General features: G+C 45.0%; 1 protein-coding gene across 1 annotated transcript; it reads left to right on the top strand.

The window, feature by feature from the left end:
* Nucleotides 1–54897: 54897 nt before the first annotated feature.
* FAM180A (family with sequence similarity 180 member A) lies at nucleotides 54898–70553 on the top strand. Its single transcript, XM_007983031.3, has 3 exons — nucleotides 54898–55624; nucleotides 67555–67655; nucleotides 70118–70553. The coding sequence occupies exons 1-3, from the start codon at nucleotides 55549–55551 to the stop codon at nucleotides 70460–70462; spliced, it is 522 nt and encodes a 173-aa protein (XP_007981222.1). The 5' UTR covers nucleotides 54898–55548; the 3' UTR covers nucleotides 70463–70553.
* The last annotated feature ends 1536 nt before the right edge of the window (nucleotides 70554–72089 follow it).

Raw genomic sequence — 72089 nt, 5'->3', positions numbered from 1 at the left:
TCAAGTTAGCACAGTGAGATTTCGGCTGGGGGCAGGAGGACTTGATCAGGACCAGCCAGGATGAGGTGAGGCAGGATCTCAACCTACCCATGCCATTGGCAAAGTCTGCAAAGGCTAGACTATGAGGCCATCGTGTTTCTTGTTCCTCTTGGCTCTGAAATGTGGACTAATCTAACATGCACAGATGTCTGCAACCTCCTCACAACTTAACAAAGAGATGGGAGGGCTAGTTCACAAAACCCCCAAGAGTCCATTTTCCAAGATTGTTCCTACTGAAAGGAGGGTGCTGAGCGCAGAGTTGGAAGGTTTAGGAAGGGCTCTTCATTTATCGGTGAGGCAGAGAAACAACCTGAGGTGCATTCACCTGGAGCAAAGGACTTGGGGAACAGCACAATAAATGTCCAGGTGCCAAGAACAGTTGGCAACGAGGACAGCAGGAGCCAAGCATGTGGGAATGGCCTCCTGGGCACACCGCCAGAGCAGGGCTGTGCTCAGAGACAGGATAAAGAGCCTGAGGGACCACAATCAGTGGAAAATCCAGCAGACAATACCAGAGGTGATGGCTGGAGGGACATCTAGCCAGACCATATGGCAAATGACCTCTAAAACCATTGTTCCAGCCTGGGTTAGAGGGTGAGAGCTGGCATCTATGACCAAAATGGGCCAAAGGAAAAGGCTAGGCTTTGAGCTGGGGCACTCAGATATGGTGAACTGCCAGAGAAGATGGGTATTCCAAGGCCGGCAAGTTAGCCAGGGCTGGGAGAAGACAGGGTGCCTAAAGTAGATTGGTCAGTGCCTGAATCTGTGCCAAGTTGGAAGAGGGACAGGGACTATGTCTGTACTTTACAACTGAGTAGGGTTTGTTCCTATAATCCCTGAAACTGCTATAGGATTGAACAGATGATGTGAATTGGTGATGTATAGAAAATGACCTGTAGGGATGAGGGGCAGGGCGGGGCGGGGGTTGGAGGAGAGGCTGTCCGTGAATTCAGATGCAGGGTCTTACAGAGGAATTTGGACACCCACCTTTGTCTCCCATTGGGAGACTAAGGACTCTTTGGTCACTTATGGGAACAAAGAAATCAGTTCTAAATTCTTCTCCACCTATGAACAGAAGACTCACCAGCAACGGGGTTTGCAGTTGACTTAGTATTCTCTACTCCCCTTCCCCTCCCCAGGAATGGAAATAATTAGTGTTGACTCGTATATTCACAGAAATGCATTTATAAGGCATCAAGCCAATGATTTTGACCTTAATATTGCTCAGCTCAGACTAATTGCACTAATGCAATCGATCACAACATGCCAAGAAGGTTCAGCGGTTAGCAATTTTTCCAATTGTCTTCTCCTAAGAAGAGAGCGCCATCTTGTGTACAAACACTGGATTCAGGATATGCTGAAGCTTTTTTGTTGTTGTTTTTTGTTTTTTGTTTTTGACTTAGTTCACCGGATTTCCTCTGAATCTGTGACCTCGTGTTTACTTTCCAGAGTTTCCTGAAACATTGCATTATGAGAAACATGACGGTGTCCCTGAGCGTGTTAAGCTGTTGCCAGCCACAGATTGTTATACTAAAGATGTACCTGGCCTGCGGAGGATCTCTTTCAGCCTAGTTTTTGAAGATCTGTTACTTCTCTTCCTCAATTTTGAGTTTAATAGATGCAGAAAGTCTTCCTACCTGAAATTCCACCTTTAAAGCATGTCTATGAAACAAAGGTCTTCCTACCAGCTCTTCCATCCAAGTTTGAAACCTCCTGCTGAGCTTTTCTTCCCAATGTGTGGGACCAGCCATGGCGTTGCTCCCAGGGAGGGAGTGGTCTTGATTGGTAGCATTTGCTGATTTCCCTGATGCAAACTCTTGCACCGTGTCTGATTTCAAAGACCAGTGAGACCTCATTGCTACAGAGCTGGGAAAAGCCGCCCCCTTCAGCTCTCCACAGCAAGTACAAGCTGGCTCCCGCCCACGTGGGAGACCCACGGATTATGCTCATCTTTGGGAAATGGCTCAGTTCATTGCTCAGAGATAAGGAACTGCTCAAAAGAGAGAGAATGGCTGACAGGAACAAGCTGGATGTGCAGACGCAAAGACCTATAATGTACCAGGCAATAGCAGGAAGGGTGATATGGAGCAAAGAAAAGGCATCTTCGCAAAATAAACAAATAAAAAGACACTTTCTCTCTTTACAAAGACATGAAATCCCAGCACCTTGAATGCTGTGTCCCAGAAGGGTCCGTTTTCACCGGCACAATAATACATGGAAGAGGCTTAAAACTGTGCTAACATTTAGTGCTCTATACGTCGTCTTGTTAAAACTCAACTTTCTGGGATGCCTCAATTGGCCACATATCTTGATAAATTCATTATTTTCTTCAATTACGCTCTAAGAAGAATACTTGTATCTTCTTCAACCTCCAACAGACATTCCTTCAGCATCTACTGAAAGACCCCAAATATTTTCACTGGAAAAGGGCCAGTAGTGAAATTAACCAACACTCCTTCAACCAGGACAACACTTCTGAAGAAATGACATTTATTGAGCACCTACTACATGCCCGGCAATTACAAAAGATCTCATTTCACCCTCACAGCAACCCCGTAAAGGAGGTGCTATTGCTGTCCTTTTATAAATAAGGAAACTGGGGCTCTAAGATGTTAAAGGAGTTGTCTAGGACTATATGGTGAGATAGTAACACAGCTGGGTGATTCAAATCAGAATCCCTCAGACTCAAAGCACGTTCCTCTCTCTATGTGTCCGCACTGCCCTTGATTGAGAGAAGGCAGAGCTCAAAGGTAGCATTTTCATCAGGTTGTGAATCCACTTTCATGTCACATCACTGTGTGAATGGGACTCCTACATTTGCACAGTGTACAGCCTGTGCACCCTTACAAGGCTGTGTGTGTATTTCTTGCCCCTCTTCTCTGTTACCTGTGCCCCAGGGCCATTTTTTCTTCCCCAACCTACACCCCCATGCAGAAACAAAGGTCCAAAGAAAACACTCACTTCCATTTCAGTGAAAGACAAATATTTTTCTCCTCAGAAGGTTGAGGAAGGAGAGAGAAAAGATGGTGGCCACTGAAAACAGGAGTGGAGGATGGTCTGGATTCCAGAAGGATGAGGAGGCCCCTAAGCAGAAGAAAGGAGGTCTCTCTATCAGAGAAGTCTAGCAAGGAGGATGAGCTGCCCCTATAGAAGCCTCTGCCAAGTTCTCCTGTAGATAATGTCCCGGACATGTGTAAGTTCCCCTCACCTTCAGGTCAGGAACCTGGGTAAGGGACCACGAAGGAAAGCTGAGTCCCTGACCAAGGGGTAACTGAGTGGAAATCAGTGGGGACATTTCCCTGTGGGCAGCAATAAGTAGTGATGAGGTTCCATGCTGCCCCCGGCCACAGGGAGATGTGCTGTGGATAGACTACCTACCATAAAGGTAGTACAAGTGGTCCTGGGGATGAAAAAATACCATCTGAAATAGCTGCCACCAAAATTCCTCTTTGAGAGGAAACTCCTTTGTTGGAAGGGTTACTTGGGCAGTACTAGGGTTAAATAGTGAGCCCTTGAGGGGCATGGGTGTGGCGGGCACGAGGGCTTTTAGGAGAGTATGGCCTGGGCTTCCCGTGGTTGGTATGGAGGCAGGGTGAATGGGTGAGAGGAAGGAGGTCAAAAGAAAGACAGGAGAGTGAGGGGGGATGTCGACGAGGTAACAGGAAGCTGCCTGGAGAGGTGGAATGCTCCTCTCTGCAAGGAAACATACTCAACCCATGGCTGTGATCGGGGTGAATGGGACTTTCTGGCAACTTCAGAAGCAGCTATGGTCACATCTGGGTGGCTATGGTGTGGGACAGAGACTACCCGCAAAGACTTGGGGGCCTGGAGGCTGCAGTGACCCTGACTACATCAGCCCCTCACTATCCCCAGGGTTGGGAGAAACTGTAGGTTCAAGCCAAGTTTAGCTATTTACTGTGACCGTGGTAGGTCCCTGCTGATAGCTGGCTTATATAAAACTCAGACAATGAGCAGAGAAAACATAAATTCCAGCACAGGAGAACTTGGAAAATGCTGTATAGAGCAAATCGTGTTGACTTAGCATTTGTGCTTAGCCAAGAAGGTGCCGCCCTGCACGTGTTCAGAGCCCCTCTCCCATTTCACCAACTAGACAAGCCACTCTGCTGTCCTGCAGAGAAGGCTAAGAGAGGGGAAGGGCAGGTTGCTCTTCCATTCTTCTGAACATGTGGAAGAGGTAAGGGAGAAACGTGGGGTGAGGAAGAGAGAAAGACTTTCCCTACCCTAAGAGCAAGCCAGGCTGGGTATGTTTGCCTTCAGTCAAATGGCTTATTCATACGGAAGAGTGCCAGGGGACAATTTATTTTGCCACTTACAAGCGATCAGGAAAAAGCCTTTTATTTAAATTTTGGAGGCTCAAGGACCCTGAACTTATTCTTAGGCTATTGAAATAATTTGACTATTTTGGCAATGTCTAAATGGAAGTACTTTAAGACACCCCTGTGCCTAAGGCTAACAAAATCATTGTGGTATAACTATTAGTTTGGTGCAAAAGTAATTGCCGTTTTTGTCATTAAAAGTATTTGTAAAACAAACCAATTACTTTTGCACCAACCTAATAGCACTGGATGCACTAACATGGAAACACCACACCACAGAGATGCCTGATTGCAAGGAGAGCACATGGTTGGCACATGACAAATGTTTGTGGAAGAAGCTGGGGAGTCGCCAGCAGCTGAAATGGATGGTGATCATCAACTTCCAAAGTGCTAAAGAAAACTGAAGGGTTCTGGCCAGGTGCGGTGGCTCACACCTGTAATCCCAAGACTTTGGGAGGCCGAGGTGGGCGGATCACCTGAAGTCAGGACTTCAAGACCAGCCTGGACAACATGGCAAAACTCCAGCTCTACTAAAAATACAAAAATTAGCCGGGCATGGTGGTGCATGCCTGTGGTCCCAGCTACTTGGGAGGCTGAGGGCAAAGACTCATTTGAACCCGGGAAGTGGAGCTTGCAGTGAGTTTAGATTACACCACTGCACTCCAGTCTAGGCAACAGAGCAAGACTCTGCCTAAAAAAAAAGAAAGAAAGAAAACTGCAGGGTTTGGAAGGCAGGGGGCACTGTCCTGTAGGAGACGGAGGGTGGAACTTGTCCTTGAAAGCTCCCCTAACCTACTGAAAGTGGAATGAAGGGCTTAGATCCAAGCGTCTCAGAGGCAGCCAAGATCTTCCCAGTCCCCACGATGGGTTTCTCTGGTATGCTTGTTTGCTTTTCTTTGATTCTGCTGTTCAAAGGAAATAGGCTATGTTGATGTTTTAGGTGAACAGTGTGCTTTCTGGGTGACCTAATTTATCTAGCAGTGGAATGAAAAGGAAGAGAATGGACAGAAAGAATCAAAGGCCATGGGCTACCTCAACAGAAAGAAAATATGTGAGTTTTTCAAATAATGTTATATGAACATGAATCTGCCATTTTGCTGTGCTGTGTCTTCCATCTGTTACCTTCTAAACTGTGGACAAGAATGAATGTTGCACCAGATAGGGATGAGGGGTGGGTACATAGGAAGAGAACATGCTTGACACAGAAAAGAACTAACCATACACCTTATCTCATTTAATCCTCACAACCACCAGAAGGGCAACTACTACATAAACAAATAAAAACAAAACAAAACAGGCCCAGAGAGAAAAGTTGCATCGCTGGGAAGACCTGAGATTTGAGTCCAAGCCAGTCCAATGCCAGCGTCCTCTCTCTTTCTACTGCCTCATGAAGGCAGTGATGACTCTGAAAACTACAAAACAGTCTGGCCTTGTGCAGGAGCTCCTTGTGTATCTACTTCAGACCAGATGCACTTATTCCTGGGAATTATTCAAGGTCTCGTCTTTCTTAGAATAGGTACAATATGGATGAAACATTTTTAGCTAGCCTGCTTAAAGCAATCTAACCCTTAAGTCATACTCTTTCCAATATAGTAATAGACAAGGTGAGTAATGGGATTTTGATCTTAAGACGGTTAAATTTCCACATCTAAGTAGCCGTGGTATGTTGGAATAAGGGAGTTGTTTTGCAAAGCCGAGAAAGCAGATTACTGAGGCCCTGCAAGTTGACACATGCCCCCAAGCCCAGAAGTTGGAAAAAAGCAAGCAAAGAAGTGAGCCACAGAGGTGCGTGTTAGACTGCCCCTTATTTTCACTTCATCTGACTTGGCTTGATCTTCAACTGAAGTCTGTGCTGAGATTCCGTCTGCACCAGTCTGAAACAGTCTGTACACTAGTCAGCCATTCAACTCTTCTCTTTATAAATGCCATTTTCCCCTGTATTTGCTGAATGTTCATTCTTCATTCAAATGTTTGGGTGTCTGCATGATTAATGAACGCAGATGCCAGGGTTCTCTCAGAGCCAAATATTTGGATTACAAGACATTGAGGATATCCGCATAGTTGACTTCTCATTCACATATGTGACATTGTGTACAGACAGTTAAGCTTTAATAATAAAGTCTGAGAATGGATAGAGCTGGCTGTTGGCAGAGGAAATAGTGCTGCATCTAAATCAGTGCGTATTTTTAGAGCTAGTGAACATTTTTATGAGGCTGAAGTTTTACTTGGTCTCAGGTCTGCCATCACAGAGGGCCAAAGTAGGCCCAGCCATGTGGCCAGGGTGAGATCACAGCTTCTGGGGCCAAGTTGAACTCAAATTTTACCTGATGTAGCCAAGAACAGGAAGACCCAAGGCAAGTAAAACTATGTTCTAAGGAGTTTTTTGGACCAGGCTACGGAATCCAAATTCTACTGTCGGAAATGAAGCCAAAGCGGGTGAGGAATCAATTGCAATCAAAGATCAAAAGAATGAAGAAAGAGACCCAAGATCCTCTCTATGAATGGAGCTGAAGTGATGAGACTTGATGTGACCAGAGTCAGGCCAGGTGTTGGTCTGAGGGTGTGGATTTGGAAAGGATCACTTGGCACACGTGGATTTTCTGGGTCTGTTCAGAAACAGCTTTCTCAGGGGACTTACCTGGTACTATGGTACTATGATTTGAATATCTCTCCCCTCCAAAAGTCCTGTTGAAATTTAATCACCAATGTGGTGGTCTTGAGAGGCAGGGCCTTTAAGAGGTGATTGGGTCATGAGGGCTCTGTCCTCATTAATTAATTAATCCATTAAAGGATTAATGGTTGATTAATGGGCTAACATGGGAGGGGACCAGTGGCTTTATAAGAAGAGGGAGGGAGGCCTGAGCTAGCACACTCAGTCCCCTCCCCATGTGATGTCCTGTGCCACCTCGAGACGCTCCAGAGTCCCCACCAGAAAGAAGACTCTCACCAGATGCAGTCCCTTGACTGTGGACTTCTCAGCCTCCAAAACTGTAAGAAACAAATTCCTTTTCTTTATAAATCACTCAGTTTCCAGTGTTCTGTTATAAGCAACAGAAAAAGAACTGACACCTGGTCACAGAGCATAACAGCTGACAAGACTTCTGCAGGCCTGTTTCAGGCTGACAAGGACAAATGGTTTCCTTTGGTGTCATCCAGGACAATGCATCAATTGATGTCTTGTCTAATAGATGAAAAAGGTATGAAAAAATAAACAAATACCCAAGAACATAACCTCCATTAACTTGCAGGTCTTGGAGGAGGGAAGGAAACATAGTCTGGTCTGGAGATAGTATAACTAATAGTTAAAATCATGGACCTCAGATTCGGACAGACCAGGATTGAAACTCCAGCTCTGCAACTTGGTGTTTGGAGAGAGGGAACTAACCTCTCTGAATCTTCAGGTGTCCCATCTGTAAAACAAGCATAATGATGGCATCTGCTGCACTGGAATGTGATGAGGCTTGAAGGTCATGACAATTGCTAGTGTTTATTGAGTCCCTACAGGGCTGTGCTCTTACAGGTATTGTCACATGCTTGAAAATAGCAAGAACTCAAACGTCAGCTATAATAACTGCCTACATTCTAAAACATGAACAAAGGAAATATGGTACAAAGAGTTCCAACCAAGCAACACAAAAGCATAGTTTTTAAACTCAAATCATTATCCATGAAATGTTAACAGAACGTCTTTATAAAGGCTATGTTTGAGGAACAATGCTGGCTGCTATAGGAAATGCAAAGTTAAACCAGGCATGGTCTCTGCTCTTGAGGAACTTCTAGTCTACGAAGTAAGGTAAACACACAAATAACTGGTTGCTGCCATATATAAGAACATATGTATGCTAAAATCAAGATACAAGTAGTACATTGGAAGCAAGAGGGGGAAAGGTTTTTTGCATCTGGATGAGAAAACAGAGCTTCATGGAGGAGAGGAAGAGTGTGGCAGACCCTGATGGTGGGCTCTCCCAGTAGCCAGTCCCGCTCCTTTCCCTCCTTTCCCTTTCTCTCTTCCAACCAAATACTCACTTTCCCAGCCTCCCTTGCAGCTAGCAGGGGATAGCCATGTGATACAAGGCTGCACATGACACTTAAGAGGAAGATTATTGGAGCTTCAGAAAATGGTTTTACTATTTGATAAAAAGGAAAGTCATCAATGATGACAGGTTTGCCCTTCTTCCTACTTTGAACATGGACACAATACCTAGACCTATAACACTTTACAACCATAATGCAACAAGCCAACTTGCCAAGATGACAGAGAAGACAGATCAAAAGGGTCTGGGTCTCTGATGCCAGGGCTGAGCTGCTGCAGCAGCCTGAAGAGCCCACCTCTGGAATTGTTGTTATGGGCATGTTTTTCCTAAGTCACTGCTGGTTCAGTCTGATGTTACTTGTGGCTGAATGCCTTCCTAACAGATGCAGAGGATAGACAGCAAAAGCACAGAGGTGGGAAAGCACAGGACACTTTCAAGGAAAAGCAAATGTGCTCCGACTTTTTGGAGCATAAGAAGCCAAGAGGGAACATAGAAAACAAGGCTGGAAATGTAGGCTGGGGCCTTGTGTAGTGGGGTAAGATCTGGCAGTGGGGGAGCTGACAAGGTTTTTTGTGTAGGAGAATGATGTAAGAAGAACTGCAGTTCTGGAAGATTAAACTGGGTGGTTTGGTTTGGAAGGCAGGGGTGCTGGAAGCTGGGAGAGCCTTTGGTTAGAATGCCATGTTGAGCTTTCGTGAGGAATGTGGGGAGAGGCTGACCATGGGTAGTGGGAGAGGGAAAGGAGGAGATGAACGTGCATCGCTTTGAACTTTTCCTCAATCACAGAGAAGTTCAGCTCTCAAAGCAGAGCTTGAAAGGGGCCTTTTTATGGATTAGCTATATTCCACACCAAAAAGTGCTCTTACAACTCACTATTTCTCTTTTGTAATATACAAAAATGCTCTGAACTCGGCCAGTTACTGTATCCCAGCACGTGCAAAGTGACTCGTCAGGGCCATCCTCTCGCTAATGCGTCCATTTACCACGTGGAAATGATCTGCGGTATGACAAGGAAGTTGACAGCCAGACACATCTGTGCATGTGGCCCTCAAGACATATTTGGTAAAGGGCAGGGCATGGTGGCTCAAGTCTATAATCCCAGCACTTTGGGAGACTGAGGTGGGTGGATCCCTTGAGATCAGGAGTTTGAGACCAGCCTGGCCAACATGGTAAAACCCTGTCTCTACTAAGAATACAAAAATTGGCTGGGTGTGGTGGCACGCCCCTGTAGTCCCAGCTACTCGGGAGACAGAGGAAGGAGAATTGCTTGAGCTCGGAGGCGGAGGTTGCAGTGAGCCGAGATCACACCATTGCACTCCAGCCTGGGCAACAGAGCAAGATTCCATCTCAAAAAAAAAAAAAAAAAAAATTGACGAGTTAATGGGTGCAGCACCCCAACATGGCACATGTACACATATGTAACAAACCTGCACATTGTGCACATGTACCCTAGAACTTAAAGTATAATGATAAAAAAAAGTAAAGATTTGCATAAATGCAAAAAAAATGTATATTTTTAAATGACAATTTTATAAGTTTTACCTCAAATTTTTTAAGTGCTGGGAGCAAGAAAGAGGGCAAAGAAAATAAAGGGGCCCTCTACAAAGGCATCTGAGGAAGCAGCATAGTGTGGTGAAAGACCAAGACTGAGAAGACTGACTCTGTCACAACCACAGGTGACTTCAGGCAGCTCACCCCCCCATCACAGCCTCGTTTTCTCATCTATGAACCTGAAAGGAATTAGAGCAGCCAGCTCCGAATGGATCCCATATATTCAACTAGTTATTGCTGTGAATTTATTATTAAGTTTATGAATAGATATGTTCTTCTCTAATGACCTTCTCCCAGATGCATCCTGGCTTTGAAATCACTAGCTCAATCACCACCAACTTCCAAGACAAAATGAAGCGTCAGAGAGGCCCAAAGCACCAGCTGTTCTAATAAATATTCTCTGTTGAGTGCGGGGAGGGAAAAGGTTCAGCAGAGCCGGCCTTTAGTGAGTCAAGGGGGCGAATGCCATACGTGCTTCTGACCAAGGGTGTTAGAGAAATATGGTTTTTACTTCGCCACCCTGCAAAGCTAATAAATAACCTACTGTGTATGATTCAATATGACAATGGATATAAATATGTGTTGTAAACTCGAAGGCTGTCTATTCCAATGTAAAAGATGATTTGTAGCCATCCCCGCATTGAAGAGGCAGGAACTGGCTGAGCACGCTGGCTCTGATGAAAACAGCTCCATCCCTGCTGCGAGCACCGAGGTGAGGGTGGGTGACATGAGGAGGTTACAAGACTACTTTCTCTCTTTCTGCAGTTCAGCCCAGAAGGGCTGCAGGTTGCAGTGGCCTCGCAGGACACAACCCCAGCTACATCCACCAGGCTGTGATCTCCAGGACACGATAGGGCTGTGATGTGACACTGCTCCACCATCCAAAGGCCAAAGTACAATGCTCCGCTCCTGCTTCTCCGGGCCATGCTGCAGGGAAGGGATCCAGCTCCCCTGAGGGCAGGGCCAAGCAGCACTCACTAGCAGCCCTGCAGCACTGGCTGGATGGGAGGCTCTCCTGGGACAATGAGGGTGCCATTTTCTCTTGCCTGCCAATAGCTTGCTGGCCCTAGGACTTGTGTGCACAAGGAAGGGAAATGCAGAGTCATCTAGGTGCATTTACCTCAACCCCATGCGTTCTGATACTGCCAACATAGACTTTGCCTTGACCACAAAACACTCATACTAGGAAAAAAAATGAAAAGAGAAAAACCAACCCAGGCACTATGATTTGAGGTCCACTCTGCCTGCTTCATCTGCCACCTTCTATAATGGCAAAAATATACATGTCTATCACACACTCAAACTTAGTATCTACCGTGTTAACCAGCGCTTCTCGGCACAGCGGGAAGTTCATAATAACCAGAAGGCATGTTCTCTGCACTTAAGGACTTTGTTTGTTCGTTCATCTGCTCGCTTTGTTTCTGAACCATCTATTATGTGCTAGCAGCGAGAAGTCAACAGAGGAAGGAAAAGTGTTCAAACCTAAAACAGAGAATAATCTCAAACAGACATCGCATGTGGGTACATCATGACAATTGCTGACACAAATGTAAGTTTAGCAACTTGAGTTCATCCTTTTACATGAATTCAGGCACATGAGAATTCAAAGGAACTCAGGTCACCACTGAGTCAGGTGGGCCCTACCTGGTGACTGGCTGCATCAGAATCTCTTGCGGAGCTTCCTAAAAATACAGGTTCCTGGGTCTGGGAAATCTGTATTTCTGAAGCTCCGTGGGAATTGCTGACTTGCAGCCAGGTTTAAATACATCCAGTCCAAGTTCTTATTTAAGAGGTGAGGAAGTCACCGTCCAGGGAAGTGAAGTGACTTCCCAAAAGTCACTCAGCACCCTAGAGACTGGGTTGGGACCAGTCTAGATCAGTGGTTTCTAATCCTGGCAGGACATCTGAGTCATTCGCTGGGCCCCAACCCAGACCCACTGATTCAGGATTTATAGTAGAAGAGCCCTGAGCAACGTGGATTTATAAGCACTTCATGAGCTCTTAAAATTCTGGTATGTGGCCATCACTGAAGGTTCCTGACCAAGTCTTCTGGTTTTTTTCATTCTCACACGCTAGATACCAGATCCTAGCTAAGAATCAGGGATCATGCATCTGCTGTTTGAGAGGGCTGCCACCAGCAGAGCTTCCCATCAGTTTTGGTGATTTCACAACTATGGCTCTCCCTCTCTTGAGAAATAAGGTGTTTGCAAAATCAGAAAGTTTCATCACCGCATATTTTGGGGCCTAGTACATTGCCTCTGTTACACGTTGCAACGAGAACACGGTACCCAGAAAGTTAACACAGTGAGGAAAGGGCAAGATATACCTGCTTTGTTCCACTTCACCAGCCTACAATGCAAAAGAAAGTCACTTTCTTATAATGCCTCTAACCCCCCAGCTGCTCACGTTAGTAAGAAGTCAAGGCCTACTTCCAGAACTGCCTTCCAAAAAATACTTCAAGAAACCTCAGGGTTGCATATGCAGACCAAAGGACAGCTCAGGCTGCTCTCACCACATGGCAGCCAGGGACACACGCTTTCCTGCTTAAAGCAGATCACAGTTAAAAGGACCATTTGTGTAAAGTTAACAGGCCATCTCTGGAGTCACTGCCACAGATGGGATTGTAATTCAACACTGTGAAGCTTTCGCAAAACTTGTGGATGATAAATGTCCTTTGGGGTAATCTTCCTGAGACTGAGCCAATGTCACCTACACTAAAAACCTGTTGAGGGAGATAGCCCTCTTTCTGGATGGCCACTGCAAGTATCTTAAGAAAATTCTTAACAGCTGTGCTCTCCAGGGCACCATATCTGCTCTCACTCCCTCAAATTCGCTCTTTGATGTTCAGCAGGCTTGAACAGGCCTTGAACTTGTGTGGCCATCTAACACTTGCGACGCTTCAGCAGCAACACTTCTACCACATGCAGACTTTAAGATTCTGAACACACTCCTAGTTGTCACCTGAACTCACATTAAGCCAAGACTTCTGACAATGATATCATCCTCTTGTCACAGCTGCAAATTTCTTTGATTTCATTAGCCACTTTTCCTTGACTCCTTGTTACTTGGCAAGCATCTCATGTGTCACTTGATCTACTCTTTGTCCTTCTAATCATCCTTACTGTCTAGTGATAATAGTGATAATTCACTAAATGTATGCAAACACACAATAAACTAATAAACAGTATGGCTACTATGAAAGGACATTGCATGACATCCACTGATGCCACTTGTGCAAGGTGGGAAGAGAGGGAGTGCTTTGGCTCTAGCACGGGGCTTTATGGGTTGGAAGTCTGGAGGTGGAGAGCTTCTGTGAACTACTCGGTCTGCCCAAAAGCCCTGTTCTCCATCCTTGATGCCTCTGCTCCTAAGTGATGCTACTTCCAATCCAGGAGCCCAGGAGCCCAGAACAGATCCATTTATCCTGGAAGTCACAGGGTAGGGTAGTGGAGGCTCCATCCCATAGACATAAAGGCAGTGCAAGGTGCAGTGCAACTTAGGACTACACAAAGGCCCCTCATCCCCCAGTGTGGTCCACAGCCATGGTACATCCTGTGAAAGGGGGAAAGATACTGTGCTTCAAGTGTTACAGTTCTTAATAACCCACTCTTCCCATGCATATCCACAGGAAGACAGACAGACACACACATACACACACATACACACACACACACACACACGGAGCCATTTTATACCCAAAGCCACATTCATGGGTCTAAGATAGTCAGGTCAAGGATAGTTCCTCAATTAGCCAAACACTGTGGCCCTCCCTCTCTAAAGCCTGGGCCAGACTCCCATCCTATGGTGACTTCTCCCTCAGCATCTCCTATGCTCCTCTCCTGCCCTCTGGCATCTGCTGGGCCAAATCCATTTATAACATATATTGTAACAACATTCCATTTTATCGGGAAGGTTTTAAGGTCTCAATGCAGACACTCCCTAGAGACACCTGTGTTCCTGATGCTAATGCACCCCAACTCTCTCCATCACAGCCAACTCGCTTGACATGTATATTACCAATGAGCCATTCCATGAACTTGCCCAGAACAAGACAAGAGAAAGTAGAGACATAAAAATTGGAAAGGAAGAAGTCATCACTATTTAAAAATTCTATGATGATACACCAGAAAACAAGAAAACTGACAGGAAACCTATAGTAAACAATAAGAATATTTAATAACGTAGCAGGCTACAGAATTAATAAACAAGCAATTACCAGTCAGAAGATATAATGAGGGGGAAGATCTTCATTTATAATAGGAACCAGAGAGAAAGAAGATAATATAAACTTAACCCAAAAATTCCACAGCTACAGAAAAAAAAACTTGAAAACAGTTCTGAAGGAAAAAAAATGAGACTTGAACAAATAGGTGAACTATGTTGTGATATATCACTACTCTCTAAAGGAATTCACAAATTAAACATTATACCAATCTAACTACCAATAGACTTATCATTTTCTGGAGCTAGACAAGATGATTCTAAAGTCCTCCAAGAGGAATAAAGTAGGAAAATTCCAAAAAGCAAGAGCAAGAGAGGTATTAATGTACACTGCTGGCTGGGTGCTGTGGCTCACACCTGTAGTCCCAACACTTTGGGAGACCAAAGTGGGAGGATCGCTTGAGGCCAGGGGTTCAAGACAAGTCTGGGCAACATAGCAAGATCCAAGCTCTACAAAAAATTAAATAAAACTAGCTAGACACGGTGGTGCATGCCTACAGTCCCAGCTACTTGGGAGACTCATGTGGGAGGATCACTTGAGCCCAGAAGTTCAAGGCTGAGCTATGATTGTGAGCTATGATTGTGCCACCACCCTCCAGCCGAGGCAACAGAGTAAGACCTTGTTTCTTAAAAAAAAAAACACTGTTAAGCCTCAAATTGTTAAATTATGTGGTACTAGAATATAAATCATCAGACAGACTAATGTAACAACATGGAAAACACAGAACTATTCTCAAATACAGAAAGAGTTGATATATGATAAGTTTGGGAACTCGGTGGGAGAAACATGAACTTTTCAATGAATGGTGTTATTACAACTTGGTAGACTTTCTGGAAAATGTTTTTAAACCACACCTTATGCCATACATCAGGATAATTTTCAAATGGAATGAAAATTTAAATGTAATGACCAAGAAAACAACCTATCAGAAAACATGGGAGAGTTCTTTCATAAGCTCAGAATGGGTAAGACCCTCCTCGAATGATTCAAAATCCAGATGTCTTGAAATAAAAGATTTAAAAATTGAATACCATAAAAATTAAAACATCTGCATGGATAAATATAAAACAGCCAAATGACATATTACAGGCAAAGAGAAATGACAAATTGAAAAATACTTGTAACTCACATCCCATTATACGAAAAGTTCCTACAAATTGACAAGAAAAAGGCCAACGACTCAAATAAAACTGGACAAAGGAGAACCCACCAAAAGGAAATACAAATGCTCTACCTCTCTCATAATAAAAGATGCAAATTAAAGCCAATGAGATACCAATTTCCTACTTAACAAGTTGGCAAGAATACAAAAGTTTAGTAAGGCAGAAGCCTGTAACTTATGGCTAGTGGGAGTGTAAACTGATACAAACTGTTTGGAAGCAATTCGGCAAAATTCATTAAATCAAAAAGGCATGTTCCTCTTGGCCCAAGAATTCCACTTCCAGGAATTTATCCTACCGTTATTTTTTTAACATGTGCAAAGTGACCTGTCCACAATGTTACCCAGAAGTATTGTACACAATAGCAAAAGACTGTAATCAGCTCAGGTGTACATCAAGGAGACACCGGTTTTAAAAACTATGGTAGAGCCACAAAATAGAATGTTATACAGCTCTAAAAAGGAATGAACAAACTTTTCAAGAACTGATGTAGAAATGTCTTCAAGATATGATGTCAAGAGCAAAAAGTAAGGTACAGGAGAGTGTGTAGAGAACACTGCTAGTTATTTTTTAAAAGTTGGAAGAGGAAAGAATATAGATTCATATTTGGTTGTACCCACTTTAAAAATACCTCTTGATTGAGAAGCTGAGGCAGGTGGATCACAAGGTCAGGAGTTCAAGACCAGCCTGGCCAACATGGTGAAATGCCGTCTCTACTAAAGATACAAAAAATTAGCTGGGTGTGGTGGCACGTGCCTATAATCCCAGCTACTCGGGAGGCTGAGGCAGGAGAATCACTTGAACCTGGGAGGCAGAGGCTGCAGCGAGCCAAGATCGCACCACTGTACTCCAGCCTGGGTGACAGGGTAAGACTCCATCTCAAAAAAAAACAAAACAAAAAAAAACAAACAAACAAACAAAAAAAACACCTCTTCAAGGATACCTCCAAGAAACTACATTATACTGGGTTTCTGCCATAGGAATAGAAACTGGAAAAATTGGAAACAGGTTTATGAAGCAGCCATTTTACTATATCCATTTATAGTTTTTACTTTTGAATTATGCAAGTATTACCTATTTTTAAAAGCAAATGGTAATTTTTTAAAAGAATATGGTTAAAAAAAAAAAAAAAAAAAAAAAAAAAAAAAAAAAAAAAAACAGTGGTGGGGAGATTAAATGGTATTTTCCCTGCTTAACACAAGTTGTCAGAGCCACTCTTAGAAAACATCATAACATGAATGAGGCTACCCTCACCGCGTCATGTAGGGGCCACCGTCTGACATTCTACCCTCCCAACCCATGAGGCCCCCACTCCTCCCAGGACAGAAACAAGGAACGGTCAGCTCACAATCCCTGCTTTGCAGCCCTGAATTGGAGGGAAAAAAAAAAAAAAAGCAAAAATAGCCAGGCCCAAGAAAGTCTTTCTTTGGGAAACTAAACTAGTTTCCCAAACCACATAGTAAACACTGAATAAGTGTCTGCAAACTCAGTATTACGAAGATACAACCATATAATTTGCAACTCTATTTTAAGATTTTTTAAAACTCCTTTTGAAACAGGAACACAAATGACAAATGCACCTGACATCTCTCACTGGGTTCTCCACAATTTGTACTTTTAAACGTGATGCTGGTGTACTACAGTCTCTCAGAAGCAACATTTTAACCTTGTGGGTGCTCCACTACTTGTGAGCTGACTATTGGACGTGGTATGGTTAGCTCTTATGTCTGAGATACCACAAACACAGGCAAATTTATGAATTAATATCTATGACAACCGCGGCTATTTAAGCCATGGGAGCAACAAAGCCTCTTGACCTGGGCTGTCACTCTCTGGGTTAAAATGAAGACGTTGAGGCATCTGTCTAGTCCTTCATGGATGCCTACTGTTGATTTACCCTACTCTATAGACTTGTGTACCACTTCTTCCTTCTCCTGCTCCTCCACCTTCTTTCTTCTTTTCTTTCTCTTCCTCCTCTTCCTCCATCCTCTCTTCTTCTTCCTCCTCCTCTTCTCTTTCTCCTCCTCTTCTCTTTCTCCTCCTCTTCTCTTTCTCCTCCTCCTCCTTCCTTCTAGTTAAGCTACTGCTGTGGTTTTTTCTATATTCCCAGCCGGGTGTCCCAAGGTACCCGAGACAAAGGAGAGAGCAAAGGAGGGGCTGGGGAGGCTGGAGTCCTCTTCTACCTTCCTCCCCACTCCATTGCACTCCTTTGCCTTCCTCACCTGCCTAAGTCCTATTCATTCTTAAGATTCAAGAAAGTTGTCACCTCCTTCAAGAAGCCTTCTCTGACTCCTCTCTACAGCATTAAGTGCCTGTCATTATATTCCTTCATCAGTTTCCTGTGCCTGTTATCAAAGCATTAATCACCCTGTACTATCATTGTCTTCTGCGTGTCCACTTTCTCCTAAACTGTAAGCTCTTGAAGGCTAGGGGTGCACTTCCTTCATTTGAATCCTTAAAGACTAGAATGTATCACCTGGCACACAGTAGGTGCTCAGCAAACATTCAACACATAAATGATGAGGTGGGAGAGAGGAAATCTGACCAACCAGTGCTTAGGAGGCAACAGAGTGCAAGCCTTTCCTTCTGCCATCAGTTAGCCAATGCAGGAGGCTAATTAGGGAAGCCTAGCAAGTGCTTGGGTTGTCCATGAGATGTGAGTTCTGCTAGCAAACCTTTAAGTGGATCATCTTAACCATCCGTTCCACGGACAGTTAGGCATGACCAGGAGGGGAACAATCACATGCTAAGTTTTCCCATAAAGCACCTGAGACATAGAAGCTGTGCCCACAGGGGCTGAAGGAGCTCGGAGGCGAGCGAGTGCAGTGTGACTCACGAGGGGGGCCCCTCTGGAAAGCTGAGTCTCAAAGAAAGGAAGTTCAAGAGCTGGTTTGTTGCAGAAGTAGCGGGAAGAGGGGACAGGACTAATGGCAAGGTGGCTAGGACCAGCCCATTACAGCGGTAAGAATGAGCCTCTCTCTTTCCCTACCACCTTTCCTCTCCTTCCCCCCTACCACTATCCTGAGACTACAAGGCTGTAAGCTAGAGGGGAAAGATTGTGCAATAAAGCCCAAATTATGATAATGGTAGTGAGAATACAGCAGGAGAAGGAGGAAGACCAAGCAGACCTGAGTCAGGGAGGGAGGAATTGTGTGAGCAGAGGTGGAGAATTCAGATCCTCTCCAGACTGCACAGACCATGAGTAACCGCAAAACAATAAGGTCGCATGGGCAGAGAGCCATCGAGGGGAAAACAGAAGTAGCAGTGGGGAGGTATTGTGTGTTCTTAAGTAAGGACATGACAAAAGCAGTGCTTTGATAAGAACAACTTGACAGAGAGATGCAGGGTGTTTAGAACAAGGCCTCTCTGATCAAGGATTCTTCACGCAAGCTATTACAGTGGTAGGGGTTAGAATAAGAGTTAAAGCAAATGTTTCACTTTTAAGGAAGAAATCATTACTGCCTGGAGGACAGATTCGATATAAGGTGTGATGTGTAAGGAAGAGTTATCATAGAGGATTCCATGGTTTCTATGACTTGACTGAAAAACCAGAAGTTCCCTTGGTGGGAACTGGGTAATAGAGGAAGAAAGCTGGGATTTGGGATGGGAAGATAATTAAGGAGATTAATTAATGAGACTAGTGAGACTATGGGGAGAAGCACATGGAGGTGAAGGCAGAATCATCTACAGGAAACACCCTCACGTGGTTCTTTACTTGGAGGAAGGAACCTCGCATGACTGTTTTTAAGGTCAACCATACTGGACTCCCTGACAGCATGAGTATAGCATGCTGTCACATTTTAACTCAATGATGACTTTTATTTTATGTGAATTTTTTTTTTTTTTTTTTTTTTTGAGATGGAGTCTTGCTCTGTCACCCAGGCTGGAAGGGAGTGGCGTGATCTCGGCTCGCTGCAACCTCTACCGCCCAGGTTCAAGCAATTCTCCTGCCTCAGCCTCCCGAGTAGCTGGGATTACAGGTGTGCGCCACCACACATGGCTCATTTTTGTATTTTTAGTAGAGATGGGTTTCACCATGTTAGCCAGGCTGGTCTTGATCTCCTGACCTCAGGTGATCTGCCCACCTCAGCCACCTAAAGAGCTAGGATTACAGGCGTGAGCCTCTGTGCCCAGCCTATATTATGCGATTTTTAAGACCATTGCATATAAACTCAGAAAAGGTTTGAAAGTTCGCTGCTTTAGCCTCTCTCAGGCAGTTCCCTACTCACCAATTTGCAAGCAGGTCCGTGTTTGCCTTTTGGCCCTCCCATAATTATGTGTGTATTTGTTTGTACATCTCATATCATACCACTGTTAGGACCTTGACCTTTGATTGAATTCTGTTTCAATCAGGTGCCCAAACTTCATAGAAATCACATCTTTTCTTAGTGAACCTTTCATGGAAGACCAATGCTTTCAAATTGCCTTACTTGGAAGGAAAAAGCAGCTCAGGCTAGAAATATTCTTCCAGAAACACACTCTCTGTCCCAAACCAAGTCAACATGGAGAGGGAGTCCCTGGAAAGCCTAGGGCCCAGGAGGGGTGGAGTAGAGATGGGGGCTATTTTTAGGCCGTGAATGTGGGCTCCTCGCGGCCACTGGCATCACAGGATGAAGGAGTGCTGGCTCACTGGACTGTGTTCCTCAGCCCACACTCCAGGAGCTGCTGGCTGGTCATAGGTTATTTTCTGCAAGGAAAAACGCACTGTCCAGATGAATGGTGGGTCTGTCTAGGACTTGTTAAAAAAGGTCTTGGTGTATTTAAAATGAAATCCTGGCTTAGGGACTAAGGAGCTTCACTGGCAGGTCTTCCTGTTCTCTTCGCCCTCATAATCCCCCACTCTCCTCCTTCCCTGTCCCCCAGTGCCTTCCCTCATCATCCTCTCTCCTACCCTTCAATATCCCACCAGAACAGGGGATGGGAAAGGAAGGAAGTAGGGGATGGTGAGGGGGAAGAGACCAGGCAGACCTGCCAGGGAAGACCGCCTTGGCAAGAAAGGAAGGGGGACAGCCACTAGAGCTCCACGTGACTCCACTCAATGGGCAGCAGGAGCAGCTGTAGCCCACAAGACACAGGATCCCTGCCAATCTTCCCATGGCTACGGAACGGATGTGACAAGGTTTACTAACATTTGCTCTAATCGTATCCAAATGTTCCCTGGTCTCACATCACATCCTAGATTTTGAAATTTAAAAATCGTATCATGTCAGTATAATGTAGGTACAAGATAAAAGAACCCCGGGGCTGGGTGCGGAGTCTCATGCCTATAATCCCAGCACTTTGGGAGGTCAACACGGGTGGATCACCTCAGGTCAGGAATTCAAGACGGGCCTGGCCAACATGGCGAAACCCCATGTCTACTAAAATTACAAAAATTAGCCGGGCATGGTGGCGGGTGCCTGTAATCCCAGCTACTTGGGAGGCTGAGGTGGGAGAATCACTTGAACCCGGGAGGCAGAGGCTGCAGTGAGCCGAGATGGCACCACTGCCCTCCAGCCTGAGTGACAGACTGAGAATGACTCAAAAAAAAAAAAAAAGAAAGAAAAGAAAAGAAAACAAAAAGAAAAAAGAACCCTGGAATCAGGGTGATTGGTTTACACAAGACTAAATTCACGTCAAGCCACCAAATTTGCAAGTTAGGGGTCCACACATTTTATCTGCCTAAAATATGGCCCAGCTCAATCCTGGAGCCCAGCATTGGACTGAGAATGAAGATCGAGACTATGAGCCGGCCCCATCTGCTCATGGGAGAGTTCAGACAGCCAGGCTGGTCTTTGTGGAGTTATTTTTGGTAACTCCCCAGGTGAAACAAGGAATATGGGTGGGCCTGAGCCTCCCTGAGGATGCCCGATGTCTTCACCCGGGTCCAGTCATCTCCCAAAAGGGCAGCTAAGGGTCCTCTTGCCCAAAGTGGTAGGCATCCAGCAGTCTACCTTATATAATGTGTCTCTTTGGACGCTTCCCCCAAGTATCTTAGCATTTATTTATGTAACCCTGACTAAAACCCTATTTGGTTTTGCACATTTGCAAACTTTATATAAACAGAGTCACCGGGTTTACGTTAGTTTGCAAATTGCTTCTTCTACTCAACATTGTTGGTGAGATTTCTTTTCCAGGTTAATGCATGAACTGTAATTCATTTATTTTTCACTGTATGTAGCACAATATATGTATTCATTTTCTCCTGGGTGGACATTCGTGTTGTTCCCAGTTTTTCTGTTATTAGCAACAATTCTGCTATGAAAATTCTTGTGCATCTCTCCTGGTGCTCATTTGGGAGAGTTTCTCTAGGGTGTAACAGTGAAATGTCTGGGTCATGCAGTTGTTTTACAGCTTTCACTTTTCTAGATAATGCCCATTTTTTCCCAAAAGTAATTTTACAGATTTACACTTCCACTAGTAGCACTTTGCTCCTCACCTTTGGTATTGTCTGAATTACTGATTTTTGCCAGTTAGGTGGTATAAAATAGCATCTCTGCTTTGTTTTAATTTGCATTCTCCCAATTAATAATAAAGTTGAACATTTTTTCATATGCCTTTATTCATTTGTGTTTCCTCTTCTGTAATGTTCCTATTCACATCTGTCTTTTCTATTTGCACATCATGTGCTCTACCTTTTTCTTAACAATTTTTAGGGGTTATTTGTATATTCTGGGTAATAATCTTTTTTGTTTGTCTGTGATACAAATATCTTCTCCCTCTTTGGAGCTTTTATTTCCACTCTTTTTATAGGGTCTTGTGGTAGTTCTTAATTAAGGTAGCAACATTTATCAGTCTTTTCCTGGATGGCTTGTATGGTTGTATCATGTTTAAGAAATCCTTTCTTACCTTGAGGTCTTAAAGGCGTTCTGTCTTTTTCAAAAGGCTTAAAGTGTATTTTGCCTTTGACTTTTGAGTCCTTAATCAGTCTAGAATTAATTTTTGTGCTTGGTGTGCTATAGGACTTCAGTTTCATTTCTTTCCCATGTGGATAATTATTACATAGTTTAGCACTTCCCCACTTTTCTTAATGCTTTTTTTGTCATCTATCCAGTTTCCAAATATGCTTAGGTCTATACCTGCGTCTCTATTTTGTTCCAATGGTCTTTTTGTCTATCCTCGCACTAATACCCTACTGTCGTAAATACCATTGCTCTATAATGAGACTTAATAGCTCGTAGGCAAATTCCTGCACTCTGTCCTTTTTTCTTCTAGACTGTGTTGGCTATTCTTGGACCTTTGCTCTTCCACGTAAATGTTAGAATCAGCTTGCCAACTACCATGAAAATCCATGTTGGTATTTTTATTGGAAATACTTTAAATCTAGAGCTTAAAGTTGGAAAACTGGACACAATTTCCAAGACTGTGAACTCTCCATTTATTTATGTCCTGTTTACAGACTTTCAATAAAGTTGGACAAGTTTACCGATGTAGATTTTACACATTTTTATTAGATTGATTCCTAGGTACCTTACATTTTTATTGCTGTTGTAAATGACAGGCTTATCTAATTAAATTTTCCAAATGTTACTGGTGTATAAAAATGCAATTGACTTGTTTATATTGGGCTTATAGTTGACAAACTTGCCAAACTCTCATTAATTCTAACAAATTTTCTCTATTTCTATGCAAAAATCATATCATCTATGAATAACAAGTTTTGTGACTTCTTTTCTAATCCTTGTACCTTGTAAACCTTTTTTTTTTTTTTTTTGCTTTATTATAGACTAAGAAGTGGTGAAAGCAGAAGCCCTTGACTTTCTTTTTTAAATTTTTAACTTCTTTCTAATTTTATTTTTTTATTGAGGTAAAACATACATGTGAAAGTTATCATCCTTATCATTTTTAAGTGTACAGTTCAGTGGTAATAAATTTATATTCTCAGCTGAGCAAGGTGGCTCATGCCTGTAATCCCAGCGCTTTGAGAGGCTGAGGTAGGTGGATCACTTGAGGTCAGGAGTTCCAGACCAGCCTGACCAACATGGTGAAACCCTGTCTCTAGTAAAAATATAAAAATTAGCTGGCCGTGGTGGTGCGTGCCTATAATCCCAGCTACTCGGGAGGCTGAGGCAGAAGAATCTCTTGAACTCGGGAGGTGGAGGTTGCAGTGAGCCAAGATCACACCACTACACTCCAGCTTGGGGCAACAGAGCAAGACTCCATCTATAAATAAATAAATAAGTAAATAAATAAATAAATAAATAAATAAATAAATATTTCCCCCCCTTTATCTTCCTACCCTCCTCTTCCCAGCCTCTGGTAACCACCAATCTATACTCTAGCTTCATGAGATCTACTTTTTTAGCTCCTGCATGAGTGAGAACATGCAATATTTGTCTTTCTGTGCCTGATTTCACTTAATATAATGACCTCCAGTTCCATTCACGCTGATGCAAATGACAGGATTTCATATGTGTGTGTGTGTATATATATGTATATACACACACACACAAAGATATGCACATTCTCTTTATCCGCTCATCCATTAATGGGCACTTAGGTTGATTCCATATCTTGGCTATTGTGAATAGTGCTGTGATAAACATGGGAGTGCCGATATATCTTCAATATATTGATTTTCTTTCTTTTGTATATATACCCAGTAGTGGATTTGATGGTTGTTCTAATTTTGGTTTTTTGAGAAACCTCTATTCAGTTTTCCATAGTGGCTGTACTAAGTTACATTTTCACCAACAATGTTCCTCTTTCTCCCCATCCCTGCCAGTGTCTGTTATTCCATCTTTTTTCTAAAAGCCATTTTAACTGGGGTGAGATGATATCTCTTCGTGGTTTTTATTTCATTTCTCCAATAATTAGTGATGTCGAGCATTTTTTCACATACCTGTTTGGTCATGATATGTCTTCTTTAGATAAATGACTGTTCAGATCTTTTGCCCATTTTAAAATCAGATTATTTGGGTTTTGTTTTTTTGTTTGTTTGTTTGTTTGTTTTGGCAATTGGGTTGTTTGAGTTCCTTATATGTTCTTGTTATGAATCCCTTGCCAGATGGACAGTTTGCAAATATTTCCCCATGTTCTCTGGGTTGTCTCTTTACTTTGTTGATTGTTTCCTTTTCTGTGCAGAAGGTTTGTAGCTTGATGTAATCCCAAGTGTCTATTTTTATTTTGGTCACCTGTGCTTTTGAGGTCTTACACACAAAAAAATCTTTCCCCAGGATCAATGTCCTGGAGCATTTCTCTAACATATTCTTCTAGTGGTTCCATGGTTTCAGGTCTTAAAGTCTTAAATCCATTTTGATTTTTGGGTATGGTAAGAGACAGGGGTCTAGTGTCATTCTTCTGCATATAGTTATGCAGTTTTCCCAGCCACATTCATTGAAAAGACTGTCCTTTCCCCATTATATGTTCTTGGTGCCTTTGTCAAAAATGAGTTGGCTGTAAATGCATGGATTTATATTTGGATTCTCTTTTCTGTTCCATTAGCCTATGTGTCTGTTTTTATGCGAGTACCACACTGTTTTGATTACTAGAGCTTTGTAGTATATTTTGAAATCAGGTAGCATGATACCTCCAGCTTTGCTCTTTTTGCTCAGGATTGTTTTGGCTATTTAGGGTCTTTTGTAGGAACTCTTGTCTTATTCCTGCTTTTTCTATTTCATCATTAAGTATAGTGCTTGTTATAAGTTATTTTATGTATACAGATATCCTTTACCAGGTTCATACAGTTTTTTAAATTCCTGGTTTTCTAAAAGTCCTTTTCATAAATTGATATTTTCTTGAACAGTTTTCTGCTTTTTTTGAGAGAGTGCCATGTGGATTTTTTCATTTGACTTGTGAATATGGTCAATTATGTCAGATTTCAAGTGGTGAATCAGTCTTCCGTTTCTGGGATAAGCCTCTTTCCAATGCAGTCGTGATTGGTTGTCTTTTATATGTAAATATTATTTGTTCACTTTGGTATATTTTGTTTAGGATGTTCACATCTAGGTTCTTGAGTACCATCAGCCTATAATTTTCCTTTCTCATATTGTACCTATTTGCTTTTGGTATGGAAATTTTTTTACTAGCTTCATCAACACAGTTGGGAAGCATTTCCTCTACTCTATTCTCTGCATGGGCTTGTGTAATATTTTAGTAACCTGTTTATTGAAGTCTGATAAAACCTTCTTCTAAAACAATCTAGGCTGGCAATTTTTTAATGGAAAGATTAGTTATACTAGTCTTATGTATTTAATGATTATGGAAGTATTCAAATTTTCTTTTAATTTTAAATCAGCTTTAATAAATAAATCAGCTTTAATATTTTCCTGTTAATTTGGCTGTTTCTCCTGTTTCTGCTTTATTGGCATAAATTTGTTTACAGTAGTCTCTTACGATAATCTCTGTGGCATCTGCTACCTGTTCCTTTTTTTATTCCTAATATTGACTTTCTGTCGTCTCTCTTTAGGTCTTTATCAATACTGCCAGAAGTTTGTTAATGTTATTACTCATATCAAAGAACTAATTATTTGTTTTAATCATTTTTATTTTATATTTTAGTCTATATTTGTTTACTGTTTCATTAGTTTCTCCTCAAGTCTTTATTGTTTTCCTCATTCTATTTTCTTTGGGTTATTTTAATGTTCTTTTACTAACATCTTAAATCAGATGCTCAGTTCCTTGAGTTTTAGCCATTCTTATTTTATAATATAAGCATTTAAGGCTATAAATTTCCCTCCAAATGCCATTCTAGTTGCATCTCACAAATTTAGATATGTAGTATTTTATTATTTTACAAATAAAAGTATTTTATTTTACACAAAATAACACATAGTCCATGATTTATTTTAAAATGAGCTTTCAATCCTAGCACTTTGGGAGGCCAAACAAAGTGGATCTCTTGAGCCCAGGAGTTCAAGACCAGCCTGAGCAACATGATGAAACTCTGTCTCTACAAAAAATACAAAAATTAGCCGGGTGTGGTGGCATGCACCAGTAGTCCCAGTTACTCAGGAGGCTGAGGTGGGAGGATTACATGAGCCCAAGAAGGTCAAGGCTGCAGTGAACTGTGATCATGTCACTGCACTCCAGCCTGAGCAACAGAGTGAGAGACCCCATCTCAAAAAAAAAAAAAAGAGAGCTTTCAAGTAACTACTAACTTACCAACTAGGTCAAGAAACAGAATATTGCCTGTACCCTAGAAAATCCCTGAATGTTCCTTCTCATTCACTATACCCTCCCACCCTTCACAAAGCTAACCATTATCCTGAATTTAATGATTATCTTTCCCTTTTTTTTATAGGTTTTTTGTTTTTTGTTTTTGAGATAGAGTCTCCCTCTGTCACCCAGGCTGGAGTGCAGTGGCACAATCTCAGCTCACTGCAACCTCCGCCTCCCAGGTTCAAGCCATTCTCCTCCCTTAGTCTCCCGAGTAGCTGGAATTACAGGCACATGCCACCACGCCTGGCCAATTTTTGTATTTTTAGTAGAGATGGGGTTTCTCCTTGTTGGCCAGGCTGGTCTCGAACTGCGGACCACAAGTGATCTGCCTGCCTTGGCCTCCCAAAGTGCTGGGATTATAGGCGTGAGCCACTGTGCCCCACCTGGAATAAGATTGTTAAGTTAGATACAAAACTGACTCATGTGCTGTGTGCTGCTAGAAACTAAAACCATAATGTCTGGTTATCTTTCCCACCAGACAGAAATTATTTGCATCTCTACTGCAAAGGTCAACCAGTTAACATGTAACTTCACAGTGTCAGGGCCTTTAATAAGTGATAGAAGGCGAGTCAAATAAAGGTACATTCCCCTAGATACTTAAAGAACCCTGAGGGGAACTGGGGGCAGTAACTTATGCCTGTAATCTCAGCACTTTAGGAGGAGAAGGCAGACAGATCACTTGAGGTCAGGAGTTCAAGACCAGCCTGGCCAACATGGAGAAACCCCATCTCTACTAAAAATACAAAAAATTAGCTAGGTGTGATGGCGGGCACTGGTAACCCCAGCTACTCAGGAGGTTGAGACAGGGGAATCACTTGAACCCAGGAGGCGGAGGCTGCAGTGAGCTGAGATCACACCACTGCACTCCAGCCTGGGCCACAGCAATCTCAAAAAATAAAAAAAGCCCTAAAGGGATTTAACACCACTCCAACATGACATTGAAAGAAACAAAGCCCTTCTTTTGCCTTATGTCCAACTCTGAGATAATTTTTCTTTTTTTGGGGTTTTTTTTTTTTTTTTTTTTTTTTGAGACAGAGTCTCGTTCTGTCGCCCAGGCTGGAGTGCGGTGGCGCGATCTCCGCTCACTGCAATGCAAGCTCTGCCTCCCGGGTTCGTGCCATTCTCCTGCCTCAGCCTCCTGAGTAGCTGGGACTACAGGCACCTGCCAACATGCCCAGCTAATCTTTTTTGTATTTTTAGTAGAGACAGGGTTTCACCGTGTTAGGCAGGATGGTCTCGATCTCCTGACCTTGTGATTTGCCCGCCTCAGCCTCCCAAAGTGCTGGGATTACAGGCGTGAGCCACCGCGCCCGGCCAGATAATTTTTCTTAACAGCCAAATCCCTGTCTGCTGAAATGAACCATAGCAAGAATGGTACCACATGACTCTGGTCTGGCCACATTCTGTGTCACAACTTTCCTAACCTAGTCTTCTCAGCTTCTCCACCAACTATTGGGTGTTGGAACATCCTCAAGGTTCCCCCTCAAAGTAGGCAGCAAAGTCTACCATTTTGTGGCCGCCATGTTTGTGCCTGCTCATGCCAAGGAAGTGAAAGCTGGTCTACAGAGAAAAAGCAGCAGAGAACAAATATGAAAAAAGAAGCAGAGTCCAGGTGACCAAGTAAGAGAGAGAGAAAAGTGAGGATGAAATAACCTCTGGAATAGGTTTGTGAAGGTTTTGCACTCACTTCCTGGTTCCAGGCCTTCACGTAGCTCCGGCCGTAGTTCTTGGCCTTGAGTTTTGTGTGCTACTCCAGGACTCTTCCAATAAATTCCCTTTTATGCTTAAAGGAAGTTAAATGAATTTTAAAAACAAACAAGTCTGGGCGAAGTGGCTCATGCCTGTAATCCCAGCACTTTGGGAGGCCAAGGAGGGCAGATCACTTGAGGCCAGGAGTTCCAGACCAGCCTGGCCAACATGGCAAAACCCTGTCTCTACTAAAAATCAAAAAAATTAGCCAGGCGTGGTAGCACACACCTGTAATCCCAGCTACTAGGGAGGCTGACGCACGAGAATCGCGTGTACCCAGAAGGCAGAGGTTGCAGTGAGCCGAGATTGTGCCACTGCACTCCAGCCTCAGGGACAGAGTGAGACTCTGTCTCAAAAACAAACAAACAAGAATAAGCCACCATTTGAAAGCCCAGAGAAGTCAAGACAGAGAACAACGAGAGTTATCTTTCCGATCAACACAGCTCCACAGGTCCAGGTGCAAGACCCCCTTGAACATCAGAAAACATCAGTTCTTATGAGTTTCCTGTTAACCAAGGGTAAGACTACTCTGCTATGCAGGAAGTGCCACACAGTACACAGTTAATTAGGACTTGCTTTGAGCCAAGAACTCCACTGGGCTGAGCTCATGAATTTATTTACACAACACACGTGGTAGATCCAGGAACATAGTCACATCTCTTTCCTCCGCCTTATTACGCATTCATCCAGGTTACTGGTGGTGTCTAACAGCCTGTGGCGTGTCCTCCGTTGCTTCTATGCATATAAAGCAAGCCAACTACATCTGCACAGCTTTTTAGCTTTATCAGGTCAATCCAGAGGGGTGCAATTATGCAATTAAAACACCCACATTTTAAGTGGATATTTTTCACTTTTATATTGAATATATTTTTAAATGTTCAAGCTTCCAATACTAAACACTAGGATAGCTCTAGAAAGACCCAAGGAAAAGGAAAAGGGACACACAGGGAGGCGGTGGTAAATAAATGGGAGGTGGCTGCCGATGGGAGGGCTTTTGCGAGGACGAGGAGGAGGGGCAGAGATAACATAAATTGAACCTGATACTACTAGAACAAACAAGGGAAAGACAGATTTTACCAATTGTTTATCCTGTATAAATCTTTTTAAAATTATCCTGATGCATATGACAACAAATAAGAAACAAGAAAGGGGCTTTTACGAAAAAGCTTTTTAGAACGTGTGAAATAACAAAAAGGTCTAGTTTTCCATCTCAGCTCTTTTGTGCAATCACATCAAAGAGAAACTCAGCAGGCCCGAGGGCCACTGCTGCTTCTAATTAAGGCCCCAAGGTAAGGCCTTAGGGGGCACATTAGGGGGCATCATCCCAGCAAAACATAAATTCTACCTCTGTCTTTAGCAGCAGAAGGCCGATTTGGGCTCAGTACGCTGTGTTTGTTCTCAGCTTGCATTAGAAGTGGCAGGCCGCACCTGCCTTCCAGACACCCTACAAGCAAGTTTATTCTGACACTGATTCTCTTGTTCAAACAACGCAAAGCATGGCTAACAGATGGTAAACAGAGGAGGAAGAGGAGCCAGGCATTCCTCCACTTTGTGTGTACTTTTGTGTGTGCGTGGATGAGGGGTGTTGTACCTAAAAGTTGCTATTTCTTTCCTTTTCAAAAATGAGACCTTATCCATCACACAGGTGTCAACTCTGAAATTTTGGGGGCTGGTAGAGGGCCTTATTGCTGTCATATGTTTCAAAGAGAGTGGTTCTCCAACTGGAGTGATCATTAGCCTCACCTGGTGGGCTTGTTAAAAATTCAGATTTCCAGCCACATCCTAGAGTTTCTGATTCAAGAGCTTCAAGAATCAGCATTTCTGACAATTTCCCAGGTGATGCTGGTGCTGCTAGTTCAGGGACCACACTTTGAGTATCATGGTTCTCAGACAATAAAGAGATAGAGAAAAGGCAAAGAAACATCAGCTAGGCCTCCAACCCAGCCTTTCTGATTTTTTGAGACACAGCTGGTAGACAAAAAAGAGACAGCTGTGTTTGGACAGGGGCAGATATGCAAAAGAGCAAGTCAATGGCAGGCGGAGGAGAGCACTAAAAATGATGAGCACATGTGCAATGATTTGTTATGAGGCATGGGATTCACGTTTGCTGCAGGAAAGGCTGTGGGCCCCCTTCAGTCCAGCCAAGCTTCCTACACTTTCAAGGCTCTAGTTGGGGTCCTAGCTCTTCATTTCCTCCCTGGCCTATTCTAGAAGCTTTGCGTGCCTGACACCCCTGCTCCTCCCTGTCCCCTCCTATCTCCCCGAGTTGAAAAAACCCAGCTGGTGGAGAAGGAGCTTCCTCAGCTTGGTTCCTAGGGAAGAAGAGCTGAGAGTCAGCACATTCTAGGTTCTGTTGTTTTAGGCCTGAGCTACAGGACACTGTCTCCAGCCCCGTTCCCAGCCTCGCATCCCTCACACCTGGTTAATTCTACCAGAGGATTAGGGCTTGTTGTTAATTACAGGAGTTGGGAGTATCTGTTCCTAAGGTCTTTGAGGGGATCTGTCAGACAGAGGGAAACATGAATACAATATTCAGTTTTCATGTGGTTTGTCCTTCCTTGCTGACGCAGCCTTTCCCCCTGGTCCCCAGTGAGATAGTACAGGCTGAACTAAAGAAATAGCTGAGGCTCCTGGTCCCGCCATACGAGTATGAGTCACCAACAGGACCAACTACTTAATGTTCAGGGTCCGGTACAAAATGAAAAGCCACGGCTGCTTGTTCAAAATGTGTTATGAATTTCAAGACAGCAACAGCAGAACACTAAATTGAGTACAGGGTTCTGTGTATGGGGCCCTGTGTGACTTCACTGGTCACAGGCCTATGGAACCGGATCTGTCATGGGATTGTCTATGAGTGTATAGACTAAGAATCTCCTTGTTTAGGCTGGGATGCTGCCCCCAGTGGGGTAGAGAGACCCCCTTCGTAATAGGCCCTCTAGAAGGAATGGAAAGAGGAGTGAAGCCAGACAAACAGAAAATGCAGTCCTAGACCTCAGAGAGCTAGCTCTCTGTTAATCTGGGAGATAGACAGACACTGTCGCTAAAAAATAGGTATTTGGAACAACTTCTATATGGACAAGATGACATGGTTGACCATTCATACATCTTACTCTGCTTATGGGCACATTTCCAGTGCGGTTATCCAGGAAAAGTAAACACAAGAGACCCTTCACCGTCAAGGGCAGGGGAGGTAAAGCTGAAGTAAGGAAGCTCCAGCACCTTCTATGTGATTGCTGCATTTTGTGGTCTGTTTCTGGAAGCCTCAGACAATATTCAGAATTCTTATGTGCAAATCAGGGAGTTGAAATAACTGACCTCTAGGTCTCCCTCAGCTCTGTTAACATGTGCCCAGCCTTCTCTACAACAAAGTTCCAGGCATCTGTGACACAGCAAACTATTCTAAACATTGGTAGCTTAAAATCAATGTTAAGGATAAACATATATGAATATAATAAAACCACCATTTTATTATATCTCACGATTTTGTGAATTAGGAATTCACACAGGGCTCAGCCATTCAATTTTTCTGTTCCATATGGTATCAACAGAGGTCATTTGATAGTGGACGGGCTAAGCTGGAGGGCCCAAGATGGCCTCACTCATGTCTTGCACCTTGATGCCTTGATGGGGATGGCTGGGAGGCTGAGCTCAGCTGGCACCGATATATAACCTTTTAAGCATGTGAACTCTAAGTAGTAAACTTCTTGCATGGTCATTCAGGGTTCTCAGCAAGGATTCCAAGGAACCCAGTGGAGACTTTCAACCCCAGCCATGGAAATTTCAGAATGCCACTTCCACTGCATTTTACTGGTCAAGAAAAAAGCCAGCACAGATTCAAGCAAAGAAAAATTGGACTCCACCTCTCAACGTGAGGAGTTGCAAAGGATTTATTTGTGGCCATTACTGGATCCATTATTAATGTGGCTCATACAAGAAAGAAGAGAAGGAGGTCAAACCAGCATACCTGTGGTCAAAGAAAAAGCCTAGACTCAATATTAAAATGTTAGTAGATAAATGCACATTTGATGTTTTAAGTTAAAATATTTAAAATATATAGGAGTCATATTTTTGTACTGATTCCTCAACTTTTTTCCCCTTATTTTCACCTATCACTTGACTCAATTGTATGAAATAAAAATCTCTAAATTTTTTTGAAAAAATTCAAGAACTTAGATCCATGACAATACCTTATTTGTCCTTAAGGATTCAAAGCACAGACTGTGTTTACTAATTCAGTACAAACAAACAAACAAAAACTAGGTGCCCACTTTTGTTTGCGCCAGAGCTTCTGGCAACAACCCCTGTGGTTTGTCCTGTGAAGCTCCAATTCTTGGTGCTAACTTGCCTTTGTTGTGGGCCATTTTCACCTCTTTCTTCCACTGTCACCTCAGCTGCCTGCCATTTTCCAGGGCACACTTTGGCCACGTTTCTCCAACACAGAGGCTCCCTTCCTCTGCCTGCTTCTAGATTAAGCTGGGAGATGCTTCTTACGCCATACTTTCAAGGAAAACCAATGTTTTCCTTACGCGGATATCAAAATGCTGGCCATCTGCTAACCCCTCTCATGAAGTCATCCTTGCTCAGGCCCCTGAGAGTTTCCCTAATGATGCATCCCCAGGTGCCATCATCCCCTCATCTCCTACAGCCCTTACCAATGCCCATCAGGCCCTGCACCTCAGTGGGCCTGGCATCCTTTGTTGCCATAGTAACTGTCTCTGGGCTTCCACACACCCTTTCTCATGCCCAGAGTCCCTTCTCCAATGGTCTCTGGCAAAACAGAGTCTATATTTTTCAACCATTCTTCCCCATTAAGCCTTTTCCAGCTCACGCCACCCATAGCTGGTCTTTGTTCACTGAATCCCAGCACTCCTTCGCCCTCTCTTTACACCGTCTCTCTCCTGCAGCCCCTGCATCATCTTAGAACTGCTCCTACCTTCCACGCCTGTGTGTCTTGCCACTCCCCACTGCAAAGCAGAGCCTTTGAGAGCACAGATCATGGTTAATGCATGTGTGTGTGTGTGTCTCATACAGCCTAGAAAACAGGACTGGGCTTCACGGTCTATGCTCTAAAGAGGCGTACTGAAATTAAATGTCTAAAAAGGTACATAACTGGTGCCAGGTGCTGAACTCGGCACTTTATAGTACATGAGCTCTTCATTTTCACCTCATACCACTATGGCTTCTTCTCATGTCCCAGTTTAACAAAATTCCACAACAGGAAAGAATGTGGATGTCCCACATAGTTAATTATAATGAGATTTTTTTCACTTTTATTTTTAGATTCAGGGGGTACGTGGGCAGGTTCGTTACCTGGGATATAATGCGATTTGGAATCTGGTACAAACACAGCTCAGAATGCCAAATAAAGGCATAAACATCATGAGGTGGGGTCAGTGGCACAAATTGTTGGCAGGTGAGCTTCGGCTTACGTGGCTCAGACTCCAGGCAGAGAGAATATTCTAGCCCAGAGAAGCCTCAGCCCTAAGAGCCAGGCGTTTGTGTGTGGTGGGGGGTGAGAAAGAGGTGTCCTGCTCTTGAGGAGAGGAACCATGGTAGGAGTTGTGAGGAATGAAGCCGTGGAAGAGAGGGGTGGATCCCAAACCCCACACCCTCAAAAAAGTCAGACTTTAATTCTTATAATATTTTACAAAAATTGGAACCAGTGAGGAAAAGAACAAGCCACAGAAATTCATTCTTGGCTCCTGTCAGACAATTGAGCCCCAAACCATGATCTTAAAATCTGTTTGCTATTGAACAGGCAATTGGAAGACTAAAAAGCGCTGACATGTCTGGGGGCTCCTGGCTCAGCTGCCAACTGGAGGGTTGGAACAGTTGCCAGCAGCCTGCTCTGGTACACTCTGTCCCACTCTGTCCCTGCCCAAGTCCACTGCAGTAATTAGCTCCGCTCATTAGTTTCAAGTAAATAATCTCCTTGTCACAGCTGGGATCCTTTATCAGAGCAGTGGACATTAGGGGTTACAGAAGCAAAATGAATTTTCTTCCCTGGAATTCCCTGGAACACTAAATCATGACCCAGTAATCTGAACGAGGCAAGGAAACTTCTGAAGACATCTAAAATTTCCGAAGAACAGGTCTGCCTAAAAGGTGGAAGAGTTGGGTATTTAAAACAAACAGCCAAAATACAATAGCCACTGCCACCCTTAGAAGTGGATGTTGATTTTTTTTCTTCAATTCAGTGTAATGGCTCAGATCATCAAAATGCACAAAGTATTTGTTAAGGGCTGATACTGAGGTAGTCCTGACCCCGAGAGAGCCTCCAGTCTAGGCAGAGGGAGAATGACAAGTAAATTGGTCTAAATGCACTAATGGCATTCTTGCACTAATAATGCATGCAAACAGCACAATGCACAGAGGGAGGCCACTTTAAGCCAGCCTTGTTCTTCAGTGATGGCCTCCCAGAGATGCGGCGCTGTTCTGAGAAAGATGAGGAGTGGCAGCCAGGAGTGCCTCTACAAGAGGGTTTGCATGGACGAGGCATGAGCTGGATTCTGAGGTTTTTGAAACAACTGGCAAAATACATTTCCTTATCCTTTTGTCCCTTGGTATCACGTCATTATGCCCACTTTGAAGAAGGGGAAAGTGAGAACAGAAACTTCAGCTCCGCCCCTGGATGACCCGTGGAGTTGGGGCTCAGGGGACAGCTCTGACATTGTAGGGACCCCTGCCAGCTTCAGGAAGAGCCTCATGGTGACAGGGCATCTCATCCCTGGCCCTTTAAGCTCTGCCCTCCATATCCCCACCCTAAAGATTGCAGGGGCATCTGCAACACCCTTAGTCATTGCCAGAGAGGGTGCCCAGTCTGCTCACAAGCCTGCATGGGCCACAGCTCAACGCCAAATGCCAATCTCCTTCCAGTGTGGCAGAGGCTCGCTCTGGAGTTTAACACAGGGTTGCCCAAGAGCAGAAAGGAAACATGGGTAATTCAAGGGCAAGAGGGATACGTTTTCTGGTAAGGTAAGACTGATTGGAAATTACAAGATGGGAAGACAAGGTAAAGAGGTAAATAATTGTGTGGGGGTTAAGAGGATGAGCTTTGGGATCAAATAGTGCTAGTTTTCGGTTTCAGCCCTGCTACTTCCTAACTGCATAGGAATGTTCCTTGACTTCCCTGAACCTCAGTTTCCTCATCTGTAAAGTGGGTGTAATAATAGTACTTACCCCAGGGGGTTGTTATGAGAATTAAATGCAGTAATATGTGTAGCCACTCCATGCAGGGTCTGGCACACAGAGGCTCTCAATGAATATTACCCATTGTTTTTCCTGTCCATTTACATCACCCGTATCAATGCACAGGATACCCAAATCCACCAAATTTACCCAAGTCCTCTGGTTAGTTGCCTTCATTTGGTCATTTTGGAGATAGCCAATGATATTTTACACTAGTATTTTTTTATTTTTTAACCAGAAAATGAAAAAATACTTTCTAGTAGCAAAGAAGAGTTTCTAGGAAGATCAGTGCTAGAGACAAACAATGGTGTCCAAGTTCTCATGTCCTTTCCTGCAGAAGGGGCTTATGTAATGAAACTTTGACTAACTGGTACCCATCCCATGCCCTCGGGCACACTTAGTGATATGTGATGTCCCAGAACGGATAATCCCTGTGAACAGCCTGGCTGGACCACAGTATCCCACGTCCTGGGATGAGCTGAAGTAGAGAAGACCTTCACCATTTGTTCATTTGGACTAATTTATGTCACTTGTTCTTTGATTAGCAGCTCTTACATTCAAAGCGTTGCTTTAGAGACCACTGCCCTCACCATGGACAACAGAGGCAGAGCCACTGAATAGGCTGCCCTTTCATTAGGAAATTGACACTCTCCATCCACAGCTGTGGTCACAATCGGCAAACTCTACTTATTGACAACTGGGTAAAGCCCAGCCTGACCTCCCTATGAAAGAGACAGTCCGGGATTTTTACTCCTGTCTTGCAGAGCAGGAAACAATCGTGCTTGTTGGATGCCATTCCACTTGACAAGGAAAGAAACTAGGGCTTGCCTCCTGGTTTTCTGATTCTAAAATCCTTATTGTCACTGAATCAGGCACTTTTGTCACATGGAGGGGGAAAGCTGCACATCCTTTGCCTTTTAAAACCTAGAGGACACATTTCAAGGACAGTTGGCAACAGGCTATGGTCCTGGAACCTCTAAGCTTTATTCATGCCATGATCTAGAGAATTTTGCAACTAGTTTCATCATGCTCCAAATTCTGCTGTTACCTGAATTAGAAACATTCAGTCAGCTGGACAAATGGAGCAGAGGGGAAACGCTGGGACTCAGAGAACTTCTAGGAGGACAGAGACAACACGATTCATTCTCCATGGAAAATTGCATGAGTGGCTCCAGCCAGTCTCCCACTTCTTCCATTTTCCTGAACTATCCAGATCCTTCTATTTCTGGGCTTCCCTTATATTCTCTCTCTATGTGATCAACCTCTCGGTCACTCAGCACCTATAAAAATTACCTGTCCTAGGATCCAATAACTTCAAGACTTTGCTTTCAGCCAAATGTGGGGTTAGAAAAACTCCAACGAACAATTTTATTCTAAAAGGATAATAATATGTTGTGTTTCTCCAGAATATTTGCTCTTTTTTTTTTTTTTTTTTAAAGAGAAGGTCAGGGACCGGGCACAGTGGCTCAAGCCTGTAATCCCCAGCATTTTGGGAGGCCAAGGTGGGCGGATCACTAGGTCAGGAGATCAAGACCATCTGGCTAACATGGTAAAACCCCGTCTCTACTAAAACTACAAAAAAAGTAGCCAAGCGTGGTGGCACACGCCTGTAATCCCAGTTACTCGGGAGCTGAGGCAGGAGAATCGCTTGAATCTGGGAGGCAGAGGTTGCAGTGAGCAGAGATCACACCACTGCACTCCAGCCTGGGCAACAGCAAGACTCCGTCAAATAAATAAATAAATAAATAAATAAATAAAGAAAGAAAGAAAGAAAGAAAGAAAGAAAGAAAGAAGGTCATTAACCTTAAGACCTAATGGCAGAACTTTAGGCACTACAACAGCTGGTGAGGCAGGCAGTACTTCACAGCAAGGGGCTCTCTCACCACACATGGGAGGCTGTTGTAAATTTCCTTTCTCCCTCTGTCCAGTATGCTCAGCCCTAGGTCACTCTTTTTCCTCTGAAATCAAGATCTCATCCAGCTGCTGGGAAGACAGAACAAAGCTGCCAACTGATTATTATTCAAGAACAAAGCAGACCATTTATTTTAGCAGGTTCAGAGCCATTATCTCCCCAGGACACGAGCTACAGTGTGTGCCGGCTTTATCTACCCGAATTGCCTTCTGTCCTCAAATTCTTAAAGAGGGTACTGCTCCTCTTGCTGGAGCAAGACAATAGGGAACAGGAGAATGAAATTTCTTACAGCAATGACCTATGAAACTTCTCTCTCCTTCCTTTGCTGCCTGGGCTTCTCAAAGGCAACAGGATTTCCTGACTCTTCAAGAAACTGCAGACAGATGAGAAAAGGTGTGAGAGAAGCAGGCTTGGGCAGGCATCTCCATTTGAAATAAGGCAGAAGGCTGGGCATGGTGGCTCACACCTATAACACCAGCACTTTGGGAGGCCGAGGCAGGAGGATCACTTGAGCCCAGGAGCTTGGGACCAGCCTGGGCAACATGGTGAGACCTCGTCTCTACAAAAAAATAGCCAGGCGTGGTGGCGCACGCATATAACTTCAGCTACTCAGGAGGCTGAGGTGGGAGGATCGCTTGAGTTCGGGAGGTTGAAGCCTCATTGAGCCATGATTGCACCACACTGCACTTCATCCTGGGCAACAGAACAAGATGCTATCTCCAAAAAAAGAAAGAAAGAAAGAAAAGAAAGAAAGAAAGAAAGAAAGAAAGAAAAGAAGGAAGGAAGGAAGGAAGGAAGGAAGGAAGGAAGGAAGGAAGGAAGGAAGGAAGGAAGGAAGGAAGGAAGGAGAAAGAAAAGAAAGAAAGAAAGAAAGAAAGAAAGAAAGAAAGAAAGAAAGAAAGAAAGAAAGAAAGAAAGAAAGAAAAGAAAGAAAGAAAGAAAGAAAGAAAAGAAGGAAGGAAGGAAGGAAGGAAGGAAGGAAGGAAGGAAGGAAGGAAGGAAGGAAGGAAGGAAGGAAGGAAGGAAGGAAGGAGAAAGAAAAGAAAGAAAGAAAGAAAGAAAGAAAGAAAGAAAGAAAGAAAGAAAGAAGAAAGAAAGAAAGAAAGAGAAAGAGAGAGAGAAAGAAAGAAAGAAAGAAAGAAAGAAAGAAAGAAAGAAAGAAAGAAAGAAAGAAAGAAAGAAAGAAAGAAAGAAAAGAAAAAAAACAGAAAAGAAATATGGCAGCTCAACACCATCAACCTCACTACTCACTACCATCATCAAGGATTCGGGCTTCTTTTTTTTTTTTTTTTGAGATGGAGTCTTGCTCTGTCATCAGGCTGGAGTACAGTAGCACCATCTCAGTTCACTGCAACCTCAGCCTCCCAGGTTCAGCATTTCTCCTGCCTCAGCCTCCCAAGTAGCTAGGACTACAGGCACCACACCACCATGTCCAGTTAATTTTTGTATTTTTAGTAGAGACGGGGTTTCAGCATGTTGGCTTCTTTGAGAGTCTCGAGAAGGAATTGCCAGATAAAACACAGGATGCCCAGTTAAATCTGAATTTCAGATGAACAGTAAATAATTTATCAGTATATAAGTATATCCCATGCAATATTTGGGATATACTTATACTAAGCAGTCATTCATTGTTCATTTGAAATTTTAATTTAACTGAGTGTCCTGTATTTTTATGTGCTAAATCTGGCAACACTATCACATCATATTTCTGCCTAATCTCCATCCCTCCCCAATAGCTGGCTCTGCCCCCACTCAGTCCCATACTGGTCACCTGAAGTGCAGCACAATTCCTTTGTTACAGATGATGATTTGGAGGGGCCCATACGGTAAACACACAGGAATGATATAGATCTGCGTTTAGCATTGAACAGCATCAGAGAGAAACCGCACCTGGAGTCACCTCCTGTCTGGCTGCTTCAGACCTTCTTGCCTAAGGTCACACTGAACACCTGAAAAATCAATGCATTCATTTTATGCTCTTAAACAGGCACCGTTTTTTCCACAGGAGATAGTGACGTTTTTGAGAGCGGTCTCCCACTTGCGTACAGAGAAGTTTATGGAAAACACCCATCTGTCTAAGCCTCATCTGAAAATTGCACGTTTACGCCAAATTCCTGAAGTCCTCCCTGCTCTAAATTCTCTGAGTCTGCGCACCCCCTGGCTCCCCAACCAAGGTGCTGCCCAGGCCTGCTCAGTCCCAGGCCACCCAGGGGTCCCACTCCTGCCCCAGCTCCTTCGCTCAGTCCCAGGCCACCCAGGGGTCCCACTCCTGCCCCAGCTCCTTCTCTCATGGGCGTCCCCATAGCAAACTGCTTCCCAGCTCTTCCTAAAGCATCTAACACTTCTCTACCTTCCCAGCCTTACCCTCCCATTCAGAAGATGGGTTCTGCTTGGAGACCCTCACTGCAGTTGGGACCCCAAGTCTTCTGGTCCTCCCCAGGCCATGGTTTATCTCCTACTTCACCAGGAGCAACCAGTCAGTATTAACACTCGTTATCCCGGATAAGTAGTCACTTATCGGAATTTAGGCTGAAAAGAAATCACACGAATTCTGACGCAGTAAAGGCCAACATGTGGGCTTTACGCTGAGTCCTTTATGCACTTGGTAAAATTCACTTTTAAAGTAACACGAGCCCAAGACCACCCAGTCGTGCTTCTTTTTTCTTTTTCTTTTTTTAGATGGAGTCTCACTGTGTTGCCCAGGCTGGAGTGCAGTGGCATGATCTCGGCTCACTGCAACCTCTGCCTCCCGGGTTCAAGCGATTCTTCTGCCTCAGTCTCGCAAGTAGCCAGGACTACAGGCGAGCACCACCACGCCCGGCTAATTTTTGTATTTTTAGTAGAGACGGGGTTTCACCATATTGGCCAGGTTGGTCTCGAACTCCTGACCTCGTAATCCGCCCGCCTCGGCCTCCCATAGTGCTGGGATTACAGGCGTGAGCCACCGCGTCCCGCCCCAGTCGTGCTTCTAACACAATTATTCTTCCCTCTCACTGCCAAATCTTTACTCATTTTTTTGTGTTGATTGCTGTTTTAACTGTGTTCTCTTTCCAAACAATTTGTCCATTTGAATTAATCGGCCAGTAAAGTTCATGAAAAGTCAGTCCATTCTTTTATTCTTTTTTCTTCCTTTCTTCCTTTCTTTCTTTTTGAGACGGAGTCTCGCTCTGTCGCCCAGGCTGGACTGCAGTGGCGCGATCTGGGCTCACCACAAGCTCCGCCTCCCGGGTTCACGCCATTCTCCTGCCTCAGCCTCCCGATTGTAGCTGGGACTACAGGCGCCTGCCACCGCGCCTGGCTAATTTTTTGTATTTTTAGTGGAGACGGGGTTTCACCGTGTTAGCCAGGATGGTCTCAGTCTCCTGACCTTGTGGTCCGCCTGCCTCGGCCTCCCAAAGTGCTGGGATTACAGGCATGAGCCACCGCGCCCGGCCCCCTTTTATTCTTAAACTGATTCTCTGGTAAGATCTATCTAACTGATAGCTTGTATTATTTTTCTCTCACTCAGTCTCTTTCATTTTTGTTCTGCTCAAAGTACACCTACCCTTTCAAGATTCACTGGAATTTACATTTTGTAATCTAGCATACAAGGTCCTCTGAAGACACCTTTTTTTTCTTTTAAACAAATGAAGACTCTACCCTCTGAAGCATTTCATCTTCTGGAAAACAGACACAAAATTATTTAGTCATTTCCCTAAAGTCAACATTGGTGAAAATTTCTGGGAATAAGAAAAACAATATGATAGGATTTGGTGGTAGAGAGGTTGCCTTTTATATTTTACTTGTGACTTTTCCCAATGCCAAAATTCTATGACTCTATGATCAATTTTCTCCCGTGGCTCTTATGGCTGCTAATGGTTGTGTTTGGGGGACTTTTTCTTCTAACTGTAAGAGTCTCGAAGCTTAACATTCCAAAGTGCTGGCTACATCCCCGGTGGGAAAAAAAAAAAAAAAAAAAAAAAAAAAAAATCCTACCATGTAGTACCTATTTCTATTGTTTTATCAGAATGAAAAGAAACCACATAATTAAGCCTGGAGCCCAGGGAATACAGCTCAAAAAGATGCCTTCTGTGGTGCCATGACAGTGGATGACAAAGTAGATAAACAGCAGTCCTTCCTGTCCCCCAGATAGAAGGCCATATGAGTCGAGTCATCCTCCCGCATCTCCTGCCAGGCTACCCCCGGCCAATGTGCTTATATAATACTGGATAATAGTGAGTGAAAGTTTACATCCCAGGGTCTCCCAGTGAGTTTGTCCATTCGTTCATTCATGCAAATCCATCAATTGCATCTCTCACATGTCAGGTACTATGCAAGACACAGGAAACATAAAGGTCAATAAAACCCTGTCTGGACCCTCAAAGAACTGCAGACATGCATGAGACAGATCCACAAATAATAACGCATCTCAATGTATCTTTCAGTGTTGAACTAAAAGAGTGGGCTCTCTGTCTCAGCAACTCTCAACCAGGACCAAGTTTGTGCCCCCCACCCCTGCCCCGGGACGTTTAGCAGTGTCTGCAGACATTTTTGATTGACACAGCTGGGGTGAGGGATGCTACTGGCTTCTAGTGGGTAGAGGCCAGGGATGCTATTAAACATCCTGCAGTGCATAGGACGGTCCCCCACAACAAGGAATTATCTAGCCCCAGAAGTCAACAGTGCTGAGGTTGAGAACCCTCGTCTAGTGGGATAAAATATGACGTAGTCAGCTCTATCTGGTCATCTCTGGAATTTGGGCTGACTTGATCACTTTTGTTCTTTTCATAGTTGTGTCATTGATTGGCTTTTGCCCCTAAGCAAGTTACTTCACCTCACTTGGCTTAAGTTTCCTCATCTATAAAATAGAGTTAGAGTCTCTGACCTCTAAATCCAATCTAGCCTAAGAAGCTATGGTTTTCTTGGGCCAATATTTATGTTTTCACTGAACCCTGCTTCTGAGAAGAGAATGCCTTAACCAAAGGCTGTTTACTCCACTCCAGGTCAAGGAGATAAACTAGTTTCCTGTGTTGATCTGGAGTCTCACACAGGAAGGGGAAGCGCGACCTCTGCCCTGCCCGAGGACCCTGAGTCGTTGGAGTTTTCTCATCAGCAAACAGGAACTGCTTAACTGCTCTGCCTCCCTGTGTCCGGAGGAAACCTTTGAGTCAATGAAGACATGGGAAAATTACCCGATGCTGTTCCTGTGACTAGGTCCCAAACCACAAATGCCACTTTTCTCCCTTTGGAGGGCCTGTGGCAAGGACGGGGGTGGGGAGACACTGCGCTATTTCTGTGGTGTAGGCTGGTGGGCTGGGTTGGGGAGGGGTAGTGTCTCTTTATATGTCTTTGGGACTGCCTTAGGGAGGACCTTCGTCATTTCTCTCCCTGAGGACAAAAAACTTCGATTCTTAGCCACATATTTTAGGCTCTGGGGACTGGGTGGGGATCTGGTGCCCTCAAATTCTCATTCTCTCTCTCTCTTTCCCCCGCTGTGGCTTCAGGCTTAGTCACCAAACAGAAAGAGCTTTTCTGAGCCAGCGGCTGGAGGACAAGAGCAGCTACAGAGACCAGGAGATGCCAGGTCCCCACAGGACGGGAGGCACTCCTGCCTGGGCCTGAACAGAGGCCTCTTCAGAGGCTGCTGCGGTGCTGCTGTAACCAGAAAGGCAGAAAAAGGGAGACTATGGCAGGGCTGGAGACGAGGGCAGGGCTGGTCTCGGCAGCGACACTGAGTTTGGTGTTACTGGGCTCTCTGTCTTGGCAGAAATGCATCAAGGACTGCACATGGCGTATGTTTGTGTCCTCTCCCCTGCTGGACCAGTGCCCCCTGAGGTAGTAGATCCTGTGTGTGATGAACAAATGAACTGCTGTTAAAAAAAAAAAAAGAAGGAAAGAAAAGAAAAAAACAACACAACCCAGAGACATTAAGTAACATGCCCAAGTTATTTAAACTGCTAGTCAAGGGGAACTTCTATCAAATTTGCTTCACTGAACTTATCAGCGATAAAAGTTCCAAATCAGACAAATATTTCCCACTGTAGATGTTTTCATTGCTTGGGATTTTGGGGGTTTTTCTGAAGGCAGCAGGGTTGATATGATTTATATTAAGTAAAATGTGCAAATCTTAAGCACACTGCTTAATAACTTTTATATACATACATACCCAAGAATCGTGTTCCCAGATGAAGATATAAAACGTTCCCATCATTCTAGAAAGTGTCCTCGAACCCTATTTCAGTCGATAGCCACTTCAAGAAATAACCAGGTTTTTTTCTACTTCTGTCACCATAGATTAGTTTTGCCTGTTCTTGAACTTCTTATTATCAACCTGATATTGTTTTCTTCAATATAATGTACTTGGGGTTCATCCACGTTGTGTCAGTAATTTGTCCTTTTTGATTGCTGTGTAGTATTTCACTGTATAAATATACCACATTCTTTTTATCCATTCTTCTGTTGATGGATATTTGGGTTATTTTCAGTTTTGGTTATTGTAATGTATTTATCCTAAAGATATGAATTGAATAGGGATAATTTTGCGTTAATTTGTCTCAAAATATGTGCCTATTTTAATTCCCCTTCAAACAAACTCTAATGAAAGTCATCCTCCCAAGCTCCCAGAAGTTGAGATAGAAAGAAGTATTTATTAGATGACCTCAAAGATCCTTTCAGACATGAAATCCTCTAATCCAATGTCTTCTCTAAGAGCTGCTGTTAAGCACCTACTTGCATGAATTCTAACATTTTCTCTGAACTGTAATACAGAGAGTGGTTATTTCCATGTAGAAACAACCCCTGCATCTATAAATTCACTGACAAAGACTAAAGAACTTATTCAAGCACAAAAAAAACATACTCATATCACTTCACCAGATGGCACCTATTTCCAAATGAAAGACGTTCTCCTGTTCTGCGCACTGGAAGCAACTTGGGAGCGACCGGAAGAAATGGTGGAATATAAATAAATATAGCTACTGCATTTCAATCCTTTTTTCCTCCATGGAAAACAACAGTGGTTTCTTTCTTGAGATAGGTGGGAAAGAATGAAGCCCACAACGGACTGTTCACCAGGCCTCCAAAGCATTTCTCAGAATTTTCAGATCCTGCAGTGAATTCCTGCCACCCATTGTATTCAGATTTTCATTTCGTCTAATGCTAACTCTAATGAGTCTATTCCACACCTGGTGAGCTGAACTGCAGTGCACACTCCATCACACTGTCAGGCTTCTATTTAACCCAGACAAAGGCTCTTTTATACTCTTCTTGGACATGAAAATAAAAGATTGGACGGGCGGATCACGAGGTCAGGAGATCGAGACCATCCTGGCTAACCCGGTGAAACCCCGTCTCTACTAAAAAAATACAAAAAACTAGCCGGGCGAGGTGGCGGGCGCCTGTAGTCCCAGCTACTTAGGAGGCTGAGGCAGGAGAATGGCGTGAACCCGGGAGGCGGAGCTTGCAGTGAGCCGAGATCCGGCCACTGCACTCCAGCCTGGGCGACAGAGCGAGACTCCGTCTCAAAAAAAAAAACAAAAAAAAAACAAAAAAAAACAAAAAAAAAAAAAAAAAAGATTGGAAACAATCATTTAAAATGATATATTTATTTTTTTTAAAAAAAAAACCTTTTCCTTAAGATTTATTCAACACATATTCATTCAGCCACAAGGACTGAACTCCCAAAAGTCGGACTTACCACTATTGTGGTAAGATTACCTAACATCTTGCATGGTGTCTAAAAAAGGAAAATTCAGAAGAAAATTTGCACAATGGCCCACGATGGCTGTAGTCAGACATGTAGGTAATAAAACCTAGGCCTGTAAACTAAAGTTGACTTCTTGATGTGTAACTGGAGTTTGTTGCACACTTCACTGACAGATACTGGTTATAAACCTGTTTATCAGGTGTAGAACAAAGACAGGATGCAAAGAGTTGCCCTCCACCAGACCCTAAGGCACCTAACCTTTCTCCTACCCACTCCACCATATATTTACCTTATCTTAAATGGACAGTGTCACCGAGTACCAATCAGAATCACAAGAATTCAACTACTGCTTCCCTCCTCCTTTCTCCCACCTTCTGTGACATGCCTATCCCCCATTAGGAAATGTATCTATACTGTGCCTCCTGTAACCTACTTAGGGACACATTCTTAGTCTATACTGAGTCTGTGTTCTTGGGCTTCCATCTTCAAGTGTGGCTCAGAATAAATCTAACAGTGATTTCTCTAAGTTCTAGTGCCTGTTATTCCACTTTTCAGCCAATGATGTATACCATTCAAACACTGAAGTCCTACCCTCATCACACCTAAGACTGCAACAAAAACATATTATGGGCAGGGCGGTGAGGCACACAGATTCCATCCCATTCCCTTTCTGTCTTCTCTTATCCCTCTTGGCTCAGCCCTGATCTCTCTTCTGCTCTCCCCTCCTCTTCTATCCCTCTTCCTACTTAGTCTCCTGTCTGCCAATCTCCAAGGCTCTTTATGAGTTCACAGAATAAAGAAAAGGGGGTGGGGGAGTGGGGAGAGGACACACAGATGTAGCTGTTACAACTAAACAGCCTTTATACTCAAGCCATTCAGATTCCTGTATCCCGCCTTTAGGTACTATTGGTTCCTCACCTTACCCCACATATACCCCAGGAAGACCTTATCTGCACTCCAACTGGCCTAATGCACCATTATTTTCCCCAGCTCCTTCACATCAAGACCCGAACCTCCCTCATCCCACCCACTTAGCTTTACCAAGGTAGGGAATGAAATTCCTCCCTGGGATCCTAACAAGCAGTGGTAGTCCCTGAGCTGCCGATCTCTCATCCTCACAACAGGCAGGGGTGGTGCTTGTCTGTCATTATACTTGACTCCTTTCCCTTCCTTTCCCTAAGCTGGTCTCGCCCTTTTCTTCAAATGACAACACCGTGTAGAACCAGCTCCTGACAGCCTCACCCACCCCAATCAGCCCCGGCCAGCCAGGGCTCTGGAGGCGTCATCTGAAAACCAGGGTATTTTTTTCTAACCTCTCCCCGCCCTCCACCCACCTCTTGTTCTTTCAAGAACAAATTCTTTCCCCGGTGTTTCTAAATTAAGAGGAAAAGAAAAAGAGTGTCTTCCATTTTCGTCATGGATGAAAATAAGCCAGTTGTCAGTTATTTACCCAAAATCTGATTCCGAAATGACCCAGTCCTAGACTGGATTTAAATTTTAAAGGCAAACCTAAAAAGAGTTTCTGAGATATTTTTTAAAACTTCACCAAAAGTGGCCAGGAGGTGAATTTGCTAAGCTGTGGTTATTGGCAAGAAGAACTGCAAAGACAGGAAATTCTCTGCATAACTAACCCGTCTTCCCGAAGCCTGCTGGGAGCAGGAACAGGAGCTTCCAACTCCTCCCTGACTACTTCCCCTGAGTCTCCAGTCCAGGCACCCACTGGCTCTGGGCACAAGCCCACCAGCCTCTTACTGCAAATCACAGCATATGTTCACTTCCATTCATCAAATCCCATTTGGCAAGAGTTCAGGCAAGAAGGTGGGATTAACTTGCAGAGACACCAACCACTCCTTCACTAAAGGCTGCATGATGTCCTCTCCCTCTATGTAATCCAGCCAGACAGCAGCCAAGATGCCCACCCCAGGGAACTTTCCATTCTGGAAAATTCCTTCTGGAATCACCTCCCATTCCTCTGCCCCATCAACTCCACCTCTCTGACCCAACTCCCACCACACACAGACACAGTGTATTAGTCAGGGCAGGCTGGGTGCTGCAACAAACATCCCCAACATCTCAGTGAATTAACACAGAGGGTTTATTTGTGTCTCATGTTTAACATTTGAGCAAATATTGCTATGATTTTGAGGGTTTTTCCAAATTATACTTCTAGACTTCAAGGTCTTAATTTTTTGAGGAACTCTGACTTATCCATGTTTATGTAACAGAGATGTCCCTCTTTATAGTTTGCAGTGTAAAGAGCATACTTCAGGCAGGTCCCAGATGCAAGGTTTGAGCCTTCAAAAGCTGGTAGCAGCTGGACATCCTATATTTTTATTTAATTCTATATTTTACAAAATTCCAACTCCTTTGCTTTTATATATCCAAAGATACTTACCTTTGGTAAGTAAGTAGGTAAGATAGGTAGGAAATGGGAAGCAAAAAAGCAAAGGAAATGAGAAGTCAGAGAGGGATCAAAACTTATTCAGTCCTATCCAGCTCTGCCAACAACAGTAGCAGGCTGTTAGCTGGGCGTGTAGTCAAGATAGGCAATACTCCCTGGAAACCACAGTAGTGACCCTCCAGGGCTAGTAGTCAAGAAAACTATGCTAAAGATCCAAGCTCCTTTCCACAAGGACTCTTTCAGCTACTCCCCTGGGTGAGCAGTCCCCAAGAGACCTGGATCAGGATGGGGTTGAGCAAGTACCTCATGGATCCAGAACCATTTTTCCCTTCTCTCCTGCCTGGATTTATCAGCTCCCCCTGTCCATCTATCCATCAGTCTACCCACCTCAAACCTCCTAGTAACTTCATTCTGGGAATCCAGTTGCCTGTCTCTGCCACTGACCACAGTTGGAGCCAGCCTGACGCCCATTCACAACAGATCTCCCTAGTTCCGAATCTCAGGGGAGGGTGTACATGCCTCTAGGAGATTGTATTCCTGTTCACCAATGATGCCCTCTTTCCATGCTGTGGAAGAAGTATACATCCCTGCCCTGCTGGACTCAGAAACAGCCCTGTGACTTACTTTAGCCATTCAAATGGGTTGGGGGCAGGGGAGATGGAAATGTGGAATGTGTGTCACTTCTGAGCAGAAATTATGAGAGCCAGAGCGTGGTTTACTTGACCCTTTTTCCCTCTGTCATCATGACCAAGCAGTGCTTCATAGAGAAGCTGCTGCATTAGCCCAAGTCCCAGAATGAGGACAACATGGAGGAAAGCCATAGCCAACCCAGGATGAATACGTTGCTTGCATGAGAAATAAACCTCTAGTGATTCTTGCTATAAGCTCTTGGAACTTCGGGGTTATTTGTTAAAGTGGTGGAAGCTTGTAGGTCCTGACTGATGAAGTGAATGCCCTGCCCCCCCGCTCCCAGAATGCTCTGGGACTCCCTGTATACATTACACCACCTTCTCCTCAGAGCTTTTCACACCCAAAGAGACTTCTCAAAGAAATCATTTTCATCTTTTCTCCAGGTCTGCTGTCTGCCTTCTTTAGCAAATAAGGAAGTCTCCACATCTGCCCTGGCATGCCCTTCTAGTTTGGCCTCTATAGAAACTGATCGCAGTTCCTTTTGCTAATGAAGGAAAAAACTGTAATCTCTGAGGGCATTGCCACTACCTATGTTTGTCCTGCTGTGGTTTGTGCATGGTAGACACCAGTGGATGTTTGTTATCTGAAGAGAACGGGGTAATTTTCAGGAAGAAATTGGTAGCATCATTAGTAAAGTTTAAAAGCCTGAGAGGTGGGTGGGACCATCTCGAATGTGTTCCATCTAAATCTCTACCCATACTGTGTCCCTGTTTTAGCAATCTCCCTCAAACTGCTCCCCGCCAAAAAAAACAAAGAAGCACCTGTCAGCAAAGGGTGTAACTCGGTTATTTTTAAACTGAAAATACAAAGATCCAAGGCTTTGGGACAGGGCAAATAAAACTGCAATTTTTATCTCCCTGTCCTCCCCTAGACAAAGCACTTGCATTTGGTGTGGAGATTACACAGGCGTTCACTCTATGCAAAGCCCAGAAGCTGAACCGATTGCATTGCAGATGCTTTAGGGACACCTAAACACACCTTCAGAGGCTCCACCAGGGCAGTTGGTGTTTGCATCAGAGGAAAGACCTGGCCCACTTTGCTCAATTGGCCCGTCCATTGGTGGTCCAGCATTTACTTTCCTGAATCACTGGTCTGGCTAGCGGGGCTGGCTGCAACAACTCCATATTCAAGCCTTACATAGACAGAGGAGCTGAATTGCCCCAATGATTCTTTGATCTGGCGCAGAACCTGCTATACACAGTGGACTCCATATTGCAGGTGGATGTTCCGGGCTGGCCCGGCAGAGGCGTGCACGTATCATTTGTGCTGGCAACCCTTGAGGGCCGGATGACTTTTCTGCTTTGGAGGCTGGTACCATAATTACAGCTGTGTTTGTGTTGTCATACCCAATTACCTCACTTACAGCCTTAAAATAGAATCCAGCCAAAGGTGCTGGCTGCACAGACAAAGAGGGAGGCTTCACAGGACTCAGAACCTGGGACTCAGCCAGAGGGGAGGGCTTGAAGCTAGACACAAGTGTCCTAATTGTTAAAAACCCAGGACTCCTTTTCCTCTCCTCGTGAGGGAAACAGAACAGTGCCGCAAGACTGTCAATGAATGAACAGGAGCATGATGGAGACAGAACACCAGGCTACTCTTGTTTCTAGTTTGGAAACATTCATTTACCCATGAATGAAGTCAACCAAAGAGGGGATCTTAGGTGTCCTGTTAGCTGAGGGAGAAAACCCAGAAGAGTTCTGTCCCTGTGTCCGTACGTCCCTCCAATGACGGAAATACTCCAATCCACAAGGGACTCTTCTCTCCAAAAAGAATGTCTGTTGTCTGCCATCCCCAGAGCTGCAGGCCACAGCAGAGAACCCAGTGCAGAAGAGAGCCCTCCAATTACAGAGCAAGAGCCATTCCCCAGGCGGTCAGGGAAAGAACAGCTGCTTATCTCCAAGGGTAAGGAGGAAGCAAGCCTCTGGAGAAACCAAGTCATAGCAATGCCCAGCACTTGCCTCGCTCTCAAGCTCTCTCCACAGAAACTGTAAGCCCCTCTCCTGAGCTCTCCATCTAGACTAGGGACACCTCTCAATTTTTTTTTTTTTTTTTTTTTGGAGGCAGTCTCACTCTGTCTCTCAGGCTTGAATGCAGTGGTGGGAACACAGCTCACTGCAGCCTCCATCTCCCAGTCTCAAGCGATCCTCTCCACTCAGCCTCCCAAGTAGCTAGAACCACAGGCATGTGCCACCACACCCTGCTAATTTTTTTCATGTTTTGTAGAGAAGAGGTCTCACTGTACTGCCCAAGCTGGTCTCAAACTCCTGGGCTCAAGCGATCCTCCCGCCTTGGCCTCCCAAAGTGCTAGGATCGTAGGCTTGAACCACCACCTCTGGCCAGAACTTCTTGTCTGCTCCCTCTCTCCCACTCCATCTCCTCCTCTCAGACATCTGCACATTTCTGATTTTATGTCCTCAATCTTTCTCAAATCCATTTCTTCTCTCCTTACCACTGGTTCCTGCCCTGATTCAGGTCTTTATCATCTGTCCCTGGAGCTTGGCATCTTCTTGACTGGTCTCTGCCCTTTCAAATCCACCCTCCACGGCACAGCCAACCATAAAGCCGAGCCCCCCACCCACCTTCTGGGACTCTCCAGGACTCCCAGTGACCAGTAGGGTGCAGTGCACATGGTAGCCCATGACTCCACCAGGCCCTCCCCCGCCGGCCCACCAGCCAGCCTCCCACTGCTTCCTGGATCCTACTTGATCTTCCAGCAAGGCCAAACGGCATGAGGTTCTGCGCCTACATCGGGTTGTCTCTCCCCTCAGTGCTCTTTTTCAGGCTGTCCACTCCCTCACCATTCCTTCTCCCACAACCTAGTGAAATCCAATGCATTTCTAAACACTTAATTCAGATTTCAACCCCTCCAAGAAGCCTTCCCCGACACTTCTCTCCCGCTCATTTTCTACAAGAGAATCCTCCATCATTAAATACAACATCATGTGTTCTGGATATCTGCAGAGGAGTCTATTTCCTCCATTGTTATGAAGATTCTTGACAGCAGGGGATATATCTTATTTGATGTGGTGTATACCCACTGCTGGCAGAGAGGAGATTTTCAAAACCCAGATGAATGAATGCATGAATGAATGAGTAAAGGACAAACGAAGGGGTATTGACTGAGCCACTTTTGTGTTAGAGCCTCGGAGAGAGCAGACTCTTCTCCCACATTACCATGAGAAGGGCCCAGACCAGAATTCCCTCCAATGCATTGCACTTGCCATGTTTAGAAGCCACAGCCACTTTATTGGTTTTTCTCGCTTTTTTTGTTTGTTTGTTTGTTTGTTCTTTGTTGTAGTGGTGGTTTTTTGTTTGTTTGTTTGTTTTTGAGAGGAGTTTTGCTCTTGTTGCCAGGCTGGAGTGCAATGGCACGATCTTAGCTCACTGCAACCTCCACCTCCTGGGTTCAAGCAATTTGCTTGCCTCAGCCTCTCAAGTAGCTGGGGTTACAGGCGCCTGCCACCACGCCCGGCTAAGTTTTTGTATTTTTAGTAGAGACAGGGTTGCACCATGTTGTCCAGGCTGGTCTCGAACTCCTAACCTCAGATGATCCACCCACCCTGGCCTCCCAAAGTGCTGGGGTTACAGGTGTGAGCCACCATGCCCGGCCTGGTTTTCTGATCTTCATCTCAGCCCCTGCTAGGCAGCATATGGGCGTATCTACCATACAGTAGTTCTGTGACCCTCGTTACTTATCCTTTCTAAGCTTCAGGTTGCTGTATGTTAAATGGACTCTACTTTACTATCTACCGAATAGAATTCCTGGGAAAACTGAATGAGATAAAATGAGATGTGTAATCAGAACTCAGTAAATGGTAGATGTAACTAAGCTGGAAAATTGACTGAGAAATACAGGTAGGCATAGTGGGAGTTCAGAGTGAAGATGTATTGGACAACTATTGTCTTCAGTAAAACATCTCCCCCTAAAGCCCTAAAGTATTCCTTACATAGTCAATAGCTCTTGGAAGCTCCACTGTCATGATTTTAGTGCTCTGCTACAAAAGGCAGTATTATCCATTTCCTTACCAGTCTCAACCAGTGCACTCAGGATTGCAGCGGGAACAAGAAAAACATGGGGAGAGAAAAAAATCAGTACTGTATATGAGGCCAGGCCTTCCCAAGACTTCAATCAGGCCCCTTGAGAAGCTGTAAATGTTCATCTCCTGGTGCCAAGGTGTAGTGGTGAGAGAGAAGGCCTGGCTCATCATCTTAGGAAATGAAATTAGTTACAAACACATTCATTCCCAGCCCAAATCCAAAAACTAATCCTCACCCCAGTTCAGTAATTAGTAGGTGACAGTTTGGAGATTTGAGCCTACAGATTCGAAAAGTCTGGGACTGGAGGTCAAGATCGTGATTTCTGTTCCTGGATTCTCCATGGCCTGGCAAGCCACATCCATCTTCCTCACTCACAAGAGTGTCGGCGGGAGACCAGGGAGGCCTGAATCTCCTTGGCTTCAGCGTCAATCAACAAGTTTTCAGTGGGCAACTACAGGGTGCTTGCTACCCCGTGCTAGGTCCTTTGGGCAATCCTTGCAGATTTACAAAGTACCAAAAGAAAACATGACACCAGAAGCAAAGAGAGTTAGAGCCAGTTAGACTAATCTGGTGAGTAGAGGCCATTGTGTGTTGGAGCCAGCTCTTACGGACTTCCTGAGAGCCGATTGTTAATACTTCAGAATGTTTGCAAGCCACTTGTTAAATTAGCAGTAGTTTGAAATCAGCCATGAGTATTTTCACCAGAGTATTTGTAGTGGCAGGCACTACAAATCAAGGTTTCTCCCCACCCCTCCAGAACTGGTTTCCCAGCACCCCAATAAGGAGTTCCCAAAATATAAGACTTTAAGGCAGGCGAGGGGAGTGGTTTTGCATGCGGGCTATGAAATCACATAGACCTAGGTTAAAAATCCCAGCTCTACTAGCTGGATGACCTGGGACAAATTACTAAACCCCTCTGAGCCTGTTTCTTCATGTGTAGAGAGCTCACATGTATTCAACGCTTACTATGTACCAGATATTATTCCCAACATTTATACATATTAATGCATTGATTCCTTGAAACAACCCTATGAAGAAGAAATTATTATTATCCCCATTCTATAGATGGAGAAAATCAAGCCCAAGAGAGATTCGGGAACTCCACCAATATCACACACCTAGTCAGGGGCAGAGCTGGGATACAAAGATAGGCATCTTGCCCCAGAGCCTGCCCTCTCACCTTCTAGCTCCTCACTGCCCAATACAGGAGCCACTGGCTGCATGGAGCTATCAGGTACTTGAAACAGGGCTGGTGTGACTTGAGAAGTGCTGTAAGTGTGAAATACACATTAGATTTCAAAGACTTTATGTAAAAAAATATATAAAATATCTTGCTAATACTATATCACTTACTTGTAGAAATGATAGTATCTTGGATATATTGAATTAAATGAAAGATATTATTACTATTCATTGTACTTGTTTCTTCTTAATTTTTTTCTTTTTTTTATTTTTATTTTTTTGAGATGGAGTTTCACTCTTGTCACCCAGGCTAGAGTGCAGTGGCATGATCTCACCTCACCACAACATTCACCTCCCAGGCTCAAGAGACTCTCGTGCCTCAGCCTCCCGAGTAGCTGGGATTACAGGTGTGCACCACCATGCCCAGCTAATTTTTGTATTTTTAGGAGAGACGAGGTTTCACCATGTTGGCCAGGCTGTTCACGAACTCCTGACCTCAGGTGAACCGCCCACCTCGGCCTCCCAAAGTGCTGAGATTACAGGCGTGAGCCTCCACGCCCAGCCTCTTTTTACTTTTTTTAATATGAGTTGTAGAAAATGTTAAGTGATGTTTGTGATTCACACTACATTTCTGTTGGGGGGTACCGCTGGCTAGTGCCCTAAACTCCTAGTTCGGTGGATGCGTTAAATCAGTTAATGCAAGGAGGACACCTAACACCTAACACGCTGCCTGAAACAAATTAAGCACCTAATAGCTATTATTAATATTAGTGAGAGGACTGGTTTTCAAATATTGTAGTCCAGTATTTTTTTTCCCAAAAAAAAAAAAAAGTTTTTTCTAAATTTTTTTGAGAAAAGTTCTCACTCTGTCACCCAGGCTGGAGTAGAGTGTTATGATCATAGCTGACTGCAGCCTTGAACTCCTGGGCCTAAACGATCCTTCTGCCTCAGCCACCTGAGTAACTAGGACTACAGGCACATGCCACCACACCCAGCTAATTTTTTTAATTTTTTGTAGAGACAGGGTCTATTTTCCCTAGGTTGGTCTTGAACTTCTAGCCCCAAGCAATTCCCCCACTTCAGCCTCCCAAAGTGTTGGGATTACAGACGTGAACCACCATGCCCGGCTCGCAAACAACTTCTTATAACAGATAAAAGAGGAGCTTTTGCAGTAGCGTAGAGCTTCGAGGAGCCCTCTCCCGGAGCCCATTCACCCTGGGCACCACCTCCACAAACTGGAAAACCCACATGATGGCATAATCTTTAAGTGTCCTTCAAACTTTAGCATTCCCTATCATTCCAGAGAAGTTGAGAAAGTGGTATGGGAAAGAATTAAGGTGTCCGCGGCAGTATATTACAATGATTATGGTAAAACATTCCCATTTTGCTTGGGAAAATCAAAGTGGCTTGGTCCCAGGTCTAGGCACAGCCCAGAAATGGGAGCATCACCAATGCGAATTGGGGGTCACCTGTGGGCTCCTGGATCATTACCCATACACGTTCGCATGGACAATACCAATGCACCATGTCACCTCTCCACTTCAGCTGGGTCACAACCTGCCAGCTCCCCACCCACCCAGAACCTGGGCAGACCAGACACAGGCTCTAGGCAGGCGCCAATGTCCTAGTCTAGCTCCAGGGCCGGGCAACAGTGACACTCAGCCCAGGCACCACAATGATTTTGCTGTCCTGAAGGCAACTTAGGCTCAACCAGCCCTGGTGTCTGCCAGGCAGGCTCCCAACTCTGCCTCCAGCCCTCGCCCCTGGCTCTGGTATCGTATGTGTGGAAGGGGAGAGCAGCCAACTCTTCGCCGGGCTCTCTAACAAGTTCCGCGGGTCTGTTTGTTAAAGAAAAAATTCCAGTGGGTGCATCCAACACATGGAACTCAAGTACAGAAATTATATTTATCCGCCCCACTGCCAAGGAGATCACATGCCCCGTGAGTCACTCCAGATGTGCTCAAAAACAGAGTCTCTCTGTGGAAGCCCAGTCCCCCAATCCCAGAGAGAGTCAAATGAAGAGAGGTACCGACTCCTGTCCCACCCAGGACGCAGCCTTCAGCCTCCAGCCTTCTGAGGCAGAGTAGGCATTTCTGCACGTCTGCAAAAGGAAGGGAGGGAAGCACTCCATCATCTCACTGGGAAGAACAGCGCGGGCATACCTGCAGCTACTGGGGTTCCATTGGGCTTGAGCGTCGATTCATCACCTTTTGAAGGACAAGATGCATTGGAAGACGTTGCTGCTTCTGCTGTTGTATTCCAATGCTCAGGCTTCCATGTGCCACAGGTGGAGCAGGGGTGAGTTGCTTTTTATTCATTTGTTTGTCTGATGCTCATTATTCTTTTTTAAATGCAATTCAAAATTTGGAGGGAAGGACATTAGAAGCCCTGCACTCTCCTTTTATCTAATCTCTGTCAATTGCTTGATGCTTCTTGACATTTTCCCCCTTCTTAGAGGGTGATGGGGAAATGACACTGGAAAAAAATCAAAGCCCCTGAGGGAGCTAGGTTGAGGTGGAGAAACCAGAGAGCATCCCTTTCTGGTATCCCAGAGAGAACTCATTTCTGCTTCATAGAAAGTAGAACTCATTTCTTCGACTGCCCCCACCACCTGCAGCAGTTGGGCCAGACCGTCTGGAGAGCAGGTGCTGAGGTCTGCTGCTAAAATGATGGAGTGATGGGGGCTGGGATGCCAAAGGCCTGCTCCCTGGGGGAACGAGAGCAGAAGATCTACAGGACGTTGCCTCCTCACCGGGAGGGGATGCATCTCTGCAGCCAGAGGTGGGCAGGTGAGGAGAGCAACCCTTCAGCCTCCGCCGCACCCACCGGCCCCACCACCTCCTCACAAAGGAAGGGGCCCCAGCAAAGGCTGTTCTCTCATCACTGACTTCCTCCCTCTCAGGATGTAGTTCCTCCTAGCTGGATGGCATCTTTTCTCCATTTCCCTGGGACTGGCTCTGCTTGGTAGACACCGGGAGCACCTCGAGCCAGAGTTTATCACTGTTAGGAAAGGAGGTACCCACAGCACTGCCCACTCTTCACCAATATGAACGGAAATCTTTCCACTGCCTAAAGTCAACTGAGTTCACTCTCCCAGAAAGAACTGCAACAAGAATGGGCTCCTTCAAGTCAGGCCAGTAGGTATTTCTAGAGATGCAAAATTGGAAGGCAACTGGCATGGTGGCGTGGACGCACCTCCTGCTTGCTTCTCAAGGACCGTGTCAGGGAAGGAAGGAGTGGCCGGAGTGGGGATAGAGCAGCTCGAGAGAAGGATCTGAAATGGGAGGGAGGCAAAAGCTACTGTACTTATGCTGGGTTTTATTTCCTCACGGTTCAACCTGATATTAGAGACTTACATCTCTAACAGGGATATAAGTCTTTTGAGCTGAGCTGTGAAGTGATCATTGCCCAGAAACAAATAATATAGCATTCTTCATTTTTCTCATAACAACATTGCATACACATGCACATGCACATGTACACCCCTCCCTTTTCCTTTTTTAATTTTTAATGTTTAATTTCTGTGGGTACATAGTAGTTGTTTGTATTTCTGGGGTCCATTAGATGTTTTGATACAGACATGCAGTGAATAGTAATCACATCATGGAAGATGGGGTATCCATCCCCTCAAGCATTTATCCTTCGTGTTACAAACAATCCAATGATACTCTTTTATTATTTTTATTTGTTATTTCTTTACTTATTTATTTATTTTTGAGATGGAGTCTCAGGCTGGAGTGCAGTGGTGCAATCTCAGTTCACTGCAACCTCTGCCTCCCAGGTTCAAGCAATTCTCCTGCCTCAGCCTCTGGAGTAGCTGAGATTACAGGCACCCGCCACCACACTTGGCTAATTTTTGTATTTTTAGTAGAGATGGGGTTTCACCATGTTGGTCAGGCTGGTCTCGAACTCCTGACCTCAAGTGATCCACCCACCTCAGCCTCCCAAAGTGCTGGGATTATAGGTGTGAGCCACAGTGCCCAGCTCTCTTTTAGTTCTTTTTAAATGTACAATTAAGTTATTATTGACTATAGTCACTCTGTTGTCACACATCCCTGTTCATGATGTGCACAAACTTTGAGGTAGCACTTGGAAGTAAAGAGCAAAGAGATCTTGGAGTTGGGTTCTGTCGCTCCGCTCTTTGTCACACTGGGGATTTGCTTATTAAACGGGATAATAATGCCCACTCTTCCTAATGCACAGGCTGTTACAAAGCCAAAAGGGATCATTTGACTTGCAATATGGCTTATAAACATAACAGCCACATCATGAGCTACTCTGCAAGGGACCTGATTTAAGTTCCATCTCTATTTGGCAGTGTGATCTCAGACAAGTCTCTTAACCTCTCTGAGCTTTAGTTCACTAACAGGTGACATTAACATCCATCACATCAATAAAACTCACCCTCATGGTGTTACCGTGAGGGTCATATTCAAAAATATAGATGAAAATGCTTTGTAAATGACAAGGCATAATATAAATATTAGCTATTGCCTACCCATTTTTGAAAAATAAAAATTTTTCATTAAAGGAAGTTTGAGGCTCTTAACAGGAAAATCTATGGCAATATTCTGGGAGCAGCTTCTCTGGACCATGTCCTTCCACATCGGGGAAGGTCCTTCCACAGTGAGTTCACAATCCACTGACTCAAAGCCAGCCCATCTGATATCGAGGCCACTACGAGGCAGCGGATGTGACGTGCTAGATTAATGGCTCAAGTCAGCGCTCAGAGTCAACAAATTATATGGAGTCCCTCCAACCATCATCAAATGTCTTCCATGTAGCTGATTTTTTTTTTTCATTTTTAACATTTTTTTCTAATTATAAAAGAAATACACAATTCTTGCCATCTTTTTTTTTTAAGACGGAATAGGAGTCACACCCAAATGAATAACAGTTTTTCCAAATGTATTATTCATTTCACCTTCATCCTTACCCCCACCCTACCTCCTCAATTCAAAGTACTCAATTCAAAGTACTCCCTTTGGAAAGTCTTAGGGCAATCTCTTCCTGAGATTTTCCTCTTCCACTCCCTGCCCTTCAGCACCCCGCCCCACCGCTACCCCATGTCCATCCTCCTACCCTCCTGCTCCAACACGTAGAAATGTAGACATAAACCCACAGGCAATATGCACCCTGCTGTTAGGACTGTCTTTTTCCTACCATCCTCCCAGCCTTTGCCTAAGCGCTCTCTAGGATTCCACCCTGGGAGGCAGCTTTCCATGCCAGGATCCAGGATCACCCATTCCAGCCCCACCAGCTTGATGAAGACCAAATGACTCACCTGTGGCCAAGCCAGGAAAGCCACATCTACACACACACACACACAAACACACACACAGGTGGCCCACATCCCAGCACATACCAGGTCCTGCCAGGGCACTACTGGAAGGGGAAGGACTAGCCATACTTGAGAAACAAATATGCATCTATTAAGGAATATGAATATCTATGCTTTTGTTGAATACACACAAATTATTTTTTAAGTAGTTTAATAGAGCAGCCCTTCTATTTTTTGATGGAACTTACGTCATTTTCAGGTGTCCATTTTAGGGTTGTGTGTGTCCTCAGTCATGAATGTTCCATGAGGGAAAGGCCTGTGGTCAGTACTCAGTAAGTACTCACTGACTGCCAGGCATGGTGGTGCACGCCTGTAATTCCAGTGACTCAGGGGGCTGAGAGGCCAAGAGTTTGAGACCAGCCTGGAAACATAGTGGGACCCCCCCTCCCATGTCTTAAAAAATTAAAATTAAAACAAATTAGCTGGGTGTAGCAGCATATGCCTGTAGTCCCAGCTACTGAGAAGGTTAAGGTGGTAGGATCACTTAATGCCAGGAGATGAAGGTGGTAGGATCACTTAGGCCCAGGAGGTCAAGGATGCAGAGAGCTATGATTGAGCCACTTCACTCCAGCCTGGATGACACAGCAAGACCCTGTGTCCAAAAAGAAAATTGTTTTAAGTATTAACTGCCCAAGTGCCCCATACAGAGCCATCTTCTCACTCCACAGTAACTCCATGAGGCAGGTGCTATCTTGGCCATTTACAGGGAAGAAAACTGGAGAGAGGAACAAGAAGTGAAGTGCCCCAGCTCCCCCAACTGCAAGGGCAGGGTTGAAGTTGATCCCCGAGGTCCATCTGCTGTCAGAGTGCCCCGTGCTCATTCGTCCGCTCTGCATATTTCTCCATCCCCATGGGCCACTCACCTGCTCCCGGCAACCCCAAGCTCCCCCTACATGGTGGAGCTTTCCAGCCAAGAGGAGCTGGCTGCCACAGCCCTCTCAGGAGCTCTCCCAGAGGACCCCCACGCACAGGGCCGAGACCCTGGCTTGCTCAGAATAGCACTGTGTTTACAGAGGGCTGGTCCAGGAGCCAAAAAGCAAATGACATCCGTCAGATCTGGCAAAAGATCTTTTACAAATGAGAGCTTTTCCTTTCCACACCCACTGTCCTTTCCTTCGAGTTGCTTCAACTGATTCATTAAAAATACAGTTGTAGTTTGGCTTGAGATGGTCTGCAGCTTGAATCCTTTCCAACAAGCTATTTGCCACAAATGCTACACACAGTTCCGGGGAAAGCATGATTAGCCTGAATATCGTGCTACTGAACATATCGGAGGGATGGGAGGAAAGAAGAAAGAGACTTTTAACCCAGATTACAGAAAGTCAAAGAGAAGGTCGGGCTGCCCAACAAAGACAGGCTACTCCACTGGAGTGCCTCTGGCTGTTTGTCTAGGCAAGAAAGCTTTGAAGGGCTAAGGTGTGGGGGAGGTAGGGGACAGCACTCACTGAGATCAATTAAAAAATAGCTTCTTCCAGGCCCAAACAGGGACTCCTCAGGGATAAGGGGAGGGTGTGGTGGAGACAGAAGTCAACATCTACTTTCTGATCATTAGCCAAGAGCGAGAATCACAAATAAACTCTAGATTCACCCTATTAGAAAAGGAAGGATTTTGTAAAGCACTCTATTTGAAAAGAATAGAGCTTAGTGACCAGGGCAGGTAATGTGTTCCTATGGGATTATTTATTCATCTGATGAACAGGAAGGGGCATGATGCTAGGCACTGGGAGTACAACAGTGAACAAAATAGACAAAATCCCATACCCTCTAGTGAGAGGAAACAGGCAACAAATATATTTATATTTTAAAATAGGTGATTTGTTGGATGATAATGAAGTAGGGACCGAGGCTAGAGAGTCCAGAGGGTCGTAATTTTAAACAGAGTCATCACAAAGAGCGTTTTTCTCCAGCCACATTCAGGTGCACAGGGGCAGGTGTGGAATGGGTAGAGCTGGATTGTGCTTTTGCCAAGCAATTGCAAAGGAACAATAAAGGGCCAGGTGTGGTGACTCACACCTGTAATCCCAGCACTTTGGGAGGCTGAGGCAGGAGGATCACTTAAGGTCAGGAGTTCGAGACCAGCCTGGCCAGCATGATAAACAACCCCGTCTCCACTGAAAAAAAAAAAAAAATTAGCTGGGCATGGTGGCACCTGTAGTTCCAACGACTCAGGAGGCTGAGGCACAAGAATTGCTCGAACCTGGGAGCCAAGATTGTACCACTGCCCTCCGGCATGGGCAACAGAGCAAGACTCTTATCTCCAAAAAAAAAAAAAAAGAGGAACAATGAGGGAGAAAAGGAGAATCAAAGCAGGAGAGTGATCCTAAAAGTAGTAAAGTAGTCCTTTTACCTTGCCTATCACATTATTATAAGTCAAAGTCAGAGTTTTGAAAAATATGTGTGATCCATTTAAGAATACGTTTTCTATCAAATGCATAGGCATTCCTTCATTCATCACTAACTACCATTTATCCTTTCTGGAGTTATTCAGAACTGAAGAATGCCCAGGTACCTCTGGGCAGAGGTACCTACAAAAAAGAGCCTTGTTCACTTATCAGTGAGATTGGGTTTTGCAGCCTTGGAGATCTGGATTTTAATCCCAGCCCTACCTCACATAAATCGGATGGCCTAGGGCAATTTTCTTAACCTCCAAGTTTCTTCATCTGTAAAATGGAAAGTTCATATTTACCTCACAAGGTACCTATGGACAGCACAAGGCACACAGTGGGTGCCCCTGAGCTATTGCATTATTATATCTGAGCTCCACATGTTAAGAGCTTTAGTCTGAGCTCCAGAGGTATCTCTCAGCAGAAGACATGGACAGAACACGCTATAACACATGAATCATGAACTCTGGATCCAGCTCCTGGACTAACTCAGTCCATGTGGCATGACCTTTAGCAAGTGAGTCACTTGTTCTATGCTGGTCGGTCCCATGTGTCCTAGCTGCTCATTTGTGCAGGGAATCAAGGAGGAGTTGAACAGCGCTTGGTTTCCCCACCCCATGGCCAGCCTGGCAGCCAACTTCCATGCAAGTTGACCATTGAGTCTCAGGGCCCTTAGGACAGACACACTGAGTGGTCCTCATGGACACATTCACATCCTGAAGAAATGCCTGGACAGTGGGCTGGGCGGGGAGCATTGAATAGAGAAGAAAGTAAACAAATGGGCCCAATTGTACACAAGCAAAAGATGCACAAAGTCTGTGCTTCTGACATACATGTCACACCAACCTTCTTGTCTGAGGTTCAGTGCTCAGGCAGCACCTGGGAGGCGTGGGATCCTCCTGCCAGTCTCTGGTCTCCCCACCCCGCTCTTAGAGGGGGTGCCGTTGCTAATGGGCATCCAGGGAGGAGCACTCAGGCCTCCCTCCCATCAGCCTTGCAAAGGCTGGGCTGCCCAGAGCACTTTACTCACAGGGACCAGGGAGCAGGGAGCAGGGAGCAGGGAGCTGAACTTAAAGCGACCTCCATAAGTTTGAGGGATGGGGCAGAAGGAAAAGGAAGAAAAACCAGCAAAGCCCTGAAGAGTCTCCAGGGCTGTTGTTTTGGTTTGGTTTTATCACTACCTAGTTTATGTTTTCTTAAATCATTCCAAAATGTATCCGGAGACTGCACCTAGGGCACTGCATTACACACACACAGAGGTGAGGCAGAGGCTGCACACAGCCCATTCGCTCCCTCCCAGGACCTGGCAACCCTGATGAAACGGTTCAGGGTGGTGTGCAGCAAGATGCAAAACATGCGGCCTGGATGAAGAAAGATAGAGGTAGAGAAGGAAAACCACCAGGTACAGTGGGGTTCCCAGGAAAGTCTTCCTGCAGAAACAGGATTTTCTAAAATGTAGGAGCAAGTCTAGTTCCCAGCTTTGCACATATACATCTTGGAGTTTGCCAGCCCTTGTTTCGGCCATCAGCATTTCTGGTGGGGTCCAGCCTTTGTCATTATGGACAAGAACATCTTGGAGTGACTGTACATTGTGAAATTTGACCTCTGTGTTTTGACATTGATCAGATAGAGCTATTTGTCACCCACCACCTCCAGCCTCTCCAGTGGAGATTCCCTCTAGGTCTTGCCTCACACAGGGAGTCAGATCTGGGTGACTGCTGAACCACTGAGATGTCTGCCCTAGAGCTGGCTGCGCTCCAGCAGCCTAAGGGGCATAACCTTCCCTACCCCTGCCCAATGCACAAGGTCAAAGCAGCCACAGAAATGTGAGGGGCAGCACTGCTAGAGTTGGTGGACCAGTACAGGGGTGGGGGTGAGGAAGGGAGGGAGAGAGACCCATCTTTAAGATTCCTGTGCTTCCCACACATACATTCTGATTTTTTACTTTTTAAATTGATTGGTAGGACCTCTTTTTTAGCTTCTAGATATTGATCCTTATCAGTTACATTCATTGGAAATGCTTTCTCCCATTTGCTTGGCTTTTTCTTTTTTTTTTTTTTTTTTTTGAGATGGAGTCTCGCTCTGTCACCCAGGCTGGAGTGCAGTGGCCGGATCTCAGCTCACTGCAAGCTCCGCCTCCCGGATTTAGCCATTCTCCTGCCTCAGCCTCCCGAGTAGCTGGGACTACAGGCGCCCGCCACTTCGCCCGGCTAGTTTTTTTTTTTTGTATTTTTTAGTAGAGATGGGGTTTCACCGTGTTAGCCAGGATGGTCTCGATCTCCTGACCTCGTGATCCGCCCGTCTCGGCCTCCCAAAGTGCTGGGATTACAGGCTTGAGCCACCGCGCCCGGCCGGCAGCTTTTTCTTTTCTTTTTTTTTTTTTTTTTTTTTTTTTGAGACAGGGTCTCATTCTGTCACCCAGGCTGGCATACAGTGGCTAATCACAGCTCACTGCAGCCTTGACCTCCCAGGACCAATTGATTCTCCTGCCTCAGCCTCCCAAGTAGCTTAGACCACAAGCATGTGCCACCATGCCCAGCTAATTCTTTTTATTTTTAGTAGAGACGGGTCTCACTTTGTTGCCCAGGCTGGTCTCAAATTCCTGGGTTCAAGCTATCCACCCGCCTCAGCTTCCCAAAGTCCTGAGATTACAAGTGTGAGCTGCCGTGCCTGGTACAAACTTACATCCTAAAGCAATAGCCATTCCCCTTGTCTGAAGGCTGAAGCTATGTCTAAGTCTCTACCAAACTATGTTATTATTCAGTAGGATACCAAGAGCTATTGGAAATGACAGAGTTTCCATTATCAAGCTCAGCTTTGAATCAGGAAGTATTTTCTTCTTGGCTCTTTGAGAACTAGGGGTCCACCTGGCGTGAGCATGCTAAAGGCATGCTGCTGTTCGCAGGGCAACAATTGAGTGAAGAAAGTCCAGGTCTAAGATCATGAATAACTTCCAGGCAGGCAGCCACAGGCTGGCTGTGATTACAGGGAGAGAAAGGGCTCCACGCCCTGACATTCCCTCCCTATCGCCTTCATCTGCTGGGACTGAGGGTTTTGTTTTGTTTTGTTTTATTTGTGTGTGTGTGTGTGTGTTTTTTTTTTAAGGGAACAATACCTTTAATTTGGCAATAAGAGATAAATTCTAGCAGAATTAAAGAAGTAAAGTCGCTCTTAGATCCTATCCTAAGAAGGGGGTTTCATCCACCCCCTTTCTTCCTGGCGGGAAGAAAAGAAGAGCATGAAGAAAGAAACAGGCACACCTTGACCTAAGACCAACTCATCTCATACCAAGGAGAAAGCAGAGACAAAGCCCATGCCCTCTCTGTGCCTGTACTCCTCACCTCCAAGAACGTGATGACCTTGGTCTCTTCAGTTGGCCTTGTAAGGCCCCATCAGATAGGCAAGAACTCTGAATTGTTTTATGGTAGAAGGACACCATCGGCCTGTGATGTGGATAACACAGATCTGGCTGCCTACTGGAGAACCGGGAGCTGGAAAAAGTCCCAGTGCCTACGTTTCACTCCCAGAGATGCCCACAGATTGGCCTGGAGTGTGGTCTTGGGTATTCGGGTTTCTAAAAGTGCCCAGATGAATCGAATGTCTAGTCACGGCTGGGAACCACCGGTCTAACCAGAGAGCGGCCACACAGCCTAGGGTCCGCGTCTTCCACACAATTTCAGGTCAAGCTCACTCTCACTAGGACAGTGGTTCTCAACCTTGGCTGTCATTAGAAGCACTTAGGAAGCTTTATGAAATCATAATGTGTTGGTTGCACTCTGGTTCAGTTAAATCAGAACTCTGGAGCCAGATCCAAGAAACCGCTTTGGTGACTCTAACAGTGTGAACTAGTGGCGTCACAGACACCTCGCTCTCCTGCGTTCCACCTGACACTACAGGCACTGGCAGTGGATGAGCAGGGGCAAAGGCTTCCTCAAGCCATGAAATCTATGAATCTGTGGGAAACTGGCTCTTTTCTGGCAGACTCTGTTGAAATGCTGGGCTAGTGAATACTGCCATGGAGCTGATGGCTTCTTCCCCGAGCATGGTCTGGCAAAACAGAGCTGGTCACTCTGCTGGCTGAGGCGACCATTAGTGCAGGGATTTGGTCATCAACAGCTATGCCTGGCACACATCCCAGAAGCCTGCCAGGCTCTGCCATGAGTACAGAAATATAAAACTATATGGATCCCAGCCTTTGAGGAACTTGTGGTATCGATCATAAATGAGTTACTAAGAAAGTAATTTATAGCAATACTATGATAGGCTTTTCTGGGACATGGGAGATCCCCACAAGTGAGCTTTACAAGAAAGTTCCTCTAAGTTAAAGATGTTTCCTTTTTTGTTGTTGTTTTTATCACTTCTGATGGAAATCTTTCTAAAATGATTTCCATCCTTCTCTGCCTTTCTTTTTTTTCTTTTTTTCTTTTTTTGAGATGGAGTCTCACTCTGTCGCCAGGCTGGAATACAGTGTGGCACAATCTCGGTTCACTGCAAGCTCTGCCTCCCGGGTTCAAGCAATTCTCCTGCCTCAGCCTCCCAAGTAGCTGGGATTACAGGCACGCACCACCATGTCCAGCTAATTTTTGTATTTTTAGTAGAGATGGGGTTTCACCATGTTGATCAGGATGGTCTCAAACTCCTGGTCTCATGTGATCTGCCCGCCTTGGCCTCCCAAAGTGCTGGGATTATAGGGCCACCACGCCCAGCCTGCCTTCTTTAACTGTGTACACTGAACATAATTTGACCTTTTCTCGGTGGCTCAAGGGCACTATTATCAACTAGCAGAGCTGCCATGTATGATTAAGCAAAATATGCCTGTGCAACTTCAGGAGGTGCCAACACCTTATAGTCTTGACTTTTACCATTATTTCCCCAGTTTTCTGGTAGATCACAATCAAGTGTCTTAAAGAAGCTGTACCTTTTTCTATCAGCTGGCAGAGGGCTTGCCGATCATTTCTGCACAGTGCCTGCTCCCCAGAGGGTCCGTGGAGGTGACCAGGGCTATTTGCTCCTAGCCTGACGTGGTCATGGAGAACTGTAATTTATAATGATCTTTCCTATACCCTCTGATGTTCTGTCTTCTCCCTCACTTGACCCCAGCCAGTGCCTAATTCTTGCTATCCTGTGTACCTGTAGTAGCCATTCATCTTCCTCCAGTTACCACTTCTACATGCAACCACTGGGGAACGGCATTGTCAAGTCACTGACTTTATACTAAATGCATTCCTAAATCAGCCAGCCTTGGCTGGGTGCGGTAGCTCATGTTTATAATCCCAGCACTTTGGGAGGCCAAGGCAGGCAGACCACTTGAGGTCAGGAGTTCAAGACTAGCCTGGCCAACATGGTGAAATTCTGTCTCTACTAAAAATGCAACAATTAGCCGGGCATGGTGGCACGCACCTGTAATCCCAGCTACTTGGGAGGCTAAGGCAGGAGAATCACTTGAACCCAGGAGGTAGAGGTTGCAGTGAGTCAAGATTGTGCCACTGCACTCCAGCCTGGGTGACAGCGCAAGACTCCATCTCAAACAAACAAACAAAAAAATCAGCCAGCCCTTGGGGAAAGCTCTGAGCTTGACCCCACAATGATGCCCTAGATCCAAGGGCCAGGGTCTTGTGCAGCTCTCTTCCTTTATTTTGTCACCTGTGTTCAGATTCTTGGCAGCTATATTTTGGATGCGCCTGAGGTAGCCAGAAGCCTGATCTTCTGATTTAAAAGGGCATAAACCAGCACTTCATAGTGGTAACATGCTAAGATGTGTGCTGTGCTATCAGGGAACAGTGTTTTCAGGGAACTCACTCATTGACTTTGGAGCTTTTTGTTTGCTCATCATTTCTGCTTTGCTTTATTTTGCTTTGGTTTAATATAAATTCCCTAAGGCATGTGTATCCCTAGGCATATAGATTTTACAAAACTTTCTCAAATGGTTCCTCCTTTTTCTTTTTCTTTTCTTTTCTTTTCTCGTTTTCTCAGATGGTTCTGATGAGCAGCCAGTTTTTCAGCCACTGGTCTGGCATGCCTGAGAGCTTTTTAGGCCACACCAGGGGGGTGTGTCACCTCTCTCCTTACTCTATGTCCACCACCACTTTCAAGTCAGTCCTTTTTTTTTTTTTTTTACATGGAGTCTTGCTCTGTTGCCCAGGCTAGAGTACAATGGCGCAGTCTTGGCTCACTACAACCTCCACTCCCTGTGTTAAAACGATTCTCCTGCCCCAGCCTTCCAAGTAGCTGCAATTACAGGTACCTGCCACCACGTCTGGCTATTTTTTTGTAATTTTAGTAGAGACGGGGTTGCACCATGTTCGCCAGGTTGGTCTCGAACTCCTGATCTCAAGTGTTCCACCCGCCTCGGCCTCCCAAAGTGCTGGGATTACAGGTGTGAGCCACCAATCCTGGCCAAGTCAGTCCATTTTTAAGACTCCTTGACTACCCCGCAGGTGGATCAGAGGGAAAAGTTCTGGGTGCACACAGCAGCCAGGAACTCACTGTTTTCTTTCTTTCAGCCGTGCTCTTCCCTGCTGCCCACCGGCCAAAGAGGTCCTCATCACTGCCATTGAACCCAGTCCTGCAGACCTCCCTGGAGGAGGTGGAGCTGCTCTTCGAGGTAGGCAGAGGGGAATGTGCTCAATCCAAGTCACCCAAAAGGCACTGCACTTTCTCTCTCTTTTTTGGAAAAGGAGGAGTGACCTGAGCCCCTGACCATGAGTGACCCCTGCTGTGGTAGGGACTAGCCTAATTTGTAGAGGTCACAGATTCTTGCTCATTCATAAAGTATTCCTCATGCCTCCTGTCTTTCCCACATGCTATAACAGAGAATGATGGCGTTAGGAGTTCAGTTCAGTTTAAATTAAAATGAGAATTGGCCCATAGGCATCAATCCTGGCGCCCAGGCAGCGGAATGTGGCAAAATTCCCAAGCAAAGGCCTCGAGGCAGGACTTGCCAGGAAATGCCAAGCTGTTGTCTGGGTGCAGCCATGTCTCCAAGGCCCCGCGTGCGGTGACAGCAGTGCTGTCTGGATGAGCCGCCAGCCCAGCTGGGTTTCTGGAAGCCACGGACCACCCTGCCAGCTCTCTTCCACTGCCTCTCACCTTGCATCACTGAGACCCCACGCCTCCTCCAAACCACAGGGTCAGTTTCCCAAGGCCACCCAGATTGGTTCAGTGTTATGATTCCAGGCTCGAGATCTGAGCTTTAGTCCTGGCTCTGTCACCCGTCCGCTGTGCCACCTTGCATAAGCCATAGTTTCTCTCTGGGCCTGACTCTCCTCATCTGTTAAATGAGAGAATCCAACTATGCTGTCCAAAATTCCCCTCCAGCTGTGACATCCTCTGACTCCATGCACTAGGACTGTCTGGTTAAGAAAGAGACAGCTGGGCCAGGTGCAGTGGCTCGTGCTTGTAATCCCAGCACTTTGGGAGGCTGAGGCAGGTGGATCACCTGAGATCAGGAGTTCGAGACCAGCCTGGCCACCATGGTGAAACCCCATCTCTACCAAAAATACAAAAATTAGCCGGGCGTGGTGGCGTGCACCTGTAATCCCAGCTACTTGGGAGGCTGAGGCAGGAGAATCCCTTGAACCCGGCAGGTGGAGGTTGCAGTGATCTCAGATCATGCCACTGCACTCCAGCCTGGGCGACAAAGCGAGACTCCATCTCAAAAAAATAAAATAAAATAAGAGATAACTTGCTGTAGCCATGTAGTTAAGTCAGGAGAGATTTCAAATCCTGCCTTGGGAACCAGACTGGGAAATGCAGAGTCTTTGCCTAGTCTTGAACATGGGAGTCACACGAAGAGATCTATATTTCAGAAAGATCATAGACAGTGCCATGGAGGATGAACTAGGGCAGGGGAAGACGGAGACAGAGAGAAGAGTTAGGATTTGGAGTCATTCCGTCCCGACTGTGAGCCTGGCACTACGCAGGGAAGTGCATGGCAGACCCAGCTCCTATGCTTAGTGGGCAGGTGAGAGAAAAGGGCAAACGTCTGTATCCCACTTGATTCCTAGCACAATCCTCTGCATCCTTCAAACTCTGAACATTTTTCCAGAGGTCTTATAGTAAATATAAAGAAACTAGAGCTATACCCAAATAAATAGATTGTTTGCCAAGGATGTACTTCTTGACTTTTCCAAAAGCTGCCAAGAAGAATCAGTTAGAACATCAGTCATTTGGCTCGGCGCAGTGGCTCATGCCTGTCATCCCAGCACTTTGGGAGGTCGAGGCTGGGGGATCATCTGAGGTCAGGAGTTTTCGAGACCAGCCAGACCAACATGGTGAAACTCCATCTCTACTAAAAATACGAAAAACTAGCCGGGCATGGTGGCGGGCGCCTGTAATCCCGGCTACTTGGGGAGCTGAGACAGGAGAATCATTTGAACCCGGGAGGTGGAGGTTGCAGTGAGCTGAGATCGTGCCACTGCATTCCAGCCTGAGTGACAGAGTGAGACTCCATCTCAAAAAAAAAAAAAAAAAAAAAAAAAAAAAAAAAAAAAATCAGTAATTTTATGACCTTTATGTCTGAACTCTTTTTTGAAAGCTGGTTTAACACAGACGAGAAACAGGAAGGGACCAACAGCCCAATCCAGTCACACCTTGTCTTTGAATAGAAAAACCAAGCTAATGCAGAAAGAGTCTCCCAGCTTCTGTCTTAAAATTATCTGAAATAGTTGATGCTTTAGATGATCTTTGTTGGGTGGGAGAAAGAAAGGGAAGAAGGAATTTATCCAGGACACTAGAAACTATAATTAGTCCCTTAAATACTGGTTTTGAACCAGGCACTGTATTAGCTTTGTCCATATTTGTCTTATTTACCTCTCACAATATCCCAGTGAAGTAGATGCTGTTACTAATTATTTACACAGAGAAGGAAAGTGAGGCTCAGAGAAGTTAAGTAACTTGTCCAAGATCACAGAGCAAGTGAGAAAGTCACAACTGGAACTCAGGTCTCTTGGGTTCCAAAGCTCTTCTGGCAGCTGCCTCCCTAAGGGAAGGTGCGTGATAATGAATACAACTGTGTCCTCAGCAATGCCCCACTTCATATTTTTGCACATTCATGTTTCTCACCAGTTCCTGCTGGCCGAACTTGAGATCAGCCCTGACCTGCAGATCTCCATCAAGGACGAGGAGCTGGCCTCCTTGCGGAAGGCCTCGGACTTCCGCACCGTCTGCAACAATGTCATCCCCAAGAGCATCCCAGACATCCGCCGGCTCAGCGCCAGCCTCTCCAGCCACCCTGGCATCCTCAAGAAAGAAGACTTTGAAAGGACAGTGCTGACCCTAGCCTATGCAGCCTACCGCACAGCCCTGTCCCATGGCTATCAGAAGGACATCTGGGCGCAGTCCCTCGTTAGCCTCTTCCAGGCCCTGAGGCATGACTTGATGCGCTCCTCACAGCCGGGAGTACCTCCCTGAGAGACTGGCCCACACCAGGACCTCGGAACAGGGACCAGCACAGTAATCCAGAAAGTCTTCATTCTCTACTCCATTTACAGAGACCGGCAACAAAACACGTACCGCTGACACAGAGCAGCAGAGATCAAACACAGTAACCCCGATGCTCTTTTCTCCTTGTAGTTTCCTGGAAGACACATCTGATTCATGCCATCATGTGACCTGGAAGGGCTGGAGTAGTAATTCAAGATGCCTCCATGGGCAGAATGGGTTGCCTGTGGCAGGCAGAAGTCTGATATGCTTCAACCCAGAGCACCAGCCACACACACTCAAGAGTGAAGACAGGCCGGGCACAGCGGCTCATGCCTGTAATCCCAGCACTTTGGGAGGCTGAGATGGGAGGATTATTTGAGGTTAGGAGTTCAAGACCAACCTGGGCAACACAGTGAAAACCCATCTCTACTAAAATCACAAAAATCAGCCAGACACGGTGGCGCATGCCTGCAATCCTGGCTACTCAGTAGGCTGAGGCAGGAGAATCATTCGAACCCAGGAGGTAGAGGTTGCAGTGAGCTGAGATCATGCCACTGCACTCCAGCCTGGGGAACAAAGTGAGACTCTGTCTCAAGAAAAAAAAAAAAAATTAAAAAAGGATTGAGGAAAGAGCTAAAGGAGACATCATGGCAGGAAGATGGGGGACAGATTCCTTCCGTCCTAAGGGACTAGGGTGCTGGGATGAATGAACATTTTTCCAGAGGTTCTATAGTAAATATAAAGAAACTAGAGATATACCCAAATAAATATATTATTTGCCAAGGATATACTTCTTGACTTTTCCAAAAGCTGCCAAGAAGAATCCATTAGAAAATCAGTAATTTTATGACTTTTATGTCTGACCTCTTCTTTTTTGAAAGCTGGCTTAACACAGAAGAGAAACAGGAAGGGGCCCACAGCCCAGTCCAGCCATGCTTTGTCTTTGAATAGTAAAACCAAGCTAATGCAGAAAGAGTCTCCCAACGAACAAGGTGGCATGAAGGCCCATGCCTGTCTGTCTTCATGTGAAAATAATTTAGCATCATCAGAGCACTAAATGCTCCAAATAAAAATGATTTTCAGATGACAGAATTCTACCCTTTCAAAGGCCAAAACTTTCCTTTTAGAGATATTGACTCGATATCTATTTAAACTATACATACATATCACCTTAAGTTTTTGTTTAGTGTAAGATCATCATTTAAACATTCTTGTGTGTGTGTGTGTGTGTGTGTGTGTGTGTGTGTGTGAGAGATATGAGAGAGATGGAGTCTCGCTCTGTCGTCCTGGCTGGAGTGCAGTGGCACTATCTCGGCTCACTGCAACATCTGCCTCCCGGGTTCAAGTAATTCTTCTGCCTCAGCCTCCCGAGTAGCTGGGACTATAGGCGTGCACCACCACACATGGCTAATTTTTGTATTTTTAGTAGAGACGGTTTTTTGCCATGTTGGCCAGGCTAGTCTCAAACTTCTGGCCTCAAGTGATCCACCTGCCTCGGGCTCCCAAAGTGTTGGGATTATAGGTGCAAGCCATTGCACCCGGCCATATCATCATTTAAATATTCTAATGAAGGAGTTGGATAAGATAATCTCTAAGACTCCTACCTATGAAGTTT

This window comes from Chlorocebus sabaeus, chromosome 21 (assembly GCF_047675955.1).
Source record: "Chlorocebus sabaeus isolate Y175 chromosome 21, mChlSab1.0.hap1, whole genome shotgun sequence".
Lineage (NCBI taxonomy): Eukaryota > Metazoa > Chordata > Mammalia > Primates > Cercopithecidae > Chlorocebus > Chlorocebus sabaeus.
This window is presented reverse-complemented; position numbering and strand designations above follow the sequence as displayed.

What these genes read in the sequence shown, in the direction of transcription:
- FAM180A (XM_007983031.3), top strand. Translation starts at nt 55,549, where the DNA reads ATGCATTGGAAGACGTTGCTGCTTCTGCTGTTGTATTCCAATGCTCAG. An exon ending in GTGCCACAGGTGGAGCAGGG is followed by an intron (nt 55,625 to 67,554) that starts GTGAGTTGCTTT and finishes TCTTTCTTTCAG; the next exon opens with CCGTGCTCTTCCCTGCTGCC. An exon ending in AGGTGGAGCTGCTCTTCGAG is followed by an intron (nt 67,656 to 70,117) that starts GTAGGCAGAGGG and finishes GTTTCTCACCAG; the next exon opens with TTCCTGCTGGCCGAACTTGA.